A 72,089-nucleotide genomic window follows, 5' to 3' on the forward strand; every position below is an offset into this window, starting at 1 on the left:
CTATGATTACACCTGAGACTTCAAATATCCTCTGGTCTTTATCATTCTGTTTAATTAATCGCTAGTTAAGTATAGGCTTGGGATTGATTTCAGGTAGTAGAACCACAGGGATGAAGACACAGAAAGAACAGGTCAAAATCAGTTTGAAAACTCAGCATACACAAACTTGTGTACATTAATGACTAATTTTAATTTGCTGTATGATAGGCCCAACCTAGTTCTTATTTATAGAAGCTGCCCCATTTAAACCAGGGAAACACCTTATATAAGTAATGACTACCTGAATAACTGGGAGCTTACAAGATTGGGCACTATATATAAGCAATAGTTTGTACAGTGTCTTTTGATTTGGTAGATATTTTGGCCTACATTCCTACAGATACTTTGGTATATATTGTTCGCAAAAACATGAGTTAAATACACCAAAACTTAATTTTTCTTAAGTCAGCATGGAATAATATTATAAGCTAAGTGTAACAAATTAAACATCTGTGTTAAATATAGTATCTTATGTTTATCATGTGCACAGCAAGTGTGTGTATTTGTATACTGTACATTATTAGCAAAATGTGCTCAAGTGGCTGACACTCATTTACATTAACTGGCATACCTTTTTTCCTTTAATGATATTCTATTTGTTGTGCAGATACTGAGAGGCATGGACAAAACTAATGAATATTTCTAAGCAAAATGCTTCACAAATGTATCCCATTTATGTTCGAAATAGACTATTTCACTGGGGAAATTTTTGTTTCAGCATCATCTATCAACAGTGTTTAGAATAAGAGCAGTATCTTTCAAATACAGTATTTGCAAATCACCATTTGTCATTAAATGTAACTGTATGTTCAAGAGGTTTGTAATAATAGCCTTTAATTAAACTGGGGACTGTTAGAGGGTTTCTGTTGCCCTTTGAAGTTCTTAATTGTTAGTTGTATCCAGCCTTTTATGGCAGACTTAAGGTTAAACTACATAATTAAAATAAACTTCCAAGATAAATATAAAGACTTCACATTTTAATTAAATTTTTGAGCATCAAGGTTTTAAAAATAATAACATATGTTTTGATTTTCTTATGATGGCATACTAGAATGCTCCATACATTAGACAAAATATTGGTAGCTTTTTATGGGAATAATAGCTAAGCATGGTGCATGTAAATTACCTATTTTCTATATATGAATGGTTAAAGTGCTAATTAAATAGTTGGTATTCAAGTCTATGCTCATCCATTATTTAGCGACATACAAATTCAGCGATGTGTGCCAGCAGACATTTTAAGTCGAATGTTTTCTCCTCTGTGCTCTTTGTCATGAAATGGTGGCACCATGATGAGAAAACTAGTGTAAGCAAAACACTGAAAAATGCTTTAATAATGTTTTAACCACGTAGGGACACTAGTCTAGTTTTCTAATGAATTTTTAATTTCTTTCCTCTTATAAGGTTATTATGAGTTACTGCTGATGCATATTAAATCATATACATGAGTAATTTTCTCACTAAATTTGCATAAAATGGCTAAATGCTAATACATCAAATGGGGCTTACTATATATGGTACAGTAAATATGCCCTCACAGGTTTTCTGCAATCAATATCCTGTATTTCATTAGCAGCTAGATAAAGCTCTGTTGTGAAAAGGAAAAACTATTGCGTATACACTGCAAACTTATGATACCTATGATGTCTACATGATGATTAGACCCAGTCTAGAATTAGAATTTGCACAAGATTAAAACTAAAGTTCCTTGACAAGTTGAGAGAGCTGGGGTTGTTTAGCCTGGAGAAGAGAAGGCTCCAGGGAGACCTTATTGCAGCCTTTCAGTACTTAAAGGGGGCTTATAAGATGGGGACAGACTTTTTAGTAGGGCCTGTTGTGATAGGACAAGGGGTGATGGCTTTAAACTAAAAGAGGGTAGATTCAAACTAGATATAAGGAAGAAATTCTTTACAATGAGAGTGGTGAAACACTGGAACAGGTTTCCCAGAGAGGTGGTAGATGCCCCATCCCTGGAAACATTCAAGGTCAGGTTGGACGGGGATCTGAGCGACCTGATCTAGTTGAAGATGTTCCTGCTCATTGCAGGGGGGTTGGACTAGATGACCTTTAAAGGTCCCTTCCAACCCAAACCATTCTATGCTTCTATGAAGTACAGTTAAATGGCCTCCCTGAAAGCAGTCTAGTACTGCTAATAACCACCAGGCAGTTCCCTGTGACTTTTCACATTTAGTATTGAATGCTAGGTTTAAGATACACATAGCCCATGATTTTAATTTTGCAATGTTTTATATATCTGACTCTCACTGATAAACCTATAGCCACCAAAATCTTGCCAGCTCCTCACTATTTCTCAGTGCAAGTTAAAAATTATATTCTTGTTATATATGCTCACCTCCCACTCACATTAATTGTTCTATTCTTGTATTCCTGTTAATAGAAATTATATATATCAATCGACATATATTTGAATTGATAGCATGGTCACAATAAGAATGGCATCACTGTAACAATATTATTAATCCAAACAGAAATATTGCATTTAATGAAGGAAACTTGGGAGTTTGGGTTCTTTTGGTTGGGGGGATGGTTTTGGGGGGGATTATTTGGGGTTTTTTTTTTTTACACATCTGGAACATTTTTGTACCTCATGCAAAAAAAAGGACTATTTGAAAATAAATTTATGCTTTGCCCTACAGTTATTTTTAATTAGTTTTGATAAATAATTAATGCATAATATATTATTTACATGCAATGGTTTTAAGAATTTGAGTGGTATTTCAACTACAATTATAGTAATTTATTTATCAGTGAAAAATTTACATAATCATACTTCAAAATCCAGTGGACTGGAGAGATATCAGAAAGACACCCAGGAATGTGCACGATGACTCTGGGCATTAGATTTACTTAATAATGTAGCAGTGTGCAAGATGTTATAATATCTAACATGACTATATTTGATTAATCATTTTAAAATTATGAGAGCATAAATACTGTTTTCTCTTTTTAGTTTCATTTTATGAAAAAGACAGCTTTTAAATACAGAATAGGATTAGAATATTCTATAGCAAATAAAATATTATTCCTAGTAGAATGTAAGTGAATTTAAGTATAATTTACAATAAATCCTTGAGTCTCTCTTTTTCAACTATCAGAAGAAACATTGATTTTATTACTATAATATCATTAAATGGTTATTTGATTTTGTTTAGTTGTTTTAGATTATCACATTGGCAATCAATGGTAAACAACAATGCAGGAAAGAAATGGAAGTTTTCTGACTTGTCAGTGTAGACAGACTGGTGATAGAGGTGACTCACTCTTGTTAACTCAGTTGTACTATGAATCTTCCCTTAGCACATGAAGTCTTTTTGAGGCAAATGTGGTAGAGCTTATGGTTACTGGGAGTGTAGTGAACTTATTTAATGAAAGTGCACATGCAGATATAGATCATAGTTTTTTTAAGGATTTTAACTTACATATGCATACACATACACACAAACAAGTTTGAGTGCATATGTCAATTCTGTTCATGTATGTTTCTAAAATAAAAAGAGAATCTACATAGCTGTCATATGAAACTAATTTATGCCATTTGAGAATTATGTGGGTTTAGAAGAAGATATGAAATTAATATTCATTTATTTATGGCTACTGGTAAAATATTGGTACCTCATAAAATCGTCAGTACTCAACTAAACAGTAACCTATATAATGTATGCTTACATCAATTACAGTCATAGAGAAACAGGTTTTAATAGTCTTTTTTGAAGCAAATATTTAATACAGAAAAATCAGTGAAGAATTAGCTCCAGTTCCATTTCAGTTGGTAGCATCACAAGGTTATACTTTTCTATGCACCTACAGAGAATTCTACAGTGCTTCAATAGAAATTGCTTTCTGTGACAGAAAACAGCTAAAGACAATAATTTATATTTATACAAGAGTGATAATTTTACATTTTTTGATGTACCACAACTGCTGCTGAGGTGAGAAGAAATCACACATGTACATTCTATCCTTATTGTGCAGGTTTTCTGTTACTGACTTCAGCTTTCTCATACATGGTTATGATGTTAGATTCCAATTACATTAAACTATTACTGATATTATCATGATAATGATATTATTTTATAACACCCCAAACTCTTGTTTCCTAAAGATAACATTCTACATGACAATGACAGCAGAGTATTTTTATGTTAATGTCCCTTTCAGAGAACTGACATTATTAACAGAATAAATGTAACTTATTTGAAAAGATGTCTCTCAAAAATTCTGATTTTAAAAAACAACTGTATGCCACTTTGTCTTTGCACAGAATTTATTTTGGAATTAAAATTATCCTGATCAAACCATACAGGTTCTTTACAAAGGGCCAAATGCTGGTACTATTCAAGTCCAAAGATAGACTGACCAAGCTTTGACCCAAAACATGGGACATTTATTTTTCCCAAACAACTCTTCTTAGACTTTAAACAAGACAAATTACTGATAATTTCTCATAGTCTTTCATTTATGAAATTCATTTTGACATAGTTTTTATTTTTGCCATATTGATGCACAAACTGGAAGTGGAAAGGCTAAACAGAAGGCAGTTCCTTACCTAAATCTTTTATATTGGCAGTTTCCTTAGTTTCTGTATCAGAGGAGGCTGGTGATCCTGCTCACTGCTGTGACCTTACATGGTTTTCAGCATCATCAAAGCCATAATAGTCTACAAAACATTAAGCAAATGAAGATGATCTGTGTTCTTATCACATTGCACTTTAGCATAGGTATTTAAATAATCAGTATTTAGGATAAGTGAATAAATATCAGTTCATCATTACCTTCCAATGTTACATGCCTCAGATTTTTGTAAGAGCTCAATGAACTGAAAAAGATATTCTCACAACAGGCAAGAAACCACCTACACCTGGAGGAACAACCTCGATCTTGCCCTGAACTCTATGCATCCTGTGATTATATCTACATTAAATATGTGTGTGTTTACCATTCTACTATAAATTATTTTACAAATACCTCTATTTAGGTGTAGCCCAGATGCAAAAAAAATCAAAGACAAAAGGTTATAGATCTAAAATTGAATAACATTACAAATGGTTGGGGTAGCAAAAAATCGTTTTCAAAATGCTACTTCTTATAAGATGCTGGAAATCTACTACTGATGCAGTGAAGAACCAGCAGTATTTCCATTGTATCAAATATTGCCTCAGAGTTAATTAAAGCAAAACACTCTAGCATGGAAAAATTAGCCCTCATTATCAGCCTATGGCAGAGCCCTAGGAAAGAGCACTTATGAGATCTGTTGGAACTACTGCTGTTTACCTATCAAAGAAAAAAACTTAGCAAGGCCTTGATGCTGGGGAGGCAACATTAGTCATTAAGGTGTATTTTAGAAACGCAGCTTTACTCTGACTGTTGATAGAGCACTGAACTAGAAAAGGCAATAGTGGGCAGCTGAAACTGAGAAGGAGTGCCCCTGTCTGACAAGGTGTCCTTATATCGTACTTGCCCTTACTCCTCGTCTTCCTTGGCCTTCATGTAGGCAAAAAGGAAAGCGGCCGTGTGCCATACCGAGGTGGATTTAGCTCCACCTTAAAGAATTGAAGAGTTAAGATGGTATCATTAGCTGCGCACAGTGTGATTTCTCTCTAATCCTTTCTGGAATTTACAAGAAGTTTAAATGTCCATGCATGATGTTATTAACTGGCTTTAGTAAGTACTTAAGACCCATAATTTTTTTATAAACAACCTCTGGCCAACTTCCTTCTACCGAGAGGGGATAGCTCAGCCTTCTGACGACACGCCAGTCAGGAGGTAACTCCCCATGGCCCGGGAGGCTTTCCTGAGGCGCGAGGAAGGAAGGAGGGCAGGGAGCGGCTCCCAGCGCGCCCCCCCGCCATCGCCACGTTGCAATGACGCAAACTTGCACAAAGGCACGCCTGAACAGTTAACGGTCTCCAGTGTCTCCCTCGGCGGCGCTGTTCGCGCGGTCCCCGCAGCCAGGCAGCGAGGTGCGCTAGGCGAGGGGCCGCGAGACAACCCTCAAGCCAAGGGACGGTCGCCTGCCTGGAGAGTTTTCACTTTATTCACGGGAGGAGCTTTCCACATGCAAATGAAAGCACTTGACATAATGACAAATAAGTATAATAATAACTCAATTACTTTGCAATATGATACCTGGTGGGAGGGGACTCGCTGCTTTTATAGCTTGTTCATGTGAGCCTGCGGACAAATGACTGCCTCTTAGTAAAGGAAGTGCTAAGTAATAATAATCACTAACATCAATTAATAGTTGTAATTAATAATGCACACTTTGTAGCCCAACAGATAGAAGAACTTATTATTAATTGCAAGCATATATAACTATATATAAGTATATAAGCTAAATACATATGCACGTAATTATATATAAGACTATGGTGGGGAAAAAAGGTTGGCAGCCACCGGGACGTGAGGGAGGATGATCCCCAGCACAACTAACCTGGCCCAGCAGCACCTGGGAGAGCCCTGCCACGGCCACTGGTCTCCCGGGAAACGCTAATCAGCTCCCCAGTTGTGGGAGGCGCCCAACGCTCCACCGGTAGCTGACTGCTATCTCGGAAGAGCAGCGGCCCTCGGCGGTGGGAGGTTGTGAGAGTTATCTTCAGTCCTGCGGGGGTGCCTCCCACACGTCCCTGGCTGCAGGCTGAGGCAACCAGGGTGGCAAGAGGGTTCCAACGCCAAGGTTTCGGCTCATCTCCAGTTGAATTCAGTTGGAAAAGCTGCTAAGGGTGAAGTGCTCCCTCCCTGGGAGTCCAGCGGCCTGAGTAACCCTCAGGCTTGCCAAGGGTGACCGGGCCCCACGCTGGGCAAACTGGAGTGGGAGGCTGGCAGGCACAGGTCCCCTGCCAGTTCTGCCTGCAGCTTCCTCATTTTCTACAAGGGAACCCTCATGTGTGGACTCTACAGGGCCAAAGCACAGGGCCTTTCCTTCATTGGGGGTCCCAAAGAACCTTTCTTCTCCCCTGCCCCATGTGTTTGTCCACTGTAGACAACAGATTGGGGGAATGGGGCCAGAGCCCCTTCCTTGGCAAGCTATGTTGTAATAATAGATTTCCCCAATTAATACTGTCAGATATGACACAAGATCAAGACCCAAATCTATTAAGACTAATGATAGCTATTTTATTGACCTATTCTCCATCTGATCCAAAAGCAAATCACACTGTCTTCGACACATGCGGGAGTGGGCAACCATGAATCCAATCTTTCTTTCAGTGGCAGTTCTAAGAACAAGAAATGCAAGACTTGGCTCATTAATAGCTTAGTCTTAATTGTATTGAATTAGGGGGGAAATTGTATTACCTTTAATGACACAGACTGAACACCCCACTCCCCTTCTTTTCTCCTACTATATGTATGTATATAAATCTGTTAGACAACACTCTGGTATGAGACTTGGTCCTGCTCCCAGCAAAGCTAATAGCACAATTTCATCCAGATTAGACTTGCAGGTAATCTTCACACCTGCTTTACACCACACACTATAAATGTATAGGTCTATATATACATGTACATATATATATAGCTAAATACATGTGACAGGTTCAAGAAGAACAAAATAGGTTATTGTTAGTAAGCAGCTGCAAAGCCAAAGGGCTCCTTTCTCCTTCTCCTTTCCCATTCCCTTCCAGAAAGGTCCATAAAAATGTACTAATTTTTATCTCATGTATTTATCATTTAGTGAGGAAATTTAATTGTCAGAAGTCTGGCATTTTCTTTCACAGAATCACAGAATCACAGAATGTTAGGGATTGGAAGGGACCTCGAAAGATCATCTAGTCCAATCCCCCTGCCGGAGCAGGATTGCCTAGACCATATCACACAGGAACGCGTCCAGGCGGGTTTTGAATGTCTCCAGAGAAGGAGACTCCACAACCTCTCTGGGCAGCCTGTTCCAGTGTTCGGTCACCCTCACCGTAAAGAAGTTTTTCCTCATATTTAAGTGGAACCTCCTGTGTTCCAGCTTGCACCCATTGCCCCTTGTCCTGTCAATGGATGTCACTGAGAAGAGCCTGGCTCCATCCTCTTGACACTTGCCCTTTACATATTTATAAACATTAATGAGGTCACTTCTCCAAGCTAAAGAGACCCAGCTCCCTCAGCCTCTCCTCATAAGGGAGATGTTCCACTCCCTTAATCATCTTCGTGGCTCTGCGCTGGACTCTCTCTAGCAGTTCCCTGTCCTTCTTGAACTGAGGGGCCCAGAACTGGACACAATATTCCAGATGCAGCCTCACCAGGGCAGAGTAGAGGGGGAGGAGAACCTCTCTCGACCTGCTAACCACACCCCTTCTAATACACCCACAAATGCCATTGGCCTTCTTGGCCACAAGGGCACACTGCTGGCTCATGGTCATCCTGCTGTCCACTAGGACCCCCAGGTCCTTTTCCCCTACGCTGGTCTCCAACAGGTCTGTCCCCAACTTGTACTGGTACATGGGGTTGTTCTTGCCCAGATGCAGGACTCTACACTTGCCCTTGTTATATTTCATTAAATTTCTCCCCGCCCAACTCTCCAGCCTGTCTAGGTCTCTCTGAATGTCAGCACAGCCTTCCGGTGTGTCAGCCACTCCTCCCAGTTTTGTGTCATCAGCGAACTTGCTGACAGTGCACTCTATTCCTCTAAATAGAGTGCACTCTATTCCTCTAAATTAAAATAATTAAGGAGCTAAGGGCTAATTAATATGCTCATCCCAGGGTGTGCAATCTATGAAAGTGTTGTGCATTTTAAAAATCTAAATGGACTTTTTCATTGTGTCTCTGTGGGACTGCTACTTCACCCTCCCTTCTGGAGCTAGCCAAGAGAAATGAGAAAACAACTTCTAATTCACACAGTAAAGGCCAGATCTACCCTAAAAGACAGCACACTCTTAAATTCTTTATAAAATGAAATATTTCACATATTGAAATTGAAATATTTCAATTTTAATTGAAACAATGAATTTCTTCTATGTTAATGCATATTAATGGCAACTTTAGGAAGGGGTAGATGCACTCATGAATATGTCCATTCATACAACCAATTTCTGGATTGGTAAATATAGTTTCCCTAGCTGCCATATTTTGTACAACACTCAGCTTTTGTTACTGTCAGTGCAACAGCCCCACTAGCGCTAAGGCTTACAGAAGGTTTACAGAGTTTTGACTTTTCTTTCTACCTGACATGAATGGAATTTAAATGTGTGCTATTGTCATTCTGCTCTTTGTACTTCAAGTCTGGATTGTTCTAATTGCTATTATTAACTTACAATTTGTTACATAAGGAATTAAGAAAATACAACTTTTCTAACATTAACTTTTCACAAGCCACTCTGAGTGGTCCCTCTGTCAGTATTACACAATAGAATTACAAACATCAAATGCTGCAGATATTGTTCCTGCTTAGAAATTTACTAGGTAATGTGGTTGGCACAGATGTATTATTCATCAAAAGTGTAGTTATTCATTGCTTTGCAGTTTTATGCTAAGAACTGTATGGCATTTTATGAAACTAAAAATCACAGTCAATTAGATTTAAAAGCACAGACGTTCTAATAAAATATATTACTAACTCCTTGTAATGCATTTGGACTGTTTCTTTTCCTTAGTCTGCATTGTGAACAATGCCAATTGATATATGAATGCTAAATAGAGGGCTAAACTGAATAGCACTTATAATAGAAACTATTATCTAGCAAAAAAAAGGGTAATAAAAACTGAGAGAACTGGAAACATTTCTTCTGGTACCTGGATCTACACTGAGATGTATTAATAGATTTTACCAACACCTACAGAAATATATTACCCATTACTTTGTTTATCAACTTCAGTCTTATTTCTTCTAAATATTCAAGGAGAAATCTTTTCCTAGGCTCAACTCAGAAGTAACCCATGTAATATGGAGTACGCTTATTTATGTTTTATCAGTCCCAAGCTAGAGAGTTGGAATAGTTGCAAGATACAAGCTTGCTGACACAGTTTATTTCCTTAATTACATAAGAAACAGGTTTGTAACTTGAACTTCTCAGGAAACAATAAGCCAGCTCTACATGCTGAATTCAAGTTCCCATAAGAAAATTAAAAAGTTTATCATCTGACTAAAATAACTTGTAAATGAACTCATTTTTCTCCGATTCTTTTTGTATTTTGGGCATTGTAGACCTTATCAATGATATTAGTTCTAGTGTAGGAAAATATTATAATTGAGATCTGGTAAGTTATTTGCAGATTTCAAGTTTTTCTTTACACTGTGCTGACATTTAGTACAGCACCCGTGAGGAAAACAATACTGCCATTCATAGCTCTAGACCTAGATTTCAATTGACTTAAGCAGGCACAATGAAACTTGGTCATTCACTGGTTACCCATATTGTGTTCTCAAATTTTCTCTCAGCAAAAGTATAATGACTCAGTATTGTATGGTTTTATAGACAAGGGCCCAGAACAAGAGACACTAGTTTTGTCTGATGGTGTGAGAAAATTGTGAAGGGATCTTTTCTTCCAGATGGTGTTAAATTCAGCTGCCTTTTTAACATTGGCCTTGCACAGCAATCTGCTGCTCCCTTTTCACAAAGAATAAGCCTGGGTTCCTACTAGTTAACATGCATACTCACGCAACCTGCAACTTCACTCCAACTGTTTTACAATGGAATGGTATGCTAAATAAACTTGATCTGTTTTTTCCCAGTGCTAAAACTAGCCTTCAAAGGACTGCTCAACTGATATTTACACTTCTTTTTATTTAAAGCTGTATATTGTTTGATTTTTTGTACAAGTTTTAAGGAAACAGCATTTTACAGATAGATAATTTTATAGAACATTATTTGCTACGTGAGGCAAGCATAAACTTGGAGGGCATGCTACTACATTTTAATGTGCTCTCTTTTCCCAAGTCAGATTTGCAGGACAAAGGGGGGAAGAAATGGGGCATTTTGCTTCTAAACAATGAAGGAATAATAATAATATCAAATGTATTTTATTAATTGATAGTCATGTAGGGTCAATAAGGTACAAATCAATTTAATATTACAATGACTAACACGATTATAATATTGATATTTTTCCTGGCTGTTTTTCTTAACAAATTTACATAAAAGACCAAGACGCAAGCAAAAGCTTAAGTAAATTGACTCCATTGAATGCCTAAGTAAACAATAGGTTTCCCCAGAAAACAGCTTATTGCCTTAACTGAAGCTCTTTGAGAAAGAAAACCACGTACTTTGTAATGTAAATGTTAATTGTAGTAGACAATGGCTCTAGGTAAATAGCACCCCTGGACACTCAGTAAATGAAAGGCATACAGGCACTCAACAATGAAAGATTGGTGCACAAACAGTGCTTCAAATGTAAATAAACAAGGGGCTTCTCATCGGTCACTACAGTAGTAAAGCTTTGGCACGTGTACAGCAGCTAAAGTGGGAATTTATGTAAATACAGTTTGGCTGGGGTACTAGCTGAATCTCAGTAAAAAAGCCACCGAGTAAGCCCTTTAGACTGAAAATCCTATAGAATATATTTGGAACTACAGGGAAGATGAGATGACTTTGGAGGCTAATTCTTTATTTTAAATCAACAATGCGTGTGGTGTTTCTAGGACCTGTATGATGGTTCTCTGCTTCCTTCCTCTCAGAGTATGTGACGTAAAGGTAAATATTTCCATTATAAACACCCAAACAATATTTTATGTGAGCTGTCCTATTCTGAAGTAAAAATTGAAAAAAAAAACCCACCACCAAAACCACAAACAAACAAAACACCAGCCTGTACAAGGTTAGCCCTTTAATTTATGAAGAACTTTGAGAATTGTTCCCTTATCTCTGATCTTATTTTAAACTACCTTAGAGATGTTCAATTTCTAAGATAGTATTATACACTAGTGTGCCTCTGGAAAGATGTTTAGGTTCAGTCCAAAGGAAAATGCTACCCTTAAAAATTAACCCTGCTCAATTTCACTGTAAAAGGTGCCTAAATTGCAATAATTATAAAGATGAATAGAATCCAAACAAGTGTTTATTAAAAGCCATGAGATGTTTGCAAGGTCAACACATGATGTCTGTTATTTTTTCTATCAGGGAAGAGAGGCAGAGTCTCCATAGCTGCACCTCCCGGCTTGCCTTGCCTCTGCCTTTCCTCTCCTAAATCATCTGTGAGACTTGGGCTACGGAAGAAAAGCAAAACTTGCTCCCGAGGAGCTTGTACCGAGGTTGCAGAATTAACAGAAAGAGACAGCGTGCAGCCACAGAGCAGTCAGTGTTCTCACTTGGGAGCCTGCAGATGGCTGTGAGTGGGAAATGCCTCCACTTACGGAGGCGATGGAGATGAGTATGGTATAGTGCACTTGATTTTTTTTTTTTTCATCCTCCAGCCCCCAGCAGGGCTGTCTGTCACGGGCTGCCAGGGCATGGAATGGCCACTTGCTCCGAGCGTGGGAATGGGAGCGCCCAGCCGTTCACATCTCCTGCACACCATTTAACGGAATCAATTAGGCAAGACAGACCGTCAGCTTCCCCACCCCCTTTCCATTTCTGTCAGGTCTATATACGTCCTAATTATTTCAGTTTGGGATGCCAGAGCTGTTTCCTGGATAGATCTGATCATCCTTAAACAAAAAGAGAGGAGGCGCACACGTGGATTTTTGGAGTAAATGTCACTTTCATTTCCAATGCTAGGCACAGAGTAAGACACAGAACATTTTTAACACTTTGACAAGGGGGGAGGCGATCTCGTCTCCATCATGTCTTTCTGCTTCAATAGCCTCCTCAAGGAAACCTTCTCCAAACAGAGAAGCATCTGTGCTCACGTTTTGAATAGAAGAATAAAAATCAGCCATCACTTTTTTCATCCTTGTGCAGCTCCACTGAGTTCTCAGTAGATATAAATTGTTAAGCTTGCCTACACTTCAGTGTAAACTTTTTTGAAAGCTTGGTTTCATATTATTTGAAATAAACCCCTCAATGCTTTCTCTAACATGAATGCAGACTGATTTTTTTCCAGTTCAGTCCACACTGTATCATCACCACCAACAACAACCATCATCTTCATCCTAACCAACTACCAGCTTTATTTTTAAAGCCATTTCATTGCAATGAATCATTTTGCAAAACGAAACAGCATTTCCAAATAGCTTTCTTAAAAAAAAATCATCTCAGCCCAGTTAAACATTAACTGGTCTGGGTTTCTATTTATTTATTTAACAGCAATAGTTGCACATGCGCTGTTTACCATCAGTACCATTTCCTTGTTGCAGCATTTAGCATCTGACAACTTCATATTTTGGACTAAGTATGCCGTTTAATTCCCTCCACTCCCGCCTTTAGCTGTAAAAATGTTAGATTCAATAAACATTCCTGAGCTTTCTTGGGTTTTTTTTACTGTCTCTTGCAGTAGTCTTTCATTTCCACATGGTGCACGATGATCCTGAAGGAGTTTTTACTTTCGGTTATCTAGCTTTATGAAGACCAAAACACTCATACAGCTAGATAACCAAAGATAACAACTCACTTCCCTCAAAGCTGCTTTTTTTTTCCTTGCTAGAATCCAGATTTTTTTTTCTGATAGACGTGTAGTTTCCTCCAAGAGTACTAGTGCTGCTTTAAAATAGTCATCCTTTTATGCAACCGTGACCTGATATTTGTGTGTGTGTGTGCGCACGCAGCTAATAACATCCAAAAGAGACCTGTTGCCTTCAAAGTTTATTCTGAACTTTTTCTTTCAGCCAGTAATTTCTGGCAGCGATAGCCAACAATTCATCTGTTAAAATCAGAAAATAAACCCAGCTATTAAGGTGCATCAAGCTGTGATAAAACTGAAAAGCATCCATCCCTTCACAAGCCTCTGTTTGCATTGTAAGTTGCTTCAGTCTCACGAATGACTCTTTAGACTCTATGAAGATGTAAAGCCATCGGCAATTTTCAGCACAGTGTAAGGAGGAAAAAAAAAACCCATTTCAGTAGAAAGTGACAAGATGATTCGAGGATCCAGCTCCTGATCCTTTTAGATTATGCATGGTATAGAGCTTTTTACCAAATGGTGGCAGCTTGATTGCAAATATCTTGCATGTATGTGTGTTTTAGGGGGGGGAAGATCCTCGCTTTCTCAGGGCTCCTAGAGCTGGGAAGAAGATGCAGTCTTGCTGGCTTGCTGCTGCCCCCGGTCTGAAAGAAGGAGAAAAGGGGCATCACTGGAGGGCTTTCAGTGACAAAATGTGGACCAGCCTGGAAAGGTCAGAGGTCCTGGACCGCAGGAGACCAAGGTAATGATGACGTCATGAGAAATTTCAAGTACACATGGTTATTGATATGCATGAGTGATCAGCAATCTGCCCCTGCCAGCGGCAGTGGCAGCAGCGGCAGCCCAGGACTAAGCCCAACATTGCCACTTCTACCGCTCCTGACTGCAGGAAAATCCACCTGCCGCCTTTACCTTCCTTCTTGCTAGCGTAGATCGCTCTAATATCCAAAGACTGGAAAAATTCTCACTCTAAGGATAGATAAAAGCGTTTCAGATCTGCGGAACGTCTTTGCTTGCATTTCTCTCTTGGCAGCCTCTGCTTGTGCAGAGAGACGTGAAGTACTTTGCTATAGCTTAAAGTAGGGCCTTGCTTTCTGAGACTGGGGATCAGATCTGTGTTATGCAGTGAGCGGATGTGTAATTACATTGACAATTTTCCCTGCTGTGATGTGTTTTTAATGGCTTCACAGCTCGGTCATGTTTTGTGTCTATAGTGATTTGCAGGTATTTACATCGGGACAACTGTGCAATGCATTTTCCTCTATATGTTTACTCGGAATGCTGCTAGCAGCAGGCTCCGGCTTGTCTCCAGTGTATTCTGTAGCATCTATTCTCTCTCTCCCCCCGTCCCCATTTCCCAGTGTGTGTGGGTATGGTGTGTTAGAATGTAACACAGGTGAACATTGCAGCAAATGGTGAAATGCCTTAATAAAAATGCTGATTTATTGTTTATTTTTATTAACCTTGTACTTAGAGTGAAGAAATGCATGCTTACATTACTCAATAAATCGATGAAGGCAAGTCTTTCTAAACTGTTAGAATGCATTATGTACAGTTTTAGGTTTTAAGTCTCAATTCACCCCTCCCCCACATTTTACTCTGAATTATTTAACATTATAATTTGTATAGAATTTTTCTAAGTCTAAAGTGCAAACAATAAAGGTCTCTCGACTATATGTGATACAAGGAAACTCCAGACTGAGATCTACAATATTTACTGTTGAAATTAATAAATGTACTTCAACAGCTCATACATACTGTGGTTGGCATAAGATGCATATTGAAAAATTCAGCACAGACAAAATATGGACTGCTCTGCACTTCTAAAGTAATTATTACTTAAAATTCATGCTGCTACTATTCTTTTAAGGTGTAAAATAAAGCATAATACATCATGCTTTGTGTTCCTGTACAGTTATAGGGAATACATCTCACTGCATTTAGATTTCTTTGTAAATTAAGCTGTTTGCATTGTTACTATTTTTAAGGGGAAATATTTAAATGCATGGAGTTAAACTGAAATTCTTATTGTTCTATACTGACTGTATAGCCTTCTCACATAATAAAGCATATGTGTGCTTGTATGTACACAGGGGAACAATGTATACATGTGTAGGACTAAGTACATGTGTGTATATGTATTTGCATTTAAATATACATATGTGATTACACTGTAAAATTACAACTATATAAACCAGTCCATTTTTTATCATAAATTAATATTACAAAAGCATGAAAAAGGGAAAGCAATATCGTTTATCAGACAAGGCCCAAAATTAATACTGCCACCAAGAAGTAGCACATAAACATTACTAATGTGCCAAATCCTGAATTCAGTAGTGATATTACTAATGAGGCCATTCATTTGTGCTTTCAGATTATCAGCCTCTGAAACTGAGCATTATTTTTTTAAATGTGTGTTAAATACTCTGGTATAAGGAAACACTGCAATTTGCCACCAGTGCTTGGTATCTATGAGATGTATGAGCTAATTGTGCCAGTGCTCTTTTCAGATTATACAGTCTGGCACTAAATGGTTAGAATTCTTAGAACACTGTACTATTTGTTACTGTGCTTCTTCATTACTTCTCAGGCTGTTCAAACACAACAAGGATGACAATTAGACATCTGATATATCTAATGGCACATGATCATTTTGATATTATGTAAAATTCTAATGAGCTTCTCTGAATTGGCAGACAGAAAGATGTTTTTTCTTGCAATAGCTAGAGGCAGCAGTATTAGTGATTAGGCATGTGTTACATAAATAGGATTGTGAATTTATGCATTACATTGTCAGAGGCATGAAAATTCAGGTATTCCTTGAGTATGTGTGTGTATGTCTATGCTTACATAGATATTTTTCTATATAATACATAGTACCACAGACACATGTACACATTAATGCGTGCATTAAAGCATGTTGCCATGTTACAGGATTTGCAGTTAAATGCAAGACATTTTATTGTAAATTAGTATGTTTCAAAGATGCAAAATATGCCTTTAAAACATCAAGCTCTGTTCTCAAGACTACCTTACTCACATGCTAACTTAAGAAGTAACTGCAATACACCTGTCACATTTTGTTGATTAATCATTGGAGCCTCAGAAAGTCAAAAGAGCCAACATGACAATTATAACCTAGCTGTTCATTAGCCATATTGCAAATTAAATTTTCTAACTCTCAGTCATCTAGTAGGGCCTTGAAATCAAGGGGTGCCCAGTAAGACTGCACAAAAATATTTGCTTATTGTGAATATCACAAAAAAAACCCACCTATACAGCAGTTGTTAATTTTTTCCAAAATCACTTTAGAATGATCTGCATATTGGAATATATGGAATCCAAACATTTTTTTTCCTTCTGCCTCCCTAATAAATTCCCATTAATGGCCTTTAAATTGGTATGTGATTGCCATGCTTGTTTTCTAATCTTTTTATAGGTCTCCAGATGGCTATGATGTAAAGAAGAAACATCCTCCGTGGATTTTTTTAAGAATAAACAGTCTCTATTTACTTTAAAGAGGAATACTTATGATTCTCTAATTATTACAGAGGCTTATTCCAATGCCAGTATCCCCATCTTCTGTATGGGATACACATAGGAACCCTATTTAAACTGCTATGAAGTACATAACTGTATAACATTATATTAATCCTCTTTTCATACTAAATTAGAATAGAACTCACATAGATGTAAAACATGTCACACCAATACAATCCAGGCAAGTATTTCCTGCATAATATCCCTTTCCTTTCAGCCAGGTAAGTCACTTGACTGGCTTGCCTTCTAATAAAAGTGTCTTATCATTTCTTTTGTGACTACAATTTAATTTTACAGGCAACTGCAGATTATATTTCTGTTATGTTGAACATATGGCATGCAAAGGGATATCTAATACAAATCCAAATTACGAAATAAGAAAAGGCAGACTATCAAGAATTCAAAATCTTGGAAAAAAAAAGAAAACCACACTCGGTAATTTCACATAGATACACTGCGTGCCATTAAAGAACATGTTCTATTGTCTGACTTTTATTATTAAACAAAAAAATAAAAATACCGTTTCTTGTCGTGATTGTCATTTCCTGTGGTCTTCCTGCATTGATTAAATCTGAAAAATAGCCACAAAAAAGGCAAAGGATCACAACTGAAACAATTTCACTGTTCTTGTTTGTGAAATGTATGTAAATAGATAAATGCATGTGTGTTCAGGAGGTGCTGTGTATATCAATATTTGGAGATTATTGAATAAATTACTAAAACATTTGACTCTAGATTAAACAGGGAAATAACTAGCCACATTTCCTGCAGATGATCTAATATGACATAAAACAGATACGAGTAATGTACTCCAGTATTTGCAGGGTTAAATGTGGTAATTAATATTTACAGGACATAATTATGAACAATAAAACCAAAATCCATAATTATTTGTGGAGACCTATGATAAAAAAAAAAGTTTAAGAATATTTGGAGCTGCTGAATAGAGATGCTGAAAGCTACAGAGGCATATATAATATTTGCATACTGTAAGCTGCCAGTTACTTAATAAAGGATGGAGGCTCCGTCTACCCTTCAGTTCAAAACATGCAAAACACATTAAGCCAGTATTTTCCTGAGAGAATTTCCGTGTCTTTCAGATCACCGATGTCCTGAAATCAGGATGATTAGAAAGGCATGGTCTATATTTACAAAACTGTTACTATATCAAGAGTTATATGTGCAAATAAATATAACAATCTAATCACTGTCATTGCATCATATCGATTACATCAGCCTTAGTTTAAAAGCATATTATTTCTTACAAAGTAACTGTATTCTTCTATTTTATGGTAAGTTATTTCCCCCATTTCATGAATCCTGGGCTAGAGTTGTTCTTGAAGAGTTATGCTATTGGTGAGTGGGTGGTTTGGTGGGTGGGTGAGAGGGAGGACTAAAATAGAAGCACCATTGTATAAATCCCTTGCTTTAATTACCCTCTCTGCCTACCGGCGCCCCGGAGGGCCCGCGCCAGGGCTGAAGGTAGCCTGGCCCGCCGCCGGGGCAGTCCCGCGCCCCAGGCTCGACCCCGCGGCGGCCGGGACTGTGCCGTGCCGTGCCGCAGTAGCCATTCCCGGACTCCCGGGGCAGCAGCACCTAGAGCCGCGGCATGGCGCAGGCCGCCTCCCCCTCCTCCTCACCCCCCCCAAAAAAAAGGTGTGCGTTTTAGTCGGGCTGAGCCTATGCCAGACACATCGCAGCTACCCCTGCCGCCCCGGCCAAGATGGGAATAAATACAACCTCATGAAACATTTATTAAATCACCCTCGCTCAAAGGGATACATATTTTGATCAGGCTGCATTTTGGACAACCCAGTAAGTGATGGCTTCTTGCTTGAAGTTACCCACTAAGCACAGAGGCAGACGGATTTATTAACTACAGTGAATAATCTCCACGTTGGCAATCTCAAAAATATGAGTTCGACTTTTTTTTTTTTTCCAAAACAGCTCGAAAATGTAGAGTCAACAGGAGTTAGTTCCCATATGCTAATTTAAAATCCAGTGAATGATTGTTCCTATGTCTATACACCTTCAAAAGGTATCCAGGTACTGCTAAAAAGCTTCCTCTCTGTATACTTAAACGTTATAGCTCTGCTTTTACTGGCAATCTGCTTGATAATTAAGAGTTCCCACACCTAACCACGCACAAGACCAACAAGTTTAGCATAAGGCATACAAAATCAGCTAACCAGTATAAGCCGTCGTGTTAACTCATAAAACCCTGTTTTGTTAATCAAATTTCCCTCGCGGTCACCGGTGGAAGTTCCTGGAGCCCTACCAAGACGACCTGTTCTGTCTGACGCTGGGCGAGGCAGCCCCTACCCCTGAACCTGACACAGAGCTGCTAACCGAGCTCAGGTTCACATATACCCACTCCCTCAATAGGAAAACGCAGACGTGCAAGGAAGTTCAGCTCTCTCCCTTTTATAACGAATTCAGGTTCTGTATATCCCCCTCGCGATACTTACATTTGTTCTTTATAAAATAAAGATTTGACCCCAGATCTAAATGGTTAGATGAATCTCCAGCAGAAAACAAAGATTCCCACCACGGTCAAGACCCCTTTAGAGCACAGAAAGCAGGTTCTTTCATATCTCCAGAAATACAGATCTTTCCCCTCGTCATCTCTATTTAAAAGTGCTGCTTAGTTCCATGGTGTAATTCATGCACGATTGGTTCTAAAATAGTTAGAAAGCTTCCATTTAAAAAAAAGGGGGGAGGGAAAGGCAAAAGGGTGTGGTGTTTATTTTTTCCTTTTTCCATATTGCTTCCTAAGTCCTAGAGTAGGAAGTGTTGTATGTGAGGCTCTGCAAGGTTTTTTTTGGGAGGTTGGCCAAGGTCTAGTCCAGCCCTCTCTGCCGAGGAGGACGTGCTCTGAAATTCAATCAATTTTCCCAACGCTTTTGTTGCTGATGAACTGAAGACCTTTTGTTCGTCCATTGCCACGGTCTTTTCCCGTTCCTACTATGTGTTATGCGTTGCCAGAGATAATGAATTTACACCAAAGCCTCTCATAGTCCCATTTTGACAGATGGAACAAATTAGAAATGCCTAGTCTAAAGAAGAGCAATGGCTACATTTTCCCAGAGAAGGAAAGCGCACATTTCTTTGGGAACAAAAAAAACAATTGCACCAAATGGTTGAGTTTTTCTAAGGTGTTTTCCTCCAGCTAACTTCTGAAGAAGAGTTTCTTCTGGGTCCTGTTTTGGGGAGGTACTACAATTTTGTGTAACTTTTGTCAAAATTGATCAACCGGTCAACAACAACAATAATAACAACAACAACAACAACAACAACAAAAAGAATCCCTTCCAATTTGTTATCATGAAACTTGTAGCATGACCTCTCATCAATACAGTGATTGCTGGAAGGAGGCTTTCTTAAAGTTTTATGGTTTCCTTCTTTTCCTTCTCATTCAACGCTTCAGGTTCAAAACCAGTGGCGCAGAACCAACATTTCGCCCATGAAAATGCCAGCTCGTTTTAGGGCACAGGAGCCGCGCAAAGAGCTGCACGGTGCGTTGGGAGAAGTTTGGGGGTGTGCCTGAACACGGGACGGGAGGTGTGTGGGGAAGGAGGGAAGGAGGGAGGGAGGTGGTGCACGGCAAGCTAGGGAGACAGGACGGCTCTCTGGTATGTGCCCGGGAGGACGCAGCGCTGGGGTTGTGCTCGCTATTTCGGGTGGGCAGGAGGTGGGCTTGGCGGGGGTGGTTGCAGGGAACCAGTGCCGGCGGGCGAGCCTCGGAGGGGGTTCGGGGAGGGCCAGGGGTTTGGGAGTCTGCCAGACAGCCTGTCCCTGTCTGGGGCGACTTTGCACGATATCCGCACATGCTGTTTTCCATAGAGTGCTGTGTTATAGCCGTGTGGGCAGATGTCAAGGAGTGTGAGCATTTGTGAAGAATGTGTCTGGGGGGGGGGGGGAGGGGCGAGGACGGGGGGAGGGGCAATACTAAAAAATGCATATATACACATACTATGCCATATGTGTATGTCGCATATATATATATTTATATATGTCATATGGGGGTCCCGTCCAGAGTGCGGCTCCAGGGAGTCGGTCCGCAGAGGCACGGATTTCCCGCCAACTACTGCCAGGGACAGCAGTCCGGCCACCCCGTCCTGGCCGCGGCCCTTCACAGCCCCTGTCGCAGCCCAGCCGCGCACAGCACCCATGGATCCTCCTGCTAACACAGCCCCTGGAGATAAGGCAGACCAAAAGAACTCTATAAGAATAAAAATGCAATCTCAGACTAAACTAACGAAATTCAGGGTAAACCCTGGCTACACGAAACTGCTGAGAGGATTTATAAAAGTCTGGATCAGTCTCTCAATCAGAAATACACTCGTGCTTCCATTCCCTGGCTTGGCCATTTAAGTTTAGGCAAGATGTTTGAATAGAGAAGTAGCACGTGAGTGTGTGTGTGTGTGTGTGCGTGTGCATGTGCATGTGTGTAGCCGCTAGCTTGCAGATTATTTGCTTTAAGAGTGACTGTGCCAAGTTCTAGAGAGATGCTCTGGAACATAACAAAACAGACAAACAAACATGAAAAAAGAAAAACTTAGATCCTAATAAAGAATACCATTCGTTTTCAAAACATCGATTGCATTTAATTCTACAGCCTCACCAGTAGAAAATCCCCTAGCGCTAAAAGTTCTCCAAACATCATTATAAACCGAGGTGTTTCTAAAGGAAGAAAGGGTACAGGGAAAGATATAGAGGAGACAGCTTTAGAAAATAGCTCACATCTACCCTCTTCTACCTTGGTATCAACAACAAAGCCAACTTTCTGCAGTCAGATATCCGAGAGCCCTTTAGTACCGCTTCTCTTTCCAAATGGGAGAAACCAGTGCAAAGACAGGAGAGTGGTTTTGACTTGCAGATCAGATCGACTGGAGGAGCGAACGGCTTGCCTACAGCCTAGCGACGTTTCCATTTTCTTCTTCCTTAAACCGGCACTGATATCAGGGAATCCCTTACACCAAACCGCTAACAATGTATCGATACAGTCATTCGAAATTATGATTTACCTGCACTGCGTGTGTCGTACAATATTGGGGGGGGATTTTTTTGTGACTTGATCGGTGTTTTCTATTTCCCGCTCATCATCTGATGAAGAGGAGCGGCGGCTCCTGGGGACGGTGATAGTGCACCGAGAGGGTGGGCTTTGTTTTGCCGCTGTGCGGGGAGAGAGGGCGGGCAAGACGGGTTAATGCTTCTGTTAATGTTTATTTTATTGGGCAGGGGCTTTGATCAGTGTGGCAAAGCGGCTAGCGGAGCCAAGCAGCCAACGCAGCTGCGGACGGTGCCTACCGGCGGTCCGGCCACCTCCCCGCTGTGGCTGCCTCCCTGGCCAGGTCCGACTTGGGCCAATGAGGCTCGGCTCGGCGCGGAGCGGCTCCGGCTCTGCGCCCGCGCCGCCGCCGTGTCCCCCATCCTCGCTTCGCGTTCAAGGTTTAACAGCGAGGTCATGTTCATTGACGTCAGCTTGAGGTTTACTGTACGTCCGGCTACATTTACATACATCAAGTAAATTAGCGCATTAAAAAATATGCAAATCCTACTGCTCGGAGAAGAGACTGAAGATTCCTGGAGCGATCGCCCCTATTAATGAAGATCGCAATTAATGGAACAAACAATCCGTTCTCCTTTCTTCCCCTCCGACAAACATCATAAACAACAACAAAAAAAAACCCGAAATAACAAATATCAGTTAGGCATGGGAAGGCTGGGGCGCTCCGACTTTGCGTCGGCCGGAGCCGGCTGCGACGCGGCACGGAAAAGAGCCCGGCTCAGAGCAGGCTGATCCAAACGGCTCCCTATGCATAATCAGGGCTTCACCTCCTCCTCCTCCTCCTGCTGTTGGTTCCACCGTGTATTATTTTTAATACTGATGCATATGTAAAGCTATATTTGCATTTTTTAAATTAACCGAAAGTTAGAAGCTATCGCTTTTTCTCCGATCTTTCCTTCCTTTCTTTACCCCCCTTTTCTCCCCCCCCCTTTTGGCATGACTCTGCTGTGTATGTGCCTTTATATGCAGTTTCCTCCCTGCTTCTGCTTGTATAAGGTTACAAAATATGCACAAAGCTAATAAAACAAATAAAGGTGCACAACATGCTTATTGGGTCTTGAGAGGCACATATCATTGCCATTTTCAGCTATAATACCAATAGGTCGAACCTGGAAATTTGATCGCCTAATTAACTTCATATAAGAAAAAAAATACTGTTTTAAGGTATGAGGCAATATAGATAATGCGTGTAATGGGGACTGATTCAAAGGATTTATAATATTTAATTGCAGAATTACGACTTATAAATGCACTTACATCTTTATTGATTTCAGGACTGTTTTATTTCAGAATATTATCTTAAAATGTGTAGACCCAGGTATGGAGTGCTTTTTCTAAGGAAGACATTTTGTACGTTCTGTCTTAACTGCTACATTATTAAATGTATTGCAATTCATGTTAACATGTGTAGTTTTAAACCAACTACCTGAAAAGGCATTTTTAAAGGTTATTTTAAAATATTGCCGTTATCATTACATTTTCTTTATCTGAAAATCCACAAGCCTTGAATTACATTTAAAACCAATATTAGCTCATTTCGATTTATCTTAATAGGGAAATTCTTATTAAAAAAAAGAGTAGTTTAATCCTGATTAAACCCAGAAGATTACTCTCTTTTTATATTGCAGAAATATTATATTTTTAAGAGAGTAATGTTTTCCATAAGAACAATGCCCACCCATACACACATTTTTTCTGTTAAAAAAAAAAAAGTCTAAGTACATGCATAGGTAATTAGTTACACCATGAATGACTTACCTGCATAAACGTATAAGGCAAAAATTACTTCCCCTCCAAGACTGACATGCATATATATCTTTTAAAATAAAGATCAGAATGTCATACTCGATTTGTATTACTCAGTACCTATTTCACAACACGTATACTTTCTTTGGATTTCTTATGGTATTTCCAGCGCTATCTATAGCTCCAGTTGTACAAGCCCTACAGTAAAATGCTCATATATGTCACCCAAGAAAAAGTGGTCAGATGGCTACCCGTAAAACATGAAAAAAAAAGAAAACATGTACTATCATCCATTAGGTTAGTTCTTACCTTACCATATAGAGTAATGATTCATATAGGAAAGTACTTTTTTTACACAGTTTTATGAATAGTGGTAGGACTACACATCTGTGTGCAGGTGCCCATTTACAAGTGATGTTGGGGACTCAGCCCACGAAAGGAAACTTATTATTTCCACTGCTTTTAATTAGCACACGTGAATTGCGCTCCTCTGTAGATCTGTAATAACATATGCAGACAGACCCACAGAGGTGAGTGCCTAGCCCAAGTTCGGGTGTGTGCGCAGGTAGCACAGGAGGGCGGTGTGTGTGTGTAGGTGTTGGTGAGCGGGGGTATATGGATATGTTACATAATGCCCCTCTGCTCGCGGCACAAGTGTGCGGCTGTCTCCCGCGGCAGCGCGGCCCTGGCCGCCTCCCTGCCCCCGGCACCCTTGGTGGCACAGGGCAATGACCCCACGCCCCGCCACTCCCCGTGCTGCTGTTGCTGCTTACCCCCGCCGCCGCCTCGCTGCGCGCCGCCGTTGCCCCCGACGGCACCGCACCCGGCGGGACGGGACGGAAGGCGCCGCCGCCGGTGCTCTGCCCCAGCTGGGCTGCCGCGGGAGCAGTGCCTGAGCCCCCCCCAGCTCCCCTCCGCCTCTACCCCCGTCGCCGCAGCCACACATCTGCCCCCCCGCCCCGTATTACCATACGGAGGCTGGGTCCCCGCGAATCACAGAGGCAGCGGGTGACATTTGAATAAGCCCCGCAGTCGGCAGCAGCGCCAGCTCCTGCAGCGGCGGCCCTCTGCGCGGGCCGCTTCCCCACCCCGTCCGCCCCTCCCCCGCTGCCCCGCCCCTGCATGTGCCACAGGCATCGTGGGGACAGTTGTCTTGCCTCAGTCACTTGCCACTTTAACGCTAATTTGACGGGTAGAATATGAACAATACCCCCCCCCCAACTGGTTACCTAATACTCAGCCTTTTAAAGCTAAAAATAAAGGCGCGTACAACTCACATATGATTTCAAAATGCCACCGAAGTGACGATTTCACGGTTTTCAGAGAGAAAAAAAAAGTAGCATTAATAATACTCAAATTTGGGGTAATTACAGTTGATCGTTACAGATGAGAGAGGACGTCGGGTTGAAAATAAATACATGAAATAGATCTCCCTCGTCTTTTTTGCAACGCTTTTAATGTCTAGAATCATCAAAATCTTCAACATTTTACACTTAGATTTTTCTCTCTCTTCAGTCCTCTCTATCTTTTAATCAAGCCGTATATAATCAGATCTGTGCCGATATGCTCTACGCTTGAAACATACACGTTTTGACATTATTTACAGATTGTTTTAGAAGAAGGGAGATATAGATTTTTTTTTTTTTTGCAAGGAAAAGGCTGAATTTAGTGGGTTTTGCCCTCACAAAAATTCATAATTTGGACGTCCTTACACATCCAGTGTGAATACACCTCATGATACACATCCTTTGGAAAAAAATTACAAAGCCATACCAATCTCTCTCTGATTAATAATGTCTCTCCTGATTAGAGGTGTCACCGAAATCGGGAATAAAACTCCTTAACGCTGGGTTTAGCATTAACGAGCAGGCATTACTTTATTCTAGAAAGTTAGAAACCAAGAGGAGCAGCAGGGGAAGAGGGGGCGAGAATTTTAATATTCAGGAGTTTCATGCATATTTAAAATAACTGATAAATAGTTAGATTTCTGGGGAGGAGAGTGAAGGGATGACATACAGTAAACTCTATTAGATACGTTTTAGTGAGCATTCAAAACGTTAACTTCAGCATCAACCTAGGATAAGTAGCCAATGCAGTTGAGTTTCCATACACGAGATGTTTATGGCTTTTAGAACTAACAAAATTAGACAAATTTTCCTGATGGCTTTTCTGTTGTTCTATTTTCGTAATCAGTTTATAACTTGGCATAAAATAAGCAATCAAAAAAATAAGGTTTGAAATTAATCGCTATTTCGCTGGTTCCCGTAATAATTGGCTCACAGAGAGGACTAAACCTGTTTTTGTTTCGGTTTGGATTATTTTTCCCTTTGCATCAACTTGGATTGCCAGAGTCCTCTTCTGATCTCCTGGCACAGACCAAGTGGAAAAGGTTGACACGGCGTGGGTGTCCCTCAGCTCCATGACTCCTCGAAAGGGTGTTTCCTACCCAACGTTCCCCCCCTTGGCTCCGCTCTGTGGCCGGCTCCGCGGAAGCCTTGCGCGGTGGTAAGATCAGGAGGGGGATGCCGCCCCCCGAGGATGGCTGCCTGCCGTCCAGGCGACCCGAGCCAGGCCGGGGTGTCCCAAACGGCGCAGCTCTCCAGCGCCCGCAGAAGCCACGTCCGGCAGAGAGACGGCGACACCTACCGGTGTTCCGCATGGCCCCGGCGAGCGCGGGCGATCGGTGGGGCTAGGGCGCGAGGAAGGGCCACACCTCAACGCGCTACCTTGCCCAACCTAGCGCAGCCTGGGGAGCGGACATCACGGCAGCGCTCCCCTCTGCGTGACCGGCTCTAGAGCAAGAATTCAGTCCTACTAGAGCGATCGTTACAGTGGGCAGAAATCAGCAAAATTCCACGAAAAAACAAGTGTGTTTTTTAGTCTTTGCAACGCGCCTTCTGAAACAAGTGGGGATGCTGTCCTTGTCGCCTCCTTGAGACCGCAGCCCCCAGCTACAGCGGCTGAAATCCCGCTTCCACCCCCCCCCTCCCCCCCGCATACACACGCTCTCGCCTCCAGATCTGGGCTGTATCCCACAAAAATTAGAGACCTGATCGGGATAATGATAAACGCCTCACTGCGAGCAAAATCTTCCCAGAGAAGCTCGTGAAGGACACGCTGAGCGCAGAGAGCGAAGGGCAGCACCTGTGTGTTCTCCCTGTCGCTACCGTCTCACCCCAGCCTCTCTCCCCTTATTTGTATTGTCTTATATACACCGGGAAAGGCAATATTCCACAAACACATTTCAGCAGGAATAATCGCCGCCTCCTCCGCGCTTTGCATTTTAATTGCCAGGATTAAAATGTGCTCACTTCGTGGATTCCTGTTTGAAGAAAAGCATGGTTTACAAACCGTGGGAAGGGGGACGACAATGATAACCTAAGCAAGAGTATAGTATTAGCCCCTGCGGAATGATCCTATTCTTTATTTAATTTTTGTATTGATGCTGTGCGGAAAGAACTTTTTCTTGGAAACACTTTCTAGCTGATCGTATTACTCTTTACCTTATCTCTATTCTCCTTTCCTCTTTTTAATAATAAAAAAATCATTAAAATAAAAGGGCCAGATTTATGTTACCAAAAGGCAGTTTTTACAAGTACAAATGGCAGTGAAGGAGTACTAATCGTATTAGGTTTTTAGGAGGAAGACACACATCCGAGAAGTTGGAGGCTACATTTGATTGGATTAACCGTCACTTTCTGTTGTTATTTTAGCAGTTCATTAGCCAGGTGTGCTTTGATGATTTATTTCGAGATCTCATTCTAGGAATTTTGGTTGTTTCATATCTCAATAGGCTTTTCTCAACGGGCTATAGTTGGAGAAAAGAATAACTTGTCTGTTTCGAAGGACGTTTTTTGTGCACCTGCAGGAGTTTTTTTCTTCTTGCCCGAAAAAAAAATAACAACGTGCAGTTCTTTTACAGTGAGGAAAGGGTGTGGCACAACTTGCGGCAACTACCTTTCAGAGGTTTTAACTTTCGTACCCTCTACACAAATGCAGGGACTCAAAGTAGCTCTTCGAGTGCGTTTTCTAAATGTGTATTAAGGTAAATGAGCAAAACTTCGCTAAATCTTCCTGGTCATAAAACTTGAGAATACATGAGTTCCTCGCTAGTAGCATCACAAGACCGAGGATTCATTCTTAGAAAATGTACGTCTACTAAAAGGAACCAATATATCATCTGAATAACGATCTCGCTTAGAGTGATGGAAAAATATAAATTAAAATCAACGAAAAATCAGCTTACATCCTCAAGTACTGAAAAGGTCTCTAAATACCGGTTGATCACACCTAGTCCAAAATCAAGAACAAGACACAGCGCTAACATTTTCCTGGCTCTTTTTCTCCGAAGAATATTGTTCTCTTATTTTAGTAACTCCAGGAACTGCTGATGATAATTTTTACACTAAATAATAGTAATGGGTATCTCTCATTTTGCCCTAGACACGCCGACGTCCTCCCATCCCATCCTGCCTCATCCCCCAAACCCAGAGAGATCAGCGGGCCGGGCTGGCGTTCGCACACCTCTGTGCCGTGCCGGCAGGACGCACGAGCGGATAGACGGGGCGCTGGCCCTGCAACTGACCGACGCCGCTGCTCGGACACGTTCCTGCGCTCTAGGAGAACCCCCTGAGAGAGAATTGCAGCACCTTCATTAAAACCTTGCCATTTTGCTGAGAGCTGTGCGCACGCCTATTTGGCAAAAAGTGTCAGACATCTAATATATTTCTCTCTCGTGTCTGATAACACAAGGACTACTTACTTAACAAAACACCACAGGGTATTAGACAGTCCAAATGCACAAAATCATTATAGCCCCTTGCCCTACAAGTGTGTGCGTGTCGTCCCCCCCCCTTTTCTTTCCCAGCTTTTCAGTAGCAATGAATGAATCAAGAACTAGAGCGTCACATTCAAATACGAATGAATCAGGACATGTAATCCTATCATCTTCAGTCGTCAAGATGAAGAATCGTCAAGGCTGAGACGGCAGCCTATAGCAGTAGGCATATTGCAGAAAACCTGGGAATGGCTGGCAAAGGAGTGCAGTTTGCAGCCGACTAACAGACTCATAGATTGGGATAAAAGGAAGGTCACCTACCTTTCCAGGGCGCCTCCCCTCACACCCCCACAATTAAACTCTGAGAATAGAAAGAAGTGTATCTATGGGCTTTAAAATCTGCATATTCATTATAAAAGACTTTCTGAAGCTAACCTACTCTGCCAACCTAACTAAGCAGAACTTTTATTTATTTCCTTCTACCTGTCTCTCTCACATAGACAGTACTATTTTCCCGATAGCATTTCCTTTTTTTACAACTAATGGACAGACGGTCCTGGGGAAAGCAATTATCAGCCTTATACACCCAGAGCAATCAAAAAACCAAACCCTCCCACTCCACCCTAACCAGCAGCAAGCCCTTATTTATTTTGTTTGTTAAAAGGCAGCCAGCTGGGAACTTGACAATGTGCTTGCACCCGATCTCTCTCTCACACACACAAAATGTGACGTGATACAAGCGTGTGTGTGTACGTATTGCCGTATGTGTACCAGCTCTGCCCGAACCGGTGTGAATACTAATTTCCTTACAAGTGTTATCGCTTCCAGCTCAACGCAGCCCCCGATAGATGTGTGTGTTTAACAAACCAATAGGTAAGTCGTTATCAGGTGATCAGTCTTGTAATCCAATAGTCTTTGTTCGGTTAAATAAGAGTTACCATTAAGAGTAAAAAATTAGGGAAAGGGGAATAAGGACGAAAGGGGGGGGGCACAGAGAAATCTCTCCCTGCTCAGGAGAAATGGTCTCGCCAGCTCGCTCTGCTGCCGTCTGGGGTTACTGCGTCCGTCGCAACCCACTCAGCTCAGCATAAACTTTCAGAAGACTGAAGTGCCATAGAAAGTCAAGGAGGGATCCAAGGAATCTCAGGGCGACAAGGTGTAAGGAGTCTGACGGGGCGGGGGAGCTGTCCCTGCTGATGCCCTGCCTCTCCCCCGCCCCGAGCCCTCGGGAGGCTGCGGGCAGGGTCGCCCTCCCTGGACACCCTCCTGCCCCGTGGGTGACATAGCATGGCCTCCTCCGGAGCCCAGTGGGGCATCGCCTGGCCTTACCAAGCCCCCGGCAAAGCTCGAGTCCCCGTGTGAGTGTTTGTGTGTGTAGGAGAGGCGAGGCAGGGCTGCTCCGCGCCCCGGTACTTACCCCCGCGATGACTGACACCGATCTGCTCCTGTCTGCAGCCCTTCAGCAAGACACACACGTCACACACATCCTCGCAGAGATTAGTTGTGACTTTTCGAGCCCAACCCTGCTCATTCAACGGTAGGCAGGAGAGGAAAACATAAGGGGCGATGGAGGGAGAGGGGTGGCCACGGGTGCTGCCTCACACTGGACTGCAACGTGGCTCCCCCCTCCCCTTCTCCCTGGCATTTCCCACCCACTCACCTCCTTCCTCCCTCCCCAAATCAGAAAGCCGCGGGAGTGAGGCACGACACACAGGTCCGCTCTGGCCGCTGGGGCTCCGGCGGAGGCGTTCTCTCCGCATCCGCCCGCCTGCCCGGATGGGGGGGGGTCACATGCCACACGTGGAGCGCGACAGAGCCCCGTGGTGCGAGGCTACTGCCCGGGATACAAATGGGCTGCCGGCTCCGGCGGGCATCGCCTCCCCTCCTTCCTGTTGTTATTTTTAATATTATTATTCCTAATGATATTAATAATTAATTTTAAAGATCTTTGCAAATGCAAACTGACAGCTGGAGCTGAGGAGAAAGAGTAGCTGTTTTAAACAATAGATTAAGAACACTCGGAAGTGTCTCCGCAGGGAATGGAGACTTTTTGCTTCGTCAAAGGTGAGGTCTGCTGCCTGCTACAGTAACATCTTCAGTTCCCGACTAAATACAATAACGCAGGCCCTCGTGATTAATTATACAGGAGGCTTTATGAATTGTGGTCCCTCCCTCGCTCTTTCTCAGACATACTCGCAGCACACCTATATCTGTGAGAGGCTGGAGTTGGCGGGGGGCTGACGGCGGACCCAGTCGAAAGTTTCAATATTGCAGACACAGTAATTGTCCTGATTTTCTTTGTTAAAATTTTATTTGGCGAATTGCAAATTTTTCCAAAAGATTCATCGACACATGAAAATATGTTTGCATTTATATCCGCCAGAGATGATGTAGAATAAAAATGCCCGAGTAGACCTCGTCTGAAATAAAATCCCCGCATTTGCAATTGTTACATATACAACAAATTGTTGACAATTTGCACACCAGAGATGGCATAATTCTAAGCCTGCTTTCCTTTGTAAGGCAAATGAGGGCAAAATACGATTTGCCATATAACTAATTGGAGCAAAGAACAGTACATCAGCAAGACTGTGGTTTCTGTAGGGTTATGTAAGTTTCGTGTTTATACAGAGTGAAAAATAACAAACAGTAATTAATTACGGCGAATTTGACAACGTGGTTTAGGATGCTTTTTACTATATCCTAATAAACAAAATAATTTAATGAGAAATAATATTAATGTTGTTGAAGTAAAATTAATAATTAAGAATTAAATTATATTTAAAAAATAGGTTGAACTACAATAAAAATGTCTTTGATGCTTTAGGATAGACAGCCCCCCCAATATATATTGTAAAAATCTTATATTTTGTTCAGAAGCATAAAATTATCCTTGATTTTGTATCGATTTTGGTGTTATATAAAATGAATAATATAATAAATTGAAACAGCTGAATCAGACTAAGTAGAAAGTTACTATTATTTAAATTATCAAAATAAAATACATCAAATAATGTTTTCCATTCTAATGAGCATGGAAATATTTCTCTTCTAATTTACTTATTTACAAAACAGACATTAAAACATGTTAGAACTGGTTTCCTTTCAAATCAGAAAAGTTAATATTAGAACAATTGTCTGCATATTTTTTCTATAACATGCCATTACCTAAAGCACATAAATACAAACATGTAAGCTCTGGAATTTGCAAATTTTTTTTTTCTTACACTGTCTATAAACATTGCTATGTGACTATATGTTCTCACTTTCTCGTATGGACCATCCATTATCTGGTGTCTACATCTTTCAGAATGTATTCACACTCAGCTTTAATCTTCTTTAAATCAGTTACTAGATATACGATAATGTTAACATGCATATAGGTATACACGAAAATTGCTTTTGACCTTCAGAAATCAGCTAAGCCCTCTGGGCAAGTCAGTTCCAGTGATGTTAGGCATGAGTTGCTGTCAATCTCTAATAATTCAAGTAGAGAAAAAAGAGGATTATGAAGTATGGAATAATCACCAAATTGGTTCTAAAGCCATTGAAATCCGTGGAATTTATTTCAAAGGGGCAGAATTTGGCCCAGTTGATCAGGTTATAAGGGTGTGTAGCTATTGGTATAAAAATGTAGTTCTCAAGCCCATCTCTTGTTAACCTTACAGACTTTATATATAAAGGTGAAAGTAAGCTATTCAGTAGTGTTTTCACAGGAATTTAAGCGGGGGGGGGGGGGGGACTATTGAATTTTAAATTATTTACTCCCAAAATTCATTGGTTTGTATAGCACCAAACTCTTGGCAAGACTACTTCTTCTAAAAATTATCTTTCATACAACTGCAACTACTGAAAAAACAAATGGAGATAAAACATTTAAAATACTTCTTATTTATTCTGGAGAGGTGTAATGCTTTAATTCTATTTCCATCTTTTCTCTAATGACTTTCTCTCCTCCTCCTCAGAACTCTCCTTGCAAATATTACACCTGCATTTATGAGCAGAAAGTAGGCCACTCTGAAAATGATCTGACCAAGCAATGAAAGTACCAAAGCTGGAATCACAGTCCTCAGTCAGTACATGCCTTGCCATAGGAGCGATGTGTCTATAAGATTCCCTATTGAAGCCACTGGATAATTCAGCTTAAAAATAGACAGACACAAGACTAAATTGCTTGAAGTACATGATAAGTGTAAGATATATTACTTTTACATTACTTATTTGAATAATTTAAGAAAGACTTCAGTCGCTCAATTCATACTCGCACAAAACTTCCATTAGGTCAGAGGATGCTTTTCCAAGGGAAGAACTGAATAGTCTCAAAAACCAAGATAGAAAGTTTGATGTGTTCTATGGAAGTTAAGTTTTAAAAGGTTGAACGTGATGTCATTATAAAAATGTATTTAAGTAATAAAATGAGAACTTCTGAACATGCCTTGGCTGTATGTGTTTGGTTTTCTTAAACTCTGCAAAATTAGGTAAGATTCTGTTCCCACTGAAGTAAAATACAAAGTCCTATCGTTTTCCATGATAGTAAGAAGGGCCCTTAAATTGCTTTTGTTTACACACAGACACAATTTGGATCTCATTTGTGTATCTCTTCGAGGCACACCTGAAAGCCGGGGCTCTGATATGATACTGATTCATGCGGGATCTCCACATCAGAAAGGACATTATGTTACCTTTATATTTTCTGTATGAACGAAGAAGGAAAGTAGTGAGTTTAACTAGCTTCAAAAATGAACGTGGGTTTTCCCAACTAAAATGATATCAACTGATTCCTTCTAAGCAAAAATGTGAGAAGAATCATACAATTCTTTCATGAGTTTCATCACTGTCCTATTTTAGCCGAGATCATTATTCTTACAGGAGGAAAATGAACAGTTATATGAATTGACGTAATGGAGGTGTGGTTTTTTTTGTGGGTGATGGCACTTTCCGGACATGTTTAAAGGGGATCATTTTCCCCAAATGGTGCAGAAATGACAGGAGTAATTTTCAAAAGATAGTCCACTATTTCCCTGCATGTTTTTTTTCTTCCCCAAATGAACAACTAGACTTAATGAACATCGAAGGAAACAATTTTTATCTTAAAGAGTATTTAAAGCCTTCAGGTGTATTGACCTTGGACCTGAGGACAGCGATCCACCTGGAGGATGTAATCAACAATTTGTAGGATCGAGCCCGCAAACCCACATTTAGATGTTATATGACACTGCAGGAATTTCGTGTGTGTCTATAGATCTACAGATACCCATATAATGTGTAATATGCAATAAAGTATGCATATAATCTCTATGATTACATATTATTAAACATAGATGCTCTCATACAAACATGAAAATATATATTAAAAACTGAGCACCTGGATTATAAAATGCAAAGCTATATTGAGAAAGGACTCCAGGCACTTCCTTGCAGAAGTTCCTGCTAATAAGGAAACCCATGCACTCTGCACTGTGAGCTTCTCTTGAGATACACTGTATCAGAAATCAGAACTTGCTTATCTCTTCCTGGTCCAAGAAAAAGCCCTTTTTCTTGTACACAGGTTCCCAAGCAACTCTGATGAGAAGGACCGCAGAATACACTGTTGAAAATGAGGTACATAACTTCCGGGGGTGGTGGCATCGTTTGTTTCGTTTGGTAAGAGCTTGGAGTGGCAAATCCAGGAGACAGCGCCATCCAGAGAAGACATCTGTTCAAGAGAGCGCCCAGCTCCTTTCACGCTTGGCTTTCACTTGGATGTGTTGGGTCTGCGAGGCAGATCTTCCGAAATGGAGAAAACACCATTTAACCAAGCTGCCCGTGCATGTGCGGTACATCCATCTCCATATACACATGCTGCAAGGAGCTTGTTAGGTGCTATTGTCAAACCGTTTATACCTATGTATTTATACCTCTATCTCACAGCCCCCCTTCCCGACTCTCCACGCTCAGTTGTGAGCCTGCTCCGTACTGAGTCTCTTCGCTGATCCTGAAGTACAAACCGTTCCCGAAAAGGATAAACTCCTGGGCGGCACGGAATGACCTGCCCGAGCGTGGGAAGCAGCACCACGCCGGGGCTGTCATCCCGGGCGGCGGCTTGTTACCGCTTCCTCTACTAACACGGCTACTACGCGCAGGGCAGCCTCCTCCCAGACCAACTTTAAGACGCTTTTTGGACAGCTGTCTGAAGGAGCTCCCCCGAGAACAAACGGATTAAACCTCTCACCGAGCCCCCCAAGAGCTCAGGAATGCTGCACACACAGGCTCCCACCGCACCGTATGCACACACGCACGCAGAGAACCTCTCTCTACCGCTCCGCTGGCCCGGCCTGCCCCACCGGCGTCCCTGGGCGGGACCTGGGCATCACGCCGGGCCGCGGGGACTCTCCCAGCCGCGAATAGCTCTACAGCGGGGAGGGGCGAGCCTCCCTTGCCAAGGCCAGGGCCGGGGCTCGAGCCGGTCTCCCCCGCTGCGGCCCTGAGGAGACGTAGGCAAGCCACGACACTGTCTTGCCCCGATCGCTCAGGTGCGCGCCTCCCACTTTGCAGGTGTGACGGGCTGTAGCAAGTGGTGTGTACGGAGACGCGCACGCACCGGGACCAACTAAGTTACACGAGCCAAGAACGGTCGCGGCGTTAATTACAGACATGCTAATTTGAGTGAGAAGCGGTGAGCGCGCGGGAGGGGGTGGGGGGGAGGCGTGGTGCAGTGCGGCGCTGCTGCCCCCTGGCGGAGCCGCGCAGTGCCTTGTCGTGCCGTGCCGTGCCGGGCGGGATCTGCTCCGCACCCGCAGAGCCTCTCAGTGCTGACTGCGTCCTGCCGGCGCGCCTTGCAAAGAAATAAGCAACCCGCGGAGCCCCGCGCGGGGCATCTCGAGCAGCGCAACCCCCGCAGAGAAGCGCGGGCGTCCCTCATCCCGCAACACCAGGCAAAGTCATTTCTGCCCTAAAACGCCGGCCTGAACCCCGCAGTGAGGGGGCGGTACTGAGGGCAGGGGCAGCCTTTGCCCCCCGTCCTCAGCCTCCACCTTCAGGCTGGCCCAGGTCAGTGCAGCAGCGCGGCGGGGCAGGATGTACGCGTGGTCCTTAAGGGGACACGGCCACTCCACCCTTTGCAGAGGGGAGCCGAGGCCCCGGCACTTCCTCCCCGCGGGGCCGAGAGGCGCCCAGGGGCCGCCGGGGCGTCCTGGGACCTAGATGGGACCAGCGAAATGGCTCCAAAGAAGAAACCATAAGAGGCTGGTATTAATGGTTCTTTGGATACGTAAACATAGCGGCATTTTCCCCCCTTTTGTTTTTATTCATATTGTTTCACAAAGATAAGTATCATGCAGCTGCGGGACAAAGTCAAAAATTACTAGTTCGTTTAAAGCTAAGCCTAGTTACCAGCTCTTTCTAAATATCAAACTTTGTACAAATAGCCCAGATTTACACCTTTTTACCCACTGTTTTAAGTGTTGGAGCTTCGTAAGACAGAAAGAAATACGTGGAATAGATAAATATCAGAAAAGGCAGAGGAAAAAAGGAACACTAAAGCAATACAGATAACGCAGGGGAAAAAAACAAAAAGCATTCGGCAATATTCATATTCTGTGGAAAAAAAAAATCGAAATAAGTCTAAAACGTTAACTGAAGGAGGCATTTTGGTTAAGAGTTGCCATAAACTTCAGAAAAATATCGAGAAATGTGAAAATAAGATCAAGACGGGCACGAAGCGGGCGCAGGTACTTCTCACGGATGAGGTTCACGCAAATCCCGCAAAGTCTTGCTGGAGCAGCAAGAATTCAAAGCTACGAAGTATAAAAAAGGAAGAAACTTGGAAATCATGCTAACAACATTCCTCAGCTGACTGCTGACATAAGTACTTGCCTGAAGCACGGCGGACAGTGCGCGAAGAGGCGAGGCTGCCGGCGCGGCTCGCGGAGCGCCCCTGCCGCACCCTTGGCGACAAGGATTCACCCCATCGGGTAAAAGGGGGGATCTGAGGAGTAAGGAATGAGGACAAAAGCATTTAGAGAATTTCACTGCGGGGAAATTAAACCAAAGCGAAAGGGATCACTGTCCGGAACCAAACGCAGTTGCGGAGACAATGAAGCAACTAATATGATGGAAAGAAACGCAGGGAGAGAAAGACGTGAAACAGAAATGTGAAAAATCTCCCAGAGCGGAGGAAAAGTCAGCTTTCTCATTCCTTATTGTCTTTTATTTGTTGGATTTTTATCTTCTGTTCAACGCAAGTAGAGTTTCCATCAGTCGGGGCAGAGATATACCGTGCACTCATACTCCCCCCCCGGGACTTTCGAGGAGGTCAGTTCTACTGAACAGTATCAGAGTACACAGTACAGTTCTACTGAACTGTATCAAAGGGTCTATTGTATAATGTTGCCAGTTAGAAAATAGACAATTCATAAAACAGAATTAGAAGTCCATTCTCTGAGTTATAGGCTTTTGAAAGAGTAAGATCAAAATGGCTGGAAGTAACTTGTAGTATTTTTTTTTCCTTCTGTGTTTAGAACACTAGAGGTAAATGTTAGATACTAAATGTTATAAGGCTATTATAGGGCTTGGACCACCCCCCCCCCCCCCTTAGATCTAGTTTTGATCATCCTAAAATTTTCCAGATATTTATAAACTCCTCATAAAAAGAGCTATAGTCTGCAATTTAGACATTCACTTTCTCAGCCCTGGTTACTGCAAGACATAACAACGTTACTGTTGTTATTATGTGTTTAATAATTAACCAAATAAATGTATACATTACAGGGATGCAAAAATGAAATACCAAAGATACATTTATGATTATTTTCCTTTGCATTCATTTGATTAAACCTTTATATTTTGAACTATATAACTTTTACAAATCTTGAACAATACTGTGATGGCATATTTTTTATTTTAGGGTTAAAACGTAAAGCCATAGTGTATTAAACTTTGCTGCCCTATATAGATATAATGCTATGACTCTTCCTTATGGCATATTGACATCCTAAGAACTTCACTTTCTGAGCTAGAGGTGATCTTGTAAGGTCAGTGTTTCTCTTAATGCAGTAAGATCTCTTGATTTAAGGCATAGCCAATTACAAGAATTCCACAGAATTTCCTAGAAACAGGATAGGATCTTTAATCCTTAAAGTACAATCCAGAACGCTCACTAGAGATGAGAAGTATGGACCAGTTTGTAATGATTTCAAAGTTAATATGTGCACTTTGAAAACATTTATCAGATTTAAAAATTTATTAGGCATACATTTATAAATTCAGATTGTGCATTTATGATTTTGCAAAGTGGATGAAAGCAGCAATTTATCTCTGAGGATGACATTCTACAGGAAAATGAGAGTCTATCCAACAGACTGACAGATAACACCTTATTTCAGCTATGAATGGGTGAATACTTTTGCTGATGGAATTAACTTCAGTGGCGGAAGGAAGTATTTTTAACAAAACCATGAGTATGAAAATTTCATTGCCTCTTCTACTCCCTCATATCTGATAGAGTTCAGAGTAACAAATATTTGCTAGGCCAGAAATCAGCATTTGGTCACTCTATGGAGTATCAGTTGAATATTCATTTAAATATTAATTTTATTGCTGCACCAGATAAAATAATATGCACCAAATTTCTGTAAGAGATTAACTGAAACTTCTATCTGTCTTTAGAAAATACTTTTTTTTTTTAATTTTAAAAGCGTTTTTTCACAACAAAACTGACAATCCTTTCAATCTCCTGAAAGCAACCATCTGCTTCCTTCACTGCCCCCATGTCCTGGTTTGGCCTAAACCAGGCCGATTTTCCTTTCAGTGATTTTTACTTTCAGCTAAGTCTCCTCTAAGTAACTGCACTTTCTGAAACTAACTGCATGTTTTGCAGACAGTGTCTGCTTCCAGGACTGATAACGCTCGAAGTTTGTAGTTATCGCTGAGGCACCGGTAGGGATGTTGTGCAGAAAGGCTCTTGCTGTACTTGTTCTTGAGAGAAACCAAGGTCACTGCTGAATTCCTCACTGCTTACGAGTGAAGAGCCGAAGGGGGGTCGCAGCTGCAGGGGGAAGCAGACAGGGCAGGTGACCCAAAATTGACCAACGAGGGTATTCCATCCCATACACGTCATTCTCAGTATAAAGCGGGGGGATCACGAGGGTCTCGCTCTCTTTCTGCTATGGCCGGTGTCCAAGGAGGACTCTGTCTGTTTTCCTGCTGCCCCCGATCCCGATCCGTGCATCCCTGAATCCAGCTCTCGACCGTCGCTAGGCCCAGCCTGGGCCTTCCCGGAGCCTGCCCTGCAGTGCCGGTGGTGACGTGGCTGACTTCAGGGGAGCTCAATCTTGGTTTTGTATATATATTTGTATATATTTGATTATTTCTATTATTGTTATTATACTCTTTTTCATTATTATAGTTTATTAAAACTGTTTTAACTTTCCAACCCAGAAGTCTCTCTCCCTTTTCCCTTTCCCTTTCCCTCTGGGGGGAGGGGGGGGATAACAGAGAGCATCTGCCGCAGGTTTAATAGCTGGCCCAGCTTTAAACCGTGACACCCCAAAATCAACTCAGCCTTTAAAACTGGAGGAAAATAATGCAATTAAATAAACAACAGCAACTAAACCATAAAATTCTACTTGAAGTTTTTGTTCAGAAATGGAAAAGAGCCAGATATTAAAATAAAAAAAAATTGCCATTATTAGCAATTTTTCCCTAAGAAGAAATTCACATACTATGGTAATAGGCAGCACTACTGGAAGGCAATACTGAGTTAAATAGGTTATTCTGATTTTTTTTTTTAGTAAAAGAAAAACCCCCATATTTACAGATAGGCACTTTTTCACAATCATAGAAATTTCTTGCTACACATATTGTCCTCATAGACTGACTTCAATATTTTAAAATGAATCTAGTGTGAAGAACAGAGCTATTTAGGCATCTGTGAAGATTCCTTAATTTCTGCATTGAATAGTTTTATTCTTGGCAACAGGGCAACAGTCTTCCTTCACTAATGATATGCTACAGTTGTAATTTGGAGGGACTGAATAGTAGGGGCTGATTTCTGGACTCAGTCTGTCCTTGGCATTTGCAGAGACTTCCAACAGTGATGGCAACTAAGAGGAGGTCAGATGGAGAAGCAGACTGAACAAGCTGTGGACATTTATTCTAGTTGACAACAAAAATAATTATCCAATTGAGTATGTGTCACACACTTTCCCCTAATATCCAACAATTACTAGTCAGCTTGTTACAAATGACAATTTGTAACCTGAAATCTTTGTTTGTTTGCAAATCTTTTTCATAAGACTGTCAAAAGAAGGAAGTGGTGTTTATTTGCCCTCATTTTCTGTTCTTCTCAGATGGCACTTGATGGTTGGGTTCTCAGATTAAGACTGTTAACATTCCCTTATAAAACATTCTTTCTCTCAGCATATGGCAATTGTGATAAAAGCAGCTTTTTACTACTTCCCACCATATTGTAGTGATTAAAAACAACAAAAATGATGGGGACAACAAACCCTCCCCCTAAAGTGTCCAAACATTGATTCACACATTTGATACTGCTAGGTTATTATAACATGTTTATTTGGCATTCAACACTGGATTTCTTTCCTATTGCCCACAGCTTGACTCGAAGGTAGAGGTGACACAGACTTTGTTTCCCAAATAAATTACAAGCATCTTTGTTCACTGTTCTGCCCTCTTATATGAAGTATCATGTTTCTTCAATGAACTGCTCCCTCCTCACCTTCATCTATCCCCACTAATTAAGTCTACATATGTCTCGTCTACTCTACTGACAGGTTTCTCCTTAAAAAGTCTGTGACCTCTATTACACACTGCCTGATCTACCTCTGCCTTAAATACTATGGCCTACCCTCTTTCTAAATTCTTGTATTGGGTTTGCATGGCAAGGTTTTGGTAGGTTGGGGGGGGTGGGGGGGGGGGGGCGGTGGTGGGGCTACAGGGGTGGCTTCTGTGAGAAGATGCCAGAAGCTTCCCCCACGTCCAATAGTGCCAGCCAGCTCCAAGATGGACCTGCTACTGGTCAAGGCTGAGCCAATCAGTGACGTTGATAGAGCTTCTGTGATAACATATTTAAGAAGGGGAAAGAAACTGCTGTGCAACAGCAGCTGGGAGAGAGGAGTGAGAAAATGTGAGAGAAACAACTATGCAGACACCAAGGTCAGTGAAGAAGGAGGGGGAGGAGGTGCTCCAGGCGCCAGAGAAGAGATTCCCCTTCAGCCCATGGTGAAGACCATGCAGTCCATGGAGGTCCACGGTGGAGCAGATATCCACCTGCAGCCTGTGAAGGACTCCATGCCAGAGCAGGTGGATGTGCCTGAAGGAAGCTGTGACTCCGTGGAGAGGATCCCAGGCAGGAGCAGGCTCCTGGCAGGACCTGTGACCCTGCAAGGGACCCATGCTGGAGCAGTCTTTTCCTGAAGGACTGCAACCTGTGGAAAGGACACATGCTAGAGCAGTTCTTGAAGAACTGAAGCCCATGGGAAGGACCCATGTTGGAGAAGTTCTTGGAGGACTGTCTCCTATGGGGGAGGAGTATGAGGAGGAAGGAGTGTCAGAGACAACTTGTGATGAACTGACTGCAACCCCCATTCCCTGTTCCCCTGTGCCGCTCAGGGTGGGGAGGTAGAGAAATTCAGAGTGAAGTTGAGCCTGGGGAGAAGGGAGGGGTGGGGGGAAGGTGTTTTAAGATTTATTTTTATTTCTCATTATCCTACTCTGACTTTTGATTGGCAATAAATTAAATTAATTTTCCAGAGCTGAGTCTGGTTTTGCCCATGATGGTAATTGCTGAGTGATCTCCCTGTCCTTGTATTGACCCACAAGCCTTTCGTCGTATTTTCTCCCTCTGTTCAGTTGTGGAGGGGGAGTGATAGAGCAGTTTGGTGGGCAGTGGCATCCAGCCAAGGTCAACCTACCACAATTCTGTCTCTGAGGACACTACACTCCGGCTTCTTCTAGCTCAGAGGACTTTTATTCAATATTTCTTTGCTGCTACAGTCACCTCCATGAGCTCTTTTTTTTTTCATAGCTAACCCTGTTTTGTGTTCTCACACTGGCAGATTACCTAGGAAGTAGGGATAAAGCAGTCATAACAGAAACAACTACCAATTAAGTAAATTACATAAATTAGTGCTAAGACATTAGCAGCATCTTTAGCTGTAAAGTACCAGTATCATTAAACTACACTATTGATAACCTTATTTTTTCCAGCAAAATAAGTGGAAAAAAACACTGCTCCCTATTAGTTGCAAACACAAGCATAAGGGCAAATTTCTTTAGTGATATGTCATTAACATGATAAAAGCTTACTGAATTGTGTGTACTGGAATAGCTGAAACAGCACTGTCAGGTCTTGTTTTCTTGCAATCTTTTACATTTATGTAGTATTTGGTTCTCCTTACTAAATGAAGATGAACAATAAGATCTCGGTTTCTGATCATGAGATCAAAGATGGACAAAGAAGATAAACCCCACTTTGTACAACCTCACTCTGCATATCCTTGTTTCTTTATAAAAAAGAAGTATAGGAAGGATATGTACTAAGTGTTAAAATTGCAACTCTCCAGTACAGTCATTGAAGGCACTCCGAAGTAATTTGCTTTTTTGAAGAACTGGCTGTTGGACACTAAAAACTATTCACTGTTCCTTGAAGTCCACTGATGCCATTGTTTTCTCAAGGAAATGTGCTTCCAGAATGTTAGTTGAGGTGATGCAAGCTGTATATTATGAGGCAAAATGCATGGCTTTCCTAGTATGTCCTAGAGTTGTTGGAAAATAATGGCAGCATCACGACTACCATCTTTTGAGCGTCAGACAATGCAAAGAGCCATCTGTTTGTCATGTCACTAGAAGTTCTCTTAACATGATGTTCCCATTCTTAATCTTTTCAGTTGATTTATCAATGACTCTTGCAGTTTCATCACATAGGAATTGCAACAGTCACGAATGCAAAGACTCTCAGTTCGTTTACTAAACAACAAATTTAGATAATAATTTGCAGGAGAGAGTAAAAATGTAGTCAAAGTTAATGGATGCCTTATCTAATGTCTTCTTTAGAAAAGCTTTCACTCTTTGCAGTAATTTCTTCAAAATCTAAACCTTCATGACTGGCAAAAGCAGCTCTAGAGAGTTATATTTCAGATAGTATATCACCTATTATCTTTGTTTTATCATTGATTTCTGTAGACTGAAGAAAATTCTTTTGAAGGTCCTATTGTGCAAGTTCCTTTATGTCCTGGTTTAGACTAGGACAGAACCAATTCTCCTTTCAGTAATTTTTCCTTTCAGTTAAGTTTCTTCTAAGTAACTGCACTTTCTGAAGTTGGCTATATGTTTTTCAGACAGTGTCTGCTTCTAGAATTGATAATGCTTGATGTTTACAGTCATTACTAAGGTAACGGTAAGAATGGTATGCAGAAAGGCTCTAGCTTATGCTTATTCCTATAGAAACCAAGGTCACTGCTAAATCTCTTATGTTCCACAAGTGAAAGGGTGTAAAAGGGTCGCAAGTGCAGGGAGGAGTGGACAGAACAGGTGACTCAAAATTGACCAACGAAGTATTCCATCCCATACACGTCATACTCAGTTTAAAGCTGAGGAATCACGAGGGTCACACTCTCTTCCTCTATGGCCGGCATCCGAGGATCCCAATCATTGCGTTCTTGAATCTGGTTCCCGTCTGTTGCTGAGTCCAGTTCGGGACTTCCCAGTGTCTGCCCTGCAGCGTCAGTGGTGCAGTGAACAACTCCGTGATCGTCATGGGGGGGTGGGGGAGGAGCTCAATATTGGTTTTGCATATATTTCATTATTTCCATTAATATTATTATTTCCATTGATATTATTATACTCCATTTCATTGTTATTGTTTTATTAAAGCTGTTTTAATTTTCCAACCCATAAGTCTCTCTCCCTTTTCTCTTTTCCTTTTCCCTTCTGGGGAAGAAAAGGGTTAATAGAGAGCGTCTGTTGTCTGTTTAATAGCCAGCCTAGCCTTAAACGGTGACACTTCAGAAAATTTGTTCCTTTTTTTTCCCACTGTCTGTTGCTTATTTTCCAGTCTTCAACAAAATCTGAATTGTTGACACATTTCATTAGTTATTTATTGAACAACATAGGCAATTTTGAATATTTTTGCTTGCATGCTATACTTTTGAGACCATATTGTCTTCCATGTCAACAAATACACAAAAAAACTCATTCATGGCACATTTTGAAATGAGTAATTTTCTAAGACAGCATCATGCTCTCTGTGAGAAAAAAATGATGCTTTGCTATGAAACCTATCTGATTTTATACACAATCTTTTGGGTTTTCTCAGCCTCAGAACAAGAATGACACTAACTACAAATAGCAGAACAATGGCCATCAGAAAGTTCAGTGTTCTTCCTGTGATAATTTGTTTTTCTGAAAGGATATCAGGTGTGTGATTGAAGCTTTTTAGGACTTTTTTTTTCACCAAGATCTTGACTTTTTGTGAACCAGAAAAAAAGGAATTAGCCAATATGTACAGGAAGACCATTTTGCCTTTAGGTACAACTGTACTGGGTCTGTTTGGGACGGAGTTAACTTTCTTCATAGCAGCCCATATGGTGCTGTGTTTTGTATTTGTGGGTAAAATAGTAGTGTTAACTGTTCTGCACCAGGGAGGGAGGGTGAGAGAGAGAGACGGTGCAGGGTTCTTTCTGGATCTCAGTAAGAAAGGCCTGACAATAAATGGCTTTTAATAAGATAGAACAAAAAGAGGAATATAGACAGTGAATAAATCTTATGTCCCTTTAAATGCTGGGAACCCTGTGTTCGTGCAGCATTGGATGGACCCCACATGGATTTTCCCATGGCATGCTGTGCAGATCACACTGTGCAGATCTCATCCTTGGAGAGACATTCCTCCTTTTTTGGTTATTCGAGCTATTATATATTTTTCTTACAAGAAAGCAATACTATTCATAAAGGATGTTCGCATGAGAACTTTTTGCTGCATTTTTAAGATAAAGGCAAGGCCACACGTGTGGCGTAATTGCCAATACCAAGTGGGAGCTGCCTGCAGGCTCCTCTGTTACACTGAGGTGGCTGAGTTTATCCTGCGGCTAAGGAATTTGTGCGGCACAACACAGACCTGAAGGCTAAGCTGTATGTGCAGCACAGCACAGCACAGACCTGGGCCTACTCAGGTTAACTGTTATGTTGTTCACTGACTCCTCCATGTAAAATGGTCTCTCGGTCAAGATCACTACATTCCACCCCTTGATCCACATACAATTTACCTTTCTCAAAGTTGTTATGTTACAGATTATATATTAATAACATATGGACTTCTCAAGCTCTAAGTACGTGGCCCTATGGAGCAGACATGGCCTGTTCATAATCACATACTCCTCAAATAGAATGTGTTCCGCAAGGCTCCCAATACAATAACACACCAGTGTTTTGGCTGTTGCTGTACAGTACTTGCACAGTGTCAAGGCTTTCTCTTTTTCCCACTCTGCCCCATTCGGCAAGTAAGCTGGGGGTGGGCAAGAAGTTGGGAGGGGACACAGCGAGGTCAGCTGACTTGAATTGGCCAAGGGAATATTCCATACCGTATGACATCGTGCTCAGCAATAAAAATTGGGGTAGCAGAAGAAGAAGGGGGTGGGGTTTTTGACTTCCAAGGTGGCCATTGTTTGGAGACTGGCTGGGCATCAGACTGCTTGTGGGAGGTGGTGAGTGATTGCTTTTGCATCACTTGTTTTTTTCCCCTCTTTCCTTCACTTATTACACTGTCTTTATCTCGACCCACAAGTTTTCTCGCTTTTGCTCTTCCTGTTCTCTCTCCCATCCTGCTGGAGGGGCTGGGGGGGGGAGTGAGAGAACAGCTGTGTGTGCGCTTAGCTGCTGGCCGGAGTCAACCTACAACAACTCAAAAATGACACATCAGAATCTGGATACTGTCCAATGTTCATATGTTCTCAGGTCCACCTTTTAAAATGGAAGCTGAAAAACTGGAGAGCATGCCTAAAATTATTTGAACTCCGAGGAAAATAAAAGCCTAATTGTCGGAGACACAAATTTAAATTTGCCTATCAAAAAAGTAAAAAAAAAAGAATTGATTGCATGGCATAAGTAGCTTTACAGGGAGAAAGGTACTTAAGGGGTCTTTATTGTATTAGAAAAAAAGACAACACAAAGAGATGAAAACCTGTATGTGTTAAAATTAGGCACATATTTTAAACAGACAGAAATGAACCATCTGTACAAATGGCCAAGGAAAGGGAGGAGCTCTCTATCTCTTGCTATCCTGCCTTGAAGTTGTATTTTAGCATGTTATTAAGATCAGTGTAGGGGTTCACATGAAAATCTATGGCCCATAAGAAACAAGAAGTCATTTGAGATGATCTCAGGTTCATTCTGTTTGTGTAACCTATGGACATCACTTAAATCACCTAACTTTAAACACTTAATTTAGGAGGCTGTGTCCTGTAGGTACTCAGTAGTCATTGGAGGGACATAGGATCCTCTATGAAAGCATTTAGGGACTGTCTTCAGGAGGAGCCTTATCACTCTGCCTTGACTGTAAGGGGAGTCTAGAAAGAGAATAATTTCCTAATGTAGGAGGTTCCCAATGGGTTTGTAACACAGGCACAGCATGGTGCTGATGTATACATTGCTAGCCGCTCAATCTCATAATCCTCAGCAGTTAGGGGCACCTGGGAAGGCAGTACTTATCTGGGCAGGGAGGGGAAGAGATGCACCCCAAAAGTGTTTTTGGAATAGGTGTGCTTGGGAGAAGCAGAGACCTTCTGTCCAAGAGGAAGGCAGTCCTGGAGCAGGTAGTATTTTAGGTGTGATGTCTGTGCTAAAGCAACTGAGGATGTGCTAACTGAAGGGATAAATTCTGCTCTGGGACAGGAGCAGATGTCAATAAGAACTGCTTGTCTGGTTGTTCGGATGCTGTGATGGACAGAGTTTGTATGCCTTAAACAACTTGTTTGACAACTCCAGCTGGAGGAGGGGATGGGTGCTGCAGAGGCCTGCAAGTCTGGCAAGAGATAAGGGCCTTGGGAACAGAACAATACCTCTGCTGTGCCTTAATTGTTGTGATTTACAACTCTGGCTGAAGGAAGAGATAAGTCCTGCAGAGGCAGGATGGTATCTTTTCCTTGGGGCCAGCCTACGTATGCAACAACTTCGCAAGGCATCAACCACGCTTGTGCAGAAGCGGGGTCATACAGCGGACACCACAACTAGGGGGGATCACGACCACCAGACACCCCTTGGGGGACCACCGACTCATTTCGAGAACAATCTAAGACTACAAAGCGCAGGCGTCCCAATTAGCATGAGAAGCCGAGCAGGGGAGGGGAGGCAAGAGGGATGTTACCACCCTCTCCTATCTCGCATGCAAATGACCTAAAGTATTTAGAACTTCTCGCTTGGGATGCTGGTGCGCGCTCCCGCCCGCCACCTGAGGACCGATCCTGCAAGTGATTTACCAGAGGAGCAACTCTGCAAGCAATTTACCAACTCTACAGACAACTTACATCGCTGGATCCAAGGGTGGTGATCTCTCTTTTCCTCTCTCTCATAGTCTCTATCCTCTTTCTCTTTTCCTTTTTTCTTTTCTCTCTTTTCTCAATGCCTTTAGAAACCCAAGACACTTACAACCATGCCACTTTCCCTGTATTTATAAATTGTTCTTAATTTCATACCAGTTATTTGGTGTCGTTTCACCTTAATTTACTCCAAGGGATTTATGAACTAGTTGTGACCAGGTCGTAACAGATGCCAACTCCACAGCATAAATTGCTGGGACAGGAATGTCAGACAGTTGGCTTGTGAGGTTTAGTTTCATCTGTTTCTGTTTGAGAGGGAGAGCTGGAATTCTGCTGCAGGCAATCAAAGCCAAATAGGAGCCAAAGGATGGTGACAAAACCTGGCAATTCAACAAGAATCCAGCTTTCTTTTGTGCAAAATCAAGATGCAAAATAATGTTCCTGTGAGAAACGAGCCTCAGTCTGAAACGCCAATCATAATTTCGGTTTATTGCAAAGCAAAGGCAAAACAGCGCTGGGCAGCACGGGGGGTAATCCCACCAAAATCGTGCGCACCTTTCACAGTAATTCATTTTGTATTTATGTGGTAAAGTGTTACATATTCATCATAATTTTAAGGACGCCTATACATATTCATGACTGTCCCGAAAAAGGCGGTCTTTATTATAATGAGCCCCGGGAAATCATTTCCATAGTCTCCGCCTTTAATTCCTCCTGGTTGCGCCTGCGCAGTTTCTCCTGGTGGTCGTGGGCCGGGGTCTCAGGGATGAAGGCCGTATGTCTTCCTCGCTGCGCACTTTTTACCCCAACTGCAAAACCTGCTGAGATCAGCTTTCTTTTGACAGCAGTTATGTGATTTCCTTGACGAGTCCCTTCCTCCTATACATTCTACTCTATCTTATCTTATGTTTTTCCTCTGGTTAGTAGTTAGTTCCTATCTAGGGTCTGAGACTATAGATATATAGCTTAAGCTAAACAATGGTCCTGATGGTCCTGTTATTAACCCTTAAGTGTTAGTTTCTCCTCATCACAGTGGCTTAGTATTTTGTGGTCACTTACTTATACATTGCCAAGAAGTCTCTACTTTTTCCTCTTTATTCTGACACGAGTCATTTTTCACTTCTCACATTCCTGTAAAAACAAAAAGTCCAGATGCCAAATCACACTCTCCTCTATAGAATAAGCAAAATCAAAACATGTGTACACTCATGGAAAAAAAAATGCTGTGTTTTCAGAGTACACACAACCATTTAAGAGGGATGCCTTTGCCTCTTTGAGTATCCTTTATTTTACGCAGACATGAAATAAAGAATTTCAGTAGTTGCCCCTTTCTTCTTCACTGAATCATTCATATTCAAAACATGATGTCGAAATTGTGGTTCACAGTTTGGAACTGAGTCTGTACAGTATGTAGGACAGCCTAATGATCGATCTACTTGTGATAAATGATTAAGTCCCAAATAGGATTAAAGTTTACAATTTATTAACGAATAGAGGCAAGCAAACAGTGCTGGGTGCGCCGGGAGTCTCTGCTCCACCAAGACGCGCACCCCCCCATATTCAGTTCCCTCCTTTTATACATTTTTCTCAAAGTCTCCTCCCTCTCTTTTTCCCGCCATGTGACATCCCATTGGCTCCCTATACTAATACATATTCATAACTGTTCTAAGAAAAGGTTGATCTTTGTAAATAAATTCCAGGAATAGGCATATCTTCTTCAGCGCATGCGCTCTTCACCTCTTGGGGTCTTCTTGACTCCCATCTGGTGGTCGAGGGATGAAGTCAGTGGTCTTCCTCGGCTTGCCCTTAGGGTGACCCGAGATTTTGCGCAAGAGCCCTACAGGCTTCTCTTGTCTATCACTATGCAGTTAGCAACAAAACCGGTTAAGCTGGTATACTAGAATGTTTGTTATGTGGCTTCTGCAAGAAACAGGAACTATATATATACCATCCTCCTTCCCCTAGGCCTGCGGCCATACAAGGAAGAGATAGAACGTTTACATATACAAAGAGGGTTACATTTCACCATGCGGCCCTTGTATTGCTTTATACTGACATGAATCAGGTGAATACATTTCACAATCCCCCATTTCCTTTTTTTATAGTATTGATTCGTGTTTTCGTTTCCAATCGAGTCAACACTTGCTGAATTGGTTTAAATTTTGGATCTTCTTTTGTTTTTATTACCATAAGGGAATGAGTTTTCTCTTTCCCTGGTTCCGGATCAATAGGTACTGCAGATATCTGTATTCCTTGTATAACCGAGTGGATCAGCCTAGTGAAACAAGGTATTAAGCATGGAATTATTAACAGTCCCCCACATATCCCTAATACAACTATCCCGATTTTAGTAAGCCAATCACCACCCATAAAATCTCCCCAGAATCCTCCTAGATTGACCCCATTCCAAGTTTGGACTGGGACATGTGTAATTTTCTTCATTTCTTTCACAAGTTCATTTACAGCTTTTCCTTCATCATCAATTTCTAAACAACAGTTACTAAGATTAAACTTTCCACAGACACCTCCTTCTTGTGCTAGCAAATAATCTAAAGCTAAGCGATTTTGATATAAAGCAGTTCTCATCTTGGTATTTTGTTTTGCAATCAATCCAAGTGCATCCCCGGTTTTATTTACAACTATTTCTACTACAGTTTGTAATCTAATTATTCTATTAAGCATATATATTGGGGTTCTGTAGCCCCAGGATCCATCTTCTGCCCACGTAGCTGGATCATAATAGGCAATGATTCTCTCAGGAGGCCATTCGTTATCTTTCCAATGTCCAATTTGTAAGCTCCGTTTGTAGCGCCTTTTTCTTAACTCATCAGCTTCAGCATACACTTGGATTCCTAGTCATTCTCCCCGATTTATGGGTAACAGAAAAAAACTGGGTCTTATGGTTCCTAATACACAGGATCCTGTCCAATTCTTTGGCAAATTTGCATAAGCTAGTTTGCCACAAATCCAATAATACCCCTCAGGAGTTGGCCAACCATTCGGTATGTTTGTTCCATTAGTCCAATTCATAAATTGACCATTCATCTCCAGTGGGTTTCCCCACCTATCCCAGCTATTTCGTGTTTCATTCCATAGGTAACCTCCTTCACATTCCAAGTTACCTACTTGTTTTCCATTATCTTTTAGATTTTGCCAACAACTCCTTCCAATTATGCTTGTTTGGAGAACCCATTGTTGTTTCCTGTTACCTTTTCCCCTTGTCTCCCATACTTGGGGATCACTTATGTTGCTCTCCATAGCTTCCCATGGCCATCGTTCACCTTGATTTGTTCCACCACAAACATAACAATTAGTTACATTTAATGATTTAGCGATGTTTTCAGCAAGATTTACAAATAAATTTTTAGCCACTGTGGGGATTTCATATCTTACTCCTGTCTCTATTTCATGATAGAATGAGTTAAATAATAGTCTGTGTTGTATTGAGTCTTTTATCTTTTCTTGGATCTTAATATTAATAACTACACCTGGGTCTTCTCCAGGTCCATATATCTTGAGTCCAATTTTGGTTACTTGTTTTTGTTCCCAAGTTTCTAAATTTATAAAGGTTAAATTTACTAGATTGCAGGCACGGGTTGTACAATTATTTTCTGTTTGTATTTTTGTTAATGAAGCTCGTAAATCCCCACATTGATTATCATATCCCCAGCCTGCAGTATCCCAGCATACACAAGACCATCCCCTTCTTCCACAAAGGTGTGACGACTGATACCCGGCCGTTTGACTGGGCACATGATCAGGAATTATTTGACATTGACATCCACCTGGGCAAATGTATTTTGTTTGGTTACTATAATACCGTCTCCATTCCAAGTTTCCACAACTAGTGTCTAGATCATCATCTATAACATCACATGCATCAAAAATTACTGACACCGAAGTATTCAAATTGGTGATGACCCTACTTGTTCCGATTAGTCTACCCCTCTCCGAATTTGTTCTCATTTCTACCCAATATTGATAAGGGAGTTCTTTTGGATCATAGCATACGATTCTGTCTCCTTCTTTACATAGGGTATACTGGGTCGAATTATGAATACAGTTCCCCATTTTTTGGCCTTTGCAGTCATAGATAGTGTGATAAACCAAGGTTTGGGAGCTTATTCGTCCCCTCCTAGTGGTCGTCACACATTGACTGCAGTTGTTTACCGTAGCCAAAGTCAAGGACCTTACCCCAAGTAAGATTAGGGGAGGTCCGGTCAGGGCCATAGTGATCGGCGGTCACAGCCCAGAGGGGTTGCAGCCCTCGGCAGACTTCTCAAGCCGCAACACCGGTTCCCCTCCGGTCTTGCCCTCTTCCTCAATCTTTAAGGGTGGCCCTTTCAACAAGCTGTAGTTTGAATTTTTTTAATCTGTATGCTATGTCCCACAATCTTAATATAGATTGTAAATAGAGACTTCCAGATTTAGTTGGCAACAATAAAACCTAACCCGCACGGTAGGTTATGTAAGGGAGTGGTGGCTCCACAACGAATACACCAGAACTCCAAACTGTTATGTAGGTATTGCTCTTGCCTTCCTTCCGGAGAAATGATATACTTAAAATATCTAAAACATTTAGTCCTTATAACAGATACTGGTTCCAGCTCCTTTCCAGGGGCTTAAAGAGATATTACCTTTTTCCAGTCCTCCCATATACTAATATCCCTCTTTCTCGTTTATTATTCTCACAGGAGTAGACACAATGAAATTCCCACAGCAACTTAGTTTATTTTCCTCAGTGTAGGCCCTTTTAGGTTCGTTTGATGGTTAACTTGGTTTCTCCAGGTTCAGATGTTATTTTCCATCCTTTTACTGGACCTTTAACTCGCGATACGTGGGTCCATCCTCTTTCTGCGGTATGGACAGCGGTATCTGTGGTCAGCAAAACAAGAAAAGGTCCCTCCCAAAGAGGGGATAAGGTTTCTTCTTTCCATGTTTTTATCAAAACCTTATCTCCTGGTTTCAATTGATGAATTGCAAATCCTAATGGTGGTGTTTGAGCTATCATCCCAATCTCTCTTAGTTCTTTTAATCTCTTCCCAATAGTAATTATATATTTCTGAATATCATAATCTTCAATTACATTATTTCCCAATGGCATACCTTGAGAGTACTGCATGCCATACAACATTTTGTATGGTGATAATCCAGTTTCACTATGTGACTTAGTTCTTATATTTAGAAGTGCCAGTGGTAGGCATTTAGTCCAAGGCATCTGTGTTTCAATCATTAATTTAGCCAATTGTTGTTTTATTGTCTGATTCATTCTCTCCACCTTTCCCGAACTTTGTGGATGCCATGGAGTATGATATTCCCATTGAATACCTAGTGATTGACATAATAATTTTATTATTTTAGAGGTAAAATGTGTACCTTGATCAGAATCAATGTACTGGATTATCCCATACCTAGGTATCAGATGTTCTAATAACACTTTTACCACCATCTGTGCCGTGGCTTGTGCTACAGGGTAAGCTTCTACCCATTGTGTTAAATGATCTACTATTACTAATAAGTATTTTATTCTCCCCACTTTAGGTAATTCAGTGAAATCAACTTGTATTCTCTCAAAAGGTCGGTAAGCCGTTTTTCTTCCTCCCATCGCTACTTGCCAAAACACTTTCTTATTTGTTTTCTGACAAATCAAGCAACCCTGTGTAATTTGTTTAGCTATTTCAAAAATTCCAATACAACCGAATTGTTTAAGGAAATGATCACTTAATGCCTTTGTACCCCAGTGTGTTTGTGCATGTAAACGTTCCAATATTTGTCTGGCATAGGCTTTTGGTAACATTTCTCGCCTGTCAGGCAGTGTCCATTTTCCTTGTTCCAACCTAGCCCCTATTTTCTCCAATTTGGTCCGTTCCTCAGGGGAAAACTTCTTTTCCCCTTCCCCTTCCTCTCGTTTCCCTTCGCTGGTGTCCTCCCTCGCTTGTACTATATTAATTTTAGTGACCTGAGTCTTCAGGGCCGCTTCCTGAGCTTCTTTATCTGCTAAATTATTTCCTCTAGTTCGGTAATCTAGTCCCTTTTGGTGTCCTCTCACATGCACTACTGCTATTTCCTTTGGTTCTCTTAGTGCCTTTAAAACTCTTACTATTAATTCTCTATGTATAAGATTCCTCCCTTGAGTATTAATTAAACCTCTTTCTTCCCAGATTTTTCCAAAGGTGTGGACCACCCCATATGCATATTTAGAATCTGTAAATATAGTCCCACTTTTTCCTTTTAATAATTCCAGGGCCCTACATAGGGCATACAGCTCACAAGCTTGAGCTGACCATGATGGACTCAGAGGTCCTGATTCCACAGGTTCTAAGTCCTTATTAACTATTGCATATCCTGATTTTCTTTTTCCTTCCACCACTCGGGAGGAGCCATCTACAAACAATACCTCTCCCTTTTCTAATTCAGTATCCCTTAAATCTGGTCTCACTTTAGCTTGGGTCTCAATTACCTCTAAACAGTCATGTTGTAATGTCTCTGATGGTTCTCCAAATAAAAATTGTGCTGGACTCTGGGCAGAGGTCACCCTCAATTCTAAGTCAGGGGAGTCAATTAGTATTGCTTCATATTTTAGGATCCGGCTATCCATTAACCATTTTTCTGCTTTCTGTTGTAAAACATTCCGGACATTATGTGGAGTATATACCTTTAAGGGAGCACTAAAGGTGATCTTCCTGACTTCCTCTATTAATAATGCTGTGGTCACCAAAGCTTGGAGACAAGCAGGCCATCCTCTACTTACTGGATCAAGTAACTTAGAACAATACCCCATGGGTTTTTTGATTCCTGCCCAGTCCTGAGTAAGGACCCCATATGCAGTCTGATTCGATGTGTTCACAAAGAGATAGAAAGGTTTTTCTAAATCTGGGAGGCTCAATACAGGTGCTTGTATTAATGCCCTCTTTATTTCCTCGAATTTTTGATCATCTTCTGTAAACCACTTAAGTTGGTGATTAGTTAATTTTTCATATAGGAATTTTACCTTTTCACTGTAGCTTTCAAGCCATGGTCTACAATATCCCAATAGTCCCAACATTTGCTGAATTTCCTTTTTAGTTTGTGGAGGTCTTAAAGCTATAATCCCAGATACTCTATCAGGGTCCAGTTTCTTTTGTCCTTTACTTAACCAGTGCCCTAAGTATTTTACTTCTTGTTCTACAAATTGTAATTTCGATTGGGACACTTTCAATCCCTTTTCTCCTAAAATGTTTAATAATTTAATAGTGGCCTCTCGAGTCTCTTTTTCAGTTTTCCCTGCTATTAATAGGTCATCTACATATTGCAATAGTTTTACCTCTTTAGGTAATGTGAAATCTTGTAAAATTTTTTCTAAAGTTTGTCCAAATAAATTTGGTGATTCTGTAAATCCCTGCGGTAGCACAGTCCATCTCAATTGTTGTTTTCGCCCCGTTTCGGGGTCCTCCCACTCAAAGGCAAAATAATCTCGGGATCCCTCATCCAGAGGGCAGGCCCAAAAGGCATCCTTCAAATCTGTTACACTATACCAATTATATTTTGGAGGTATATGACTCAATAAAGTGTAAGGATTTGCTACCACAGGGAATTTAGTGATTGTTCATTGATTTACAGCTCTCAGGTCTTGTACCATCCTATACGACCCATCTGGCTTCTTTACAGGGAGGATGGGTGTATTATGGGGTGACATACATGGTTCTAAAATTCCTTTTTCTAAAAGTCTGTCAACTACAGGTTTTAATCCTTTTCGACCCTCCATTGGTATAGGGTATTGTTTAACTCTAATTGGACGATGAGGATCTATTATTTGAACATTTATGGGGTTCATTTCTATCTTTCCAGTTTCCCCTTCCTTATACCATACCAAGGGGTTAATAGCTTCTTCATCCTCCTGTGTTAAAGTGCATAATTTAATCTGTAATCTATCCCCTTGACTCCGAATGCTCAGGTTTAATTTCAGAATCAAATCCCTTCCTAATAAATTATATTCCGCTTCAGGGAGCAAAAGTAAATCATTAAGGCAAATTTTCTTTTCTGTTTCTATTTCTACATCTTTCAAAATAGGCACTTTAAAAGGTTCCCCTTTTGCACCAATTACTGACATATGTTCCCTTCCTCTTTCTATCCCTTTTGGAAGTTTTTGAATAGTGGATTTTTCAGCCCCAGTATCTACCAAAAATAAAAACTCTTCTCCATGGGGATCAATTAATAATTTTATCAAGGGCTCCATTGATGTTGAAGTCCCCAAAAGATACAGCCCCTGACACCCCTATTCTTCTTTGAAAATTCTCTCATCTTGTTCCCGCTTATGACAGTTCCTCTGAACATGTCCTTTCTTGTTACAGTAGTAACAGACAGGAACTGTGGATCTTTCTCGATAAGGCTGTCCCCTGGGTGTTTTCTCTATTTCTTTTTCCTTCTTTTCTCCAGACGGAGTCTTATTTTTCTGACTTTCTCTTACTGCTGCTACAAAGATTTTGGCTTTTGCTTTTTGTTTTTCCTCATCTCTTCTAACATAAACTTTCTGTGCTTCCCTGAGTAGCTCTTCTAATCCTCTCTCTTGCCAGTCTTCCAGCTTTTCTAATTTCCTTCTTATATCTCCCCAGGATTTAGCTACAAATTGTGTTCTAAGGAGTGCGGTTCCAGCCACTGTATTCGGATCAATTCCTGAATACATTTGTAGGCTTTTCCTCAATCTCTCCAGTCACTCTGTGGGAGATTCATCTTTCCCCTGTTGTTCATTAAATGCTTTATTAATGTTTTGCCCTCGGGGAACCGCTTCCCTTATTCTTTGTATGATTAATGTTCTCAAATCCCTCATATTTTGTCTCCCTTGGGGTTGTTGATGATCCCAGTGGGGATCCACATTTGGCCATTTCTGATCTCTTGGGGGTCCTGCCTGATTCTGTCTTTCCCAAATTCTCATTCCAGCTTGTCTAATCATTCCCTTTTCCTCAGCAGTAAACAAGATCCCCAAAATAGACTGTTTTTCTTCCCAGGTATAAGTATTGGGGCCTAGGAATTGGTCCAGTTTTTCAGCTACCCCAAGGGGATCGTCTAATAGGGTCCCCATTTCTTTCTTAAAATTTCTCACATCGGTGGTATTTAGTGGAACTGCCACAAACCCGATGCCTCCTTGATTGCCTCCGAGGGGTACCTCTCGTAAGGGATATAGAGAAGCTCCCTCAGATGTGGTAGTCTTACTTCTAGTACATGCCGCCGGAGGTCGATCTAATTCTGGGGCTACTGGTGTTGGAGGCAGAGACAACGATGGTGCTGGTGGGGGTAGTACAAGCACCTGAGGGGGAGCCGCCGGAGGTGGATTGTTAAGATACGGAGGTGGTAAGTTATCCAGTGGCTCCCATTTATCATCTTTTTCTTTTTCTTTCTCGCTTTTCTCCTCTCCTTCAAACTTTTTATCTGTTTTTAGTGTAAGTATCGAGGCCGGAAAAGGACGTGAAGTCCTGACCCATAATTCTGCATAATCACTTTCCTCCTGACTAAAAGGTTCCTTTGAATTAACATATACATTTAAGGCCTGGCAGACCCAATCTTCAAAAGATCCAAAAGCAGGCCAAAAGACATGTGGTCTTAAAGGTTTCTTTGGCCATTCTACCATGCAATATTGAACTAATTTTAATTTACTTTTTCCTTTTCTGGGGCCCCTATTATTCCAATTTCTAATCATTATCTCTAATGGACTTTCTGGCGGTATATCTGGTAATTTGCTCCCTCTCTTCTGGTCCTGGGTCTTTGACTTTATCTGACCCATCTAGGAATTTTACTCTGGCAATTCCTACAGCCCTTGGTTACCTTAACAAGAGTGTCTTGCAGGGGGCTTAGGACCTATCACCCACCCACGAATCCTATAGGAATCGCTTCGGTCCTTCACCGGCCAAGTCCCTCGCGGGAGATTGGAACCGCGGTTAGAAGACCTCTGCACTCGCTTCGGAACTACGTTCCGTCTCAATCACACTCTTGCACACACACAGGCAACCGAATCCCACCCAACCGAACGGTATACACCTTTAATACTTAGGACTCCGTCGTCTTTGTTCGGGTCTTCGCGTGCAGAATTACGGGCAAAATCAACTGCCGCAGCCGGCAAGGGAGCTGAGCTCAAAAAAAATCGAATTCTTTGCTTGTCTCTATTTAGGTTCAAGATGGCGTTGGTCCTGACCCGACCCGAACAGGAGCCACCAAATGATGGGGCGCCCCTCCTAGATCAAGTCAGAATTCAGGAACCAAGACCATCCCGGACGAGCCCCCAAATTGTGATAAATGATTAAGTCCCAAATAGGATTAAAGTTTACAATTTATTAATGAATAGAGGCAAGCAAACAGTGCTGGGTGCGCCGGGAGTCTCTGCTCCACCAAGACGCGCACCCCCCCATATTCAGTTCCCTCCTTTTATACATTTTTCTCAAAGTCTCCTCCCTCTCTTTTTCCCGCCATGTGACATCCCATTGGCTCCCTATACTAATACATATTCATAACTGTTCTAAGAAAAGGTTGATCTTTGTAAATAAATTCCAGGAATAGGCATATCTTCTTCAGCGCATGCGCTCTTCACCTCTTGGGGTCTTCTTGACTCCCATCTGGTGGTCGAGGGATGAAGTCAGTGGTCTTCCTCGGCTTGCCCTTAGGGTGACCCGAGATTTTGCGCAAGAGCCCTACAGGCTTCTCTTGTCTATCACTATGCAGTTAGCAACAAAACCGGTTAAGCTGGTATACTAGAATGTTTGTTATGTGGCTTCTGCAAGAAACAGGAACTATATATATACCATCCTCCTTCCCCTAGGCCTGCGGCCATACAAGGAAGAGATAGAACGTTTACATATACAAAGAGGGTTACATTTCACCATGCGGCCCTTGTATTGCTTTATACTGACATGAATCAGGTGAATACATTTCACATACTGATGACAACACAATCCAGTGGAAGTACTTTCTATGGCTACACTGGAGTTATATCAGATGTGTAGTAAATAAATGATCCAATAATACCAACTCCCATCCTATTCTACCCTAGACTCACAGCTCAGGTCCAGGTTTGTCAGTGAGCCACAAGGTAATAATGAAAATACTAAAAGAAGCTGGCAGTAGAAAGAAATTTCCACTTAGAATTTCTACTGGATCATCTTCTTTAAAATCTCTCTTCAGTATATGATAGTGCTTTCTAAAATTGAACATATTTGAAAAGGAGAGTCTTGTCATCTTCCTTTAGACAATCTTCATTCTCTTTTTCTTTATTTTCACTGACACCTTCTAGGTCACTCAGACTTCCCAAATTATTTATTTATTTATTTTTAATGTCACCTCTGTCCTCTTTTTTTCTCATGCAGGAACCTGACAAATCCTGTCATCTCTCTCTCCACATCAGAGGATGGTGGAAAAATGCCATTGTGGTGCCTATAATTGAAACTATTGCAATGATGTGACAGAAGGCCCCAGATTTGCCCTTACTGAGCTCTAAGAAATGCACACAGCCATATGTTCTCATATTTTGCTTACAGATATGGTAATTCATATTGTTGATTGTTTTATTTCATGGCATAAAATAATAAAAGCAGGTGAACATCCTCATAGATTTTCCCTGTGGCCAGCTTTCTTTATAGAGGTTACCTGGTATGTTGTCTTAAAACCATGTTCTTGCTAACACTATGATGATAAAAGAAAAGACACTGTTTTATCTCCTGATTTTACAGAAAGATAGAGCCTTTGTATTAAGCTCATACATGCTTCTAAACATTTATATTTGTGTCACTATTGTGTATCATGAACTATAAATTTATAACTATAGATTTAATTTGTTTTATTCATGCCTTGTGTATTATGTAAATCATTGGCTATATAGTCTTTACTTGCAAAAGCAGATATAATTATTAGTAATCCACAAAGTCTTTTCAAAAGATACTTAAGGCTTCTTTGAAGAGAGAAGATAATGTCAGCTCATAAAAAAATTGTGTTTCCATCTGTATTTTCAGTGTTTTTAAGGTCAGAAAGAGCTATTCAGAACACATAGTCAAATGTCTATTTTCAAGCCACAGAATATCACTCAGTAAAATAATGTGAGCTGGCATCTTTACTAAAATCTTGTCAGTTGAAAGTATCAAAGCAGCAGTACTACAGTACTAGCAGTTTCTACAGCTGTTCTGCCCAATGGGAGCTGCAGTTGTATATCTGAAGGCAGAATTGGGCCCATACAATCTATTATTAAACTAGAGTTTTACTTGCAAATCTATCAAAACATATGGTAACCACACAGAGAAAAAAGCATATGATTGCATTCAAAACTGGCATAGTGCTTCCAGCAATACTACACTTAGGAACTATAGATCATACAAACAGTAGGACAGTGTCATAGCATATATCCCCTAATTTCCCCCACTTTGACAGGTACCTACTTCTGAAGAAGAAAAGCAGTTCCTGCTGCTCATACAAGAGTTGGAAATGAAAATGCTAAAGAGGGAAGCAACGTTAGGGGGGCAAGAAGCTTTAAAATCACTCTTGTTTTGTCATTTTTCCTTTATGAAACCTATATGTCAGGAGCAAGAATTAGTAAACTAAGGGGCAGATCACACTTCTACAGCACAGCTTATGGTAAGGGAGTCTGTGCAGCTGCATTGCTATGCAGCATAACCTGCTGATGCCCAAGGGAAATGTGTGGGTGCTGCTTTGTGGAACACACTTTGTCTGCAGCAATGGTCAGACAGTTCCCGAGGCCGTGATGAGTGCTGAACGCAGCCCAGGACAGGCCTGCATAAGTGCAGAAAATTAAAGGAGGAAGTTTATTTTAACAACCAGGTCCTGTTCCAAAGCCCATTGAAGTCAGCCTAAGTCCTTCCAACAACTTCAGCGAGCTTCAGCTTGAAACATTGTCTTCATTTAGGCCGCACCCAAGGCTAAACAATAGCAGTTCTTCTCTCACTCAATATCCCTTCCCCAAATGAGGAAGGGAATTGGGAAAAAAAAAAAAGAGAGAGAGACACATAGGATGAAGTTAACCAGATTTAATGAAATGAAGAAAATCAATATAAAATATAACACAAAACAGACAGAAATATACTCATCCACAAATTGCTAGCAAGTTGATCCAGGAATCAAAACAATAAAGGGAAGGGGAGGGGAGGGGAGGGGAGGGGAGGGGAGGGGAGGGGAGGGGAACAGGAAAAGCCCCACCTCTTCCCACCAAACCCTCTCTTTTATAGTGAGCTTGATGTCAATGATATAGAATACATCTGTGGGCCAGCCAGGGTCAGCTGCCCTGGATTTAACTGCTGAGGGCCTTGATTACCATGGCTGGCCACAAACTGAAACCAAATCCCAGTGAAACCAGTACAGGATTCCACCCCTTATTCTATATCATTTACATCAAGTCACTACTGTTTTCCCCATCCCTCAACATAAATACACATCCACACAGATAACTCTCTCCAGTCCATTGCATCAATTCAGTCCAAATCCGTGGGTTCCATTTCTCAGAATATTTCTCAGGGAAGGAAAAACATCAGTGTGGGATCCACTCAGTTAGGAGCTCAGGACCAGGCCTAGTACAGTGTTATGGACTGTTGAAGCTGGGCACAGCAGGATGGCATATTGCATCTTGATCTTGCAGTGCATCTATCTGCTGCAGCCCATGTTCAAGGTCTGGGGTGATTCTTACTATAGTAAATGACACTTAGCATCATACAGTTATTGGCTATTCTCGCCCAGAATCAAATCTCCTTGGGGTACACATTTAACTTCCCCATCCTCCTGCATCATCCACCAGGTGCACCCAGGTCCTCGAGCAAAAGCAATTCCACACATGGGTTTGCCTTTGCTCAAGGCAGGAGTAATCCAAACTGTTTTCCCCAACATATTTCTTGCATGAACCACAGGGACTTTATCTCCCTCTACAGTGCACAACAGTTTGGATTGAGCAGGACCAGCCCGGTGGATAGATCCCCTGGTATTAACTAACCAGGTGGCCTTTGCTAAGTGTTCATCCCAATTTCTGAACGTCCCATCACCCATTGCTTTCAGGGTAGTCTTCAACAGCCCATTACATCATTCAACTTTCCCAGCAGCTGGTGCATGGTAGAGGATGTGATATATCCATTCAATACCATGCTCTTTAGCCCAGGTGTCTATGAGGCTATTTCGGAAATGAGTCCCATTGTCTGACTCTATTCTTTCTGGAGTGCCATGTCGCCACAGAATCTGCTTCTCAAGGCCCACAATAGTGTTACAGGCAGTGGCATGAGGCACGGGGTATGTTTCCAACCAGCCGGTACTTGCTTCTACCATCGTGAGCACGTAGCACTTGCCTTGGCGGGTTCGTGGAAGCGAGATATAATCAATTTGCCAGGCCTCTCCATACCTGTATTTCAGTCATCGTCCTCCATGCTACAGGGGTTTCAGCTGTTTTGCTTGTTTAATTGCAGCACATGTTTCACATTCGTGGATGACCTGTGCGATGGTGTCCATGGTCAAATCCACCCCTCGGTCACGGGCCCATCTGTATGTAGCATCTCTGCCTTGATGGCCTGATGTATTATGGGCCCATGTGGGAATCTGGCCCTTCCTTTTGAGCATTGTCTCAGAAATCGTAAACCACGTGCTCGGGCGACATCTTATGGCGGCTGCCTGGAATGCCTGAGCCTGGCAACGTGGGATGGCGCAATAAGCTAGGCGCCCGCCCTCCACCCGCCTCCGGATGCGTGTCTCCGGTGACAGCCTGGCAAGGGGCCAATCCTACGGCGCAGGAACCGGACATGTCCCGCCTTCGGACCTGTGATTGGTGCGAACTGTTGACTGACGGCTCCCAGTCACATGACTCTGCCGAAAAAAACTCTATAAAAGAGGCTGGATCACTTCAACACGTGGGACCCTCACCGCCATCTTCCAAGTAGGAAGCAGGACACCGCTGGATCTCAGGGTGGTGAATATTTTCTTTTTCTTTCTCTTTCAACTGTTTTCTCTGTTTCTTTCTTTCTTTTATCTCTCTCTCTTTCTTTTCCTTGAATATTGAGTTGCCTCAGTGTTGGACCTAATAAAGTCAGAGCCAAGTTTGTTGATACCGTGCCTCGGTTGTGCTTTGTCTGAACTCAAGGATCACGAATCTTTAATATTTCGGGTCAGGATTTTTTGGGGGTGCTTTACCTGCAGGCAGGTTAAGCATACCGGGTGTTCGCATTGAACCAGGCACGCCGCACGTGGGCTGCACTGGAATTACTAATTAGGCGGGTCTCTCTCTCTCTCTCTCTCGGGGAGCAGGGGACGGGGATTGTCTGCATTTTATTTCTAGATTTGCTCCTTTTTTGACTAATTAGGCGGGTCTCTCTCTCTCCCTCTCTCTCTCTCGGGGGGGGCGGACGGGGGGCGGCTGTCTGCATTTTATTTCTAGATTTGCTTTAGAGGCGGACCTTAAATCCGGAACCCGACATTTATAAATTGGCGTAGTCGGCAGGATCCTTGAGTTTTCGGAAGGTATCAATAACTTAGAGAGAATGGGTGCAATTCTGAGTGCATTTGATGTAACGCAAGAGCAGGAGTTGGAGGACTCGGCACAGACGCCGCAGACAAAAGAGCTTTTGGTGCGGTTGTTGCAAGATCGGTTGGTAACTTTAGAGGAGAGAAACTGTGAATTGGAGGAAAGGGTTAAAACTTTGCAGGATGAAGTAGAGAATGAGCGGGAGAACGTAAGGTGTTTGCAGGAGGCTTTTGTGGAGAACTTACGTGCTTGTGACTGCAGAGGGCGACGGAGTCGTGCACAGGCAGCTGATGCAGCCCCGTCCCCTGGTGATGATCACAAAGGGGATGGTTTGTACCGTAAGGGGGAACCAGAGGAAGCGGGGACACGATGTGATTTACCGCAGGGTCCTACGCAACCCCTTCGACCGCTGGTTAAGGTCGAATATGCTTATGAGGATAGTGAGGACCATAATCCTAAGATGGTTACTAAGGAGGTGCCGTACACAGCAGCTGAATTGGCTAAGTTGAAAAGGGATTTTTCACGCAGTCCAAAGGAGTCTGAGACAGAGTATGTGTGGAGAGTGTCGTTGACTGGTGGTGATCAGATTCTGTTGAGTGAAAGAGAAGCTGAGGGATATTGGGGACCTGGAGTGTTTTTGACTACTGGTGATAATAGAGCCCCTTGGTCTCTCACTCAGCGAGCAGCTTATTGGGCTGGAGGTTTGAATCCCTTGGAGAGGGGAGATCCTCTTGCGCTTACAGGCTCGGTGGATCAGCTTGTGGAGAATGTGCACAAGGCGGCTTGTTTGCAAATGATGTATGATCGGGAATTGAAGCTTAGGCAGGAATCCCCAATGATGATACCGGTAGATCCTGAGAGGATGACTCCCCTGGTTAGAGGTTTGCCTGATTCATTGAAACCCTTAGGAATTCAATTGCAAGGTACTATCAGAAATACCCCTCAGAGTGCACGGGTGACAGCTGCTTTAACCAGAGCTGTAACCCCGGATCGCTGTATCCCAGGACAAAAAGTGTGGACGTGGGGGGAAGTAGCTCAAGAATTGATTAACTATGGGTGGAAATATGGTCCAGTGAAATCAGGACCTAAAAATGTGAGGCGTATGGAGGCAAAGTGTCCTCTAGCGAGGCCCTCTCGCCCAAACCTGATAAATTTAAAGAGAGATAGTACATCTCGAAGGAGAGTGTTGTGGATAATAGAATTATTTGTGGTAAGCTTAGCACTACTAGTGGCTGAGCACACCATTCATCAGCAACAAATCATTCTCAGAGGCCCCTTTAAGGAAATAGCAGGGACCCCTCCCCCTGATGGGGTGGCACAACGAGCTTCTGTACAGAAATGGCATGCACAAATTGAACATTATTGTAGCATCTTTAACGTATCAGAAGGCACACCTAAAAAATTAGCTATACAGGAGGAATTCTCTCCAGATCATGAGAATAACCTCCCACCTCCTGTCATACAAGTAGTGCTTCCATTTTCCAAGCAATTACCAAATACCGGGTTCACTGATGCCTCAGCCAAACGTGAGGCAAAAGTGTGGAAGTATCGAGCTGCTGCTTTACAAGCCCAGACTGATGAGAAAATCATAACAAAAGGTGAAGGTAGTGCACAAGTGGGTGAATTAATTGCTGTTTGGAGTGTTTTCCAACATGAGGCTCAATCTTCTTCTACTGTCTACATCTACACTGACTCTCTCACTGTCTCCAAGGAGTGCACTGAGTGGCTTCCTTTCTGGGAGGAAAATGGGTGGGAAGTCAACCAGATACCGGTATGGCAAAAGGAAAAGTGGCAGGACATTTTAAGAATTGCCAAACGAGGGAATTTTGCCATAGCCTGGGTGGCCTCTCATCAGGGCGGTGATGGTCTGGCTGGTCGATGGAATGGTGGAGCAGGTGAATTGTCTCGTCCAGCTCCCTTACAAAATGAACCAGTAATGGAAAATTGGGAGAGATTATTGGAGTGGCTGCATATCAGACGAGGACATATGGGAGCCAAGGATCTTTACTGTAAGGCTCGGGCTCGGGGCTGGCCTGTCGCTGGGGAAAGCATAACCCAAGCCTTAAAAGAATGGTTTTGCTCACTCCCAAGACCCCAGCTTATTCCACCAGACAATGGTTAACCAAAACCTCACCCGGTCCTTCCACTAATAGGACCGAGAAGTTTCTTTTTCTGTTCCTTTGCAGGTCGGAAGATAGAAGTTCAGAGAAGCAGAAGAAGAAAGCAACATTTAATGGAAGTTTTGATTGAATGTATAGTTTTAAATTGTATAGCCTTAATAATTTTTGCAATGTGCCTTTATCACTATTGACAAATTGTTTTGGGCAGTTGTATGTTGTCTTGTCTATACTGTTCAAAGCCTACCCGGCGAGAACCTTGCTTCCGTGTTCTCAGGTTTAACATGGGGAAAATGAGTTCTTGTTGTTGGGAAAATTGGTTACTCAAGCTTTTAAGCTTATTAATTGCTGGGTGTGTGGCGGACCATTTGGTCTGAAAGTTGATTGTGGATCTCCATTTCTCTTGCTCATGAGTGGATTGTGAAAAGAATCACCCTCATCTTGGCCTATGCAACACCCTGCTCCTGGTCACTATTGTATTAGTTACAACCAAAAGGGAGGGTGCTACAATCAGTCCCTGGTGGGAGAAGATTTTCTGGTCCCCCACTGATTACACTCACTTTGGGGAAATATTAGGTACAAATTGTGTTTGGAAACAATGAGCAGGAGCATGGTAATGCAAATGGGGATGGAATTAAATTAATTGCATTAACTGTGGTGGGACAGGGAACCCCTTTGACCTGGGAACCATCTGAGTCAAAGGACTACCGCCCTGCCAGATCATGGCCAAGTCCTTTGCAAATGGGATGCGAACCCTGAAAGGTCATTATTGGTTTTGCGGGCACCATGCATTCAAAATACTACCAAAAAATTGGGCTGGGGTATGGTATATTGGGATGATATGCTTCATACTTTTGAAAATTGGCAGCTAAGAATTGGGAATCAAATTATATGATCCCCAACGAATTATTGAGTATTATGGACCCGCAACCTGAAACACCAATGAACCAATCAGCGGTGCTCGAGAGCCAATCAAGATTGGCTGGTTCTCGATTACCTGCTAACAGAAGAAGGAGTTTGTGCCAAAGTTAAATGACTGTAATTGTTTCCTGAAAATTGATGATAATGGAAATGTGTTTACACTGTATAACTTTTTCTCATTTTGTTTACATGTTATAGTTGCACTATAACTTTATCAAAAGCTATTTATCATTATTGATGATATTGTTGTTGTTAGACTTCTGTAAAGAAGAAGAGGTGACTCATTCTGTTTATTAGAATGATACCAATCACAAGTCATTGGACTTATCTTTATTTCCTCGTATGCTTTACTCTTCCCTTGTCTTTCTTCAAAACCTATTATCTTTTTCTATCCTTACCTTTCTACATTTCCTTGTCTCTTCCCTTTTCCTTCTTTTAACCTGTTATCTTTTTCTGTCCTAACTTTTCTACACCCCCTGGAATCGAACTTTTCTACACCCCCTGGAATCGAACTACTGACTATATGTTGATGATTTCTGAGCCACGGGGTGGTGTGGGAATCTGGCCCTTCCTTTTGAGCATTGTCTCAGAAATCGTAAACCACGTGCTCGGGCGACATCTTATGGCGGCTGCCTGGAATGCCTGAGCCTGGCAACGTGGGATGGCGCAATAAGCTAGGCGCCCGCCCTCCACCCGCCTCCGGATGCGTGTCTCCGGTGACAGCCTGGCAAGGGGCCAATCCTACGGCGCAGGAACCGGACATGTCCCGCCTTCGGACCTGTGATTGGTGCGAACTGTTGACTGACGGCTCCCAGTCACATGACTCTGCCGAAAAAACTCTATAAAAGAGGCTGGATCACTTCAACACGTGGGACCCTCACCGCCATCTTCCAAGTAGGAAGCAGGACACCGCTGGATCTCAGGGTGGTGAATATTTTCTTTTTCTTTCTCTTTCAACTGTTTTCTCTGTTTCTTTCTTTCTTTTACCTCTCTCTCTTTCTTTTCCTTGAATATTGAGTTGCCTCAGTGTTGGACCTAATAAAGTCAGAGCCAAGTTTGTTGATACCGTGCCTCGGTTGTGCTTTGTCTGAACTCAAGGATCACGAATCTTTAATATTTCGGGTCAGGATTTTTTGGGGGTGCTTTACCTGCAGGCAGGTTAAGCATACCGGGTGTTCGCATTGAACCAGGCACGCCGCACGTGGGCTGCACTGGAATTATTTATATTTTTGGTGGGCCCTGCGCGCGGGCTGTCTGCATTGAACCAGGCACGCCGCACGTGGGCTGCACTGGAATTACTAATTAGGCGGGTCTCTCTCTCTCTCTCTCTCTCGGGGAGCAGGGGACGGGGATTGTCTGCATTTTATTTCTAGATTTGCTCCTTTTTTGACTAATTAGGCGGGTCTCTCTCTCTCCCTCTCTCTCTCTCGGGGGGGGCGGACGGGGGGCGGCTGTCTGCATTTTATTTCTAGATTTGCTTTAGAGGCGGACCTTAAATCCGGAACCCGACAGCCCACCGAGCTAAAAAGAGTTCACCTTTATGCTGCCAGTGCAGATCTACTTGGGACATTTTCATCTTAGCAGCTTGATCCACATGCTGGTTGTTTTGCTGTTCCTCAGTGGCTCTGCTCTTTGCTACGTGAGCATCTACGTGACGTACCTTCACAACCAGCTTCTCTCATCGGGTAGCAATATCCTGCCACAATTCGTCTGCCCAGATGGGTTTGCCTCTGTGTTGCCAGTTGTTTTTCTTCCAGTGCTTCAGCCATCCCCACAGGGCATTTGCTACCATCCAGGAGTCAGTGTACAGATAAAGTACTGGCCATTTTTCTCACTCAGCAATATCTAGAGCCAGCTGGATGGCTTTTACTTCTGCAAACTAACTCAACTCACCTTCTCCCTCAGTTGCTTCTGCCACTCATCATGTAGGACTCCACACAGCAGCGTTCCACTTTCGCTGCTTGCCTACAGTGCGGCAAGATCCATCAGTGAACAAGGCATGAGGCTTCTCATTCTCTGATAGTCTATTGTATGGTGGGGCCTCTTCAGCGTGCATGACCTCCTCCTCTGGCAACATTCCAAAATCTTTGCTTTCCAGCCAGTCCATGATTACTTCCAGAATTCCTGGGAGATTAAGGTTCCCTATTCGTGCCCGCTGGGTAATCAGTGCAACCCACTTACTCCACGTGGCATCAGTTGCATGATGTGTAGAGGGGGTCTGCCCTTTAAACATCCAGTTCAACAGTGGCAATCTGGGTGCCCGGAGGAGCTGTGCCTCAGTGCCAATTACTTCTGAGGCAACTCGAACTCCTTCATAGGCTGCCAGTATCTCTTTTTCTGTTGGAGTATAATGGTCCTCTGATCCTCTGTATCCCTGACTCCAAAACCCCAGGGGTTGACCTTGAGTCTCCCCTGGTGCCTTTTGCCAGAGGCTCCAGGTAGGACCGTTCTCCCTGGCTGCGGTATAGAGGACATTCTTTACTTCTGGTCCCATCCGGACTGGTCCAAGGGCCACTGCATGGACTATCTCTTGTTTAATTTGCTCAAAAGCCTGTTGTTGATCAAGGCCCCATTTAAAGTCATTCTTCTTCCATGTCACTGCACAGAGAGGGCTCACAATCTGACTGTAATGGGGAATATGCATCCTCCAGAAGCCTACTAAGCCTAGGAAAGCTTGTGTCTCCTTTTTGTTAGTTGGCGGAGACATGGCTGTTATTTTGTTAATCACGTCCATTGGGATCTGACGGCAGCCATCTTGCCACTTGATCCCTAAAAACTGGATCTCTTTTGCAGGTCCCTTGACCTTACTGTGTTTGATGGCAAAACCAGCTTCCAGAAAGATTTGAATTACTTTTTCCCCTTTCTCAAACACTTCTCCTGTTGTATTACCCCATACAATGATGTCATCAATATATTACAGGTGTTCCAGAGCTCCACCCTTCTCCAGTGCAGTCTGGACCAGTCCATGGCAGATGGTGGGGCTATGCTTCCACCCCTGGGGCAGTCGATTCCACATGTACTGGATGTCCCTCCAGGTGAAGGCAAACTGTTGCCTACACTCCACTGCCAAAGGAATGGAGAAAAACACATTTGCGATGTCAGTCGTGGCATACCACTTTGCTGCCTTTGACTCCAGTTCATAATGCAGTTCTAACATGTCTGTTATGGCAGCACTCAGCAGTGGCATGACTTCATTCAGGCCACGATAGTCCACAGTTAGTCTCCATTCCCCACTGGACTTACGCACTGGCCATATGGGACTGCTGAAGGGGGAGCGCGTTTTGCTGATCATACCTTGGCTCTCCAATTGACGGATCAGCCCGTGGATGGGGATCAGCGAGTCTGTTAGTCCGATATTGTCATCGGTGGACCGTTCTAGTAGCAATGGGCACCTTTTGCTCCTCGACCCTCAGCAGCCCCACAATAGAAGGGTCCTCTGATAGACCGGGCAGGGTAGCAACCACACATTGCCAGCTCATGTTGAGCTTCTCGTCAACCATCACCCCCAAGTCCTTCTCTTCAGGGCTGCTCTCAATCCATTCTCTGCCCAGCCTGTATTTGTGCTTGGAGTTGCCCTGACCCACATGCAGGACCTTGCACTTGGCCTTGTTGAAATTCACGTGGTTTGCACGGGCCCACCTCTCAAGCCTGTCATGGTCCCTCTGGATGGCATCCCTTCCCTCCAGCATGTCGATCGCACTGCACGGCTTGTGTCACTGGTCTCCACATGGACATCAAGACGTTGACTGCAACTCTTTGAGTGTGATCATCCAGACAATTCCTTATCACAGAATCACAGAATCACAGAATGTTAGGGATTGGAAGGGACCTCGAAAGATCATCTAGTCCAATCCCCCTGCCGGAGCAGGATTACCTAGACCATATCACACAGGAACGCGTCCAGGCGGGTTTTGAATGTCTCCAGAGAAGGGGACTCCACAACCTCTCTGGGCAGCCTGTTCCAGTGTTCGGTCACCCTCACCGTAAAGAAGTTTTTCCTCATATTTATCCACCGAGTGGTCCATCCATCAAGCCCATGTCTCTCCAATTTAGAGACAAGGATGTCATGCGGGAAAGTGTCAAATGCTTTGCAGAAGTCCAGATAGATGACATCAGTCACTCTTCCCTTATCCACCAATGCTGTAACCCTGTCGTAGAAGACCACCAAATTTGTCAGGCATGATTTGCCTTTAGTGAAGCCATGTTGTCTGTCACCAATCACCTCCTTGATTTCTGTGTGCCTCAGTATAGTTTCCAAGAGTATCTGCTCCATGATCTTGCCAGGCACAGAGGTGAGACTGACTGGCCTGTAGTTCCCAGGGTCTTCCTTTTTCCCCTTCTTGAAGATGGGGGTTATCTTTCCCCTTTTCCAGTCAGTGGGAACTTCACTAGACTGCCACGACTTCTCAAAAATGATGGATAGTGGCTTAGGAACTTCATTCGCCAGTTCCCTCAGGACCTGTGGATGCACCTCATCAGGTCCCATGGACTTGTGCACCTTCAGGTTCCTTAGATGGTCTCGAACCTGATCTTCTCCTACAGTGGGTGGTTCTTTGTCCTCCCAGTTCCTTCCTTTGCCTTCTGTGACTTGGGCAGTGTGGCTTGAGCACTTGTTGGTGAAGACTGAGGCAAAAAAGTTGCTGAGTACCTCAGCCTTCTCCATATCCCGGGTAACAAGGTCTCCTGTTTCCTTCCGGAGAGGGCCCACAGTTTCCCTAGTCTTCCTTTTATCACTGACATACTTATAGAAGCATTTCTTGTTGCCCTTGACATCCCTGGCCAGATTTAATTGTAGAGGGGTTTTTGGAGGAGAATGGTCATGTAATGAGCCAGAAGTATGAGAATATGGAGTGAGGGCCTAGCTGCATGACAAGATTCATGTAGCTATTGTCAACAAGCTGACCTTGGAGAGAAGAGATGAGGAAAAACAGCAGTTGAGCAAACAAGAATTGAGGGAGTAGCCGGTGGGAGCCGAACACGGAGGAGAAGAAACAAGAACTGATGGAGCCAATTAAGAAAGGACCAGTGGCAGAGCAGTGACCAATCAACACATCAAAGAAGAGTATGCTTAGTAATATTAACCAGTAGCAATGCACATGCTTACAGCCAGGGAAAGTACAAAATGTATAAAAGGGACAGCTTATGCTTAATAAAGCGTCTTCACTTTGATTCACATTGGATTGTGTGGAGGCGTGTTCCTTCTCCTCAGATGGTGACCCTGATGAGACGCTGATCAATGGCAAGTTCGGGGAATAGCCCAGAAGGAGGTACACCGGCTGGAGTACGGCTCAGCGGGACTGAAGACCGGGGCGAGCCGGAGGACGACTCGCAAGAAAAGAATAGTACGTTGCAACGGGACACTTAGTGAGGTGAGCAGCCGGGGAAAAAGGAGATGGGCCAAAATATTTGTAAAGAAGAAAGTGTGATAGTAATGCTTCTCCGACATATCCTCTCTAAGAGAGGGGTAAAATACGATGAGCATTTGCTCCACAGACTATTGATGTAAATAATTGGTGTAAATAATTGTAAATAATGGTGTAAAAAGAATAATTTGCCAGCTACAGCGCAGACTGCTTTCGAAGTTAGTACGTGGCAAAGCGCTGGAACTTCTCTGTTTGAGGCTGCCTCAAGGGGGGACAAGATCGACGCTGTGTCGTTTGACGACGTGGAGATTAGTTATAGACTCATTGGAGCAATTGAAGGAGGACAGAGAGGCAAAGGCGGCGGCTGAGGCGGCTACAGCTCCTTTCACAGTGACTTCGCCCTCTGTGCCACCAGAGCTCCCCCCACACCGCCCAGGGAACAGCAGCGGAACATTGATCCTTCTACTGTCCTGTTACCCGAATCTAAGACTGAGCCACCCTTAATAGACCTTTCTGAAGAGGTGGAAGTGGGACATAATTGCTGCAGAGCCCGAGGGTCGGGAAAGTCAGGCAGTAGCATGGAGGAGTTATTCGTGCTGCAGCCAGTCCAGGTTACTGTGTCTGGCCCGGACCCGGCCAGGTTCTGGAGAAAATTAAGAGAGCACGCACTTGCGGACGGTGATTTCGGGGCCACGGCTGCTATGGGTGGCGGGGTATTGGCTTGCTCGGTATATCGAGGGGACGGAAGCGGCCCACCCGAATGGGAGCCATTCAATTGGGGAGTGATTTGCCTTAGACAAACAAATACAAAACGGGACTGTTAAAGAAGCGTTGTTGTTACAGTTAGCGAAGGACAACGCAAACGAGGACTGCAGAAAAGTTATTGCAGGGATGGCAAATCGTAACCCCACCTTAACCGAACTAATGGATGCTTGTGGGAAAGTAGGAACCACCACATTTCAGATGGAGCATTTAGCAAAAACTTTTGCGGCAGCAGTTAAGGTAGTTCATCGTTGTTATAC

This window comes from Nyctibius grandis, chromosome W (assembly GCF_013368605.1).
Source record: "Nyctibius grandis isolate bNycGra1 chromosome W, bNycGra1.pri, whole genome shotgun sequence".
Lineage (NCBI taxonomy): Eukaryota > Metazoa > Chordata > Aves > Nyctibiiformes > Nyctibiidae > Nyctibius > Nyctibius grandis.